At 42.6% G+C, this 71,584-nt stretch overlaps 1 protein-coding gene across 3 annotated transcripts; it reads left to right on the forward strand.

Annotated features, from left to right (window-relative positions):
- Positions 1–5,416: 5,416 nt before the first annotated feature.
- Positions 5,417–49,405, forward strand: SLC11A2 (solute carrier family 11 member 2). 3 transcript variants are annotated; one of them, XM_036759019.1, is made up of 17 exons: positions 5,417–5,543; positions 21,780–21,851; positions 23,466–23,614; positions 24,184–24,309; positions 25,032–25,151; positions 27,299–27,405; positions 27,798–27,868; positions 28,012–28,079; positions 29,067–29,222; positions 31,622–31,780; positions 33,343–33,429; positions 33,823–33,942; positions 34,099–34,248; positions 35,824–35,897; positions 40,364–40,517; positions 42,007–42,060; positions 47,359–49,405. In XM_036759019.1, exons 2-17 carry the CDS (start codon positions 21,818–21,820, stop codon positions 47,434–47,436), a joined length of 1,707 nt encoding a protein of 568 aa, XP_036614914.1. In that variant the 5' UTR covers positions 5,417–5,543; positions 21,780–21,817; the 3' UTR covers positions 47,437–49,405. The 3 variants fall into 3 exon arrangements, with proteins under 3 accessions (XP_036614914.1, XP_036614916.1, XP_036614915.1); XM_036759021.1 differs by having other exon boundaries at positions 5,468–5,543; positions 23,469–23,614; XM_036759020.1 differs by lacking the exon at positions 5,417–5,543 and adding an exon at positions 5,839–5,900.
- Positions 49,406–71,584: the final 22,179 nt, after the last annotated feature.

A 71,584-nucleotide genomic window follows, 5' to 3' on the forward strand; every position in this document is an offset into this window, starting at 1 on the left:
GTTTGTTGTATTGAGTGAATGAATGAGTAAGTGAATGAACTGCAACTCTTGTTTCAAACTAAAGGTGAGCACAATAGTAATTCATGAGAGGAACCCAGAGAGGATTCTAGTGGGCACTGAGTTAAAGCCGATGATTGGTGCTAGTAGGGAAGAAAATCTAGCCTTTCAGAACACTCTTTCAGGGACCTTTACTTTTCAAACCACTATCTCCAGATATCTCTACTATCCCTTGGGTGATACACTCATGGGGGAAACTGTATGCTAAGTCCCATAAGGCTTCCCATGATCTATGATTTTAGGGATCTCCAGATCAATAGGTGATGATCTTCCCCATCCTTAGATTCCGCTAAGAATTAATTGATTTAAATTTAATTAACTCATTAAACTGTTGGTATATAGAAGTTAGTTGAGTTTGATTTCCCCAGTGTGAAATTATTACTTGTGGGAAATCCAAATTTATGGAACCAAAACCCTTCCTTGTCACCACCCTCCACTCTCACCAGGAGTCCCTGACTTGATCAAAGGGCAGGTAAGCCCAAAGAGGACAAGAACAGCATCACCTTCCAGGTCCCTAGAGTCTCTACAGCTGTAGTCTATCAACCCTTATGTAAATACTACCCTGGCAACTTCCTTTACAGGTACAGCAGCCCCAGCTACTGAAGACCCAGAAAGAAAGTTCTCATGACCAAAACTCTCTGGCATGGTCAAATTTGTTTTAACATCAGGAAATATCAGAAAAAGTTTTATAAGAAGATTTGTGAGGCAGCTAGGTGGCACAGTGAGTAGAGCACCGGCCCTGGCTGGAGTCAGGAGGACCTGAGTTCAAATCCAGCCTCAGACACTTGACACACTACTAGCTGTGTGACCTTGGGCAAGTCACTTAAGCCCAATTGCCCTGCCTTCCCCAGTCCAAAAAAAAAAAAAGATTTGTTAGTTTCTGCTTTGCCTGTTCTTGACTTTTCCATGTGATTTGCAGCTGGGACTTCCTAAATGTGTCAGCTTTCCTATTAGAATGTAAGCTCCTTGAAAGCAAGGACCGTTTTGCTCTTCTTTTGTATCTTCAGTGCTTGGCACAGTCTTTTTCACTTAGTAAGCACTTCATAAATGCTTCTTCATTTGTTTATTCATGCACATTTTCTCTCACTCTTAGAATTAAGCTCTCTAAAAGCAAGTACCGTTTTGTTTTCATATTAGTATCTCCTGCGTGGTGCTTGGCACATAATAAATAATAACAACAAATTAATAATAAATGCTTTTTTCCTTTTGTCTGTTGGAACATAAACAACTCATTCACCCATGCTTATTAGAGGTTTTAATGAAAGCGTAAGGCAGAAATTAGTCAGTTGTCCAGAAAGCCCTAAACATGAGTCCCTAAGATGTGGATTTGAATCCTTAGTTATTTACTAGTTGTGTGACTGAGGCACATCACATAATCTCTCTGAGGCTTACTTACCTTATATGTTAATAGGTCCAATCATATTTGCACTAGCCCAAGCAGCACCAGCTTATTCTGAGGAAAACACCATAGAAAATTTTAAATCTCTAAATAAATGCTTTAGAAATCTTTTGCTGTCTTAGTCAAGTAGTGCTAAGAATAGTTGTTTCAGTTTTAAAATAATGAATTTGATAATTATTCTTCACTAGAATCCCAGACATAATCCTTGGCAGAAACATAGATGAAGAAAACACAGATCCAATTTACATGGAACACTTATGTCAGTACTAACATATTGGCTTATATTCAGAGAAAGGTAAGTGGCTGGCAGGTGGTGGTGGCAGTGGTGGTGGTGGTGGTGGTGGTGGTGGTGATGGTGGATTTCTTAACCAGAGAAGACTTTGTAGAAACAAACTTTGAGCCAGGTTTAAAAAAAAAAAGAGGTAACCAGAATAATGAAGGGAGTTGTTCTTGTAAGTTATGAAACAATGAGACTCGGGAGAGGAAAAAAGGATGGATGTAGGTGTCCCTTGCAAAGATAGTAAAGACACGTAAGAGAAGGGAGCAGTGGGTGTGACAACTACATTCCATTATTGCTAAACTCAGACAGGCCCTTTCCTTCTTGAGTCCTCATTTTACAAACGACACTGCACATATATCTATTTAAAGGAAACAACATTCCCTGTTTGGTATGGCAACTGTTCCACAAGGGTTCAGAGCAAGACCACCTGGGTGGTTGAAATGAGTAGGTTCCTCAGTTTAATGATTTATAGAGCGCTACTCAATCCAGGGGCCTTGGACGGCCCTTCTAATAATAATAGCTCTTCCTGATTAACATAACCTGTTGGATTACTAATTTATAATTTATTGCAACTTGGTTTTTGTTGCAATTGTTGGGTGCAGTACTTGAGGCAGCTAGATGGCATAATGGATGGAGTGCTGGTCCTGGAGTCAGGCAGACCTTAGCGTAAATGCTAACTAGGCAATTCACTTAACCTCTGTTTGCCTCAGTTTCTCTACTGTAAAATTCTTGAAGAGTTGTTGCAGGGATCAAAGGAGATATTTGTAAAGCGCTGATCTGTGGTGCCTTAGGCAAGTCGGCTGGGTATCAGTTCCCTAATCTGTAAAATGGGGAGTTTGAACAAATGACCTCCAAGGTCTCTTTTCCAACTCTGTATCTATGATCTTAGGATCTTTATCAGGTGTGGCTTTCCTACATTCTTATTTCCCAGAGGAACGCCTAGGGACGCTGGGTCTTCATTCTCCTTGCTTTGGATCTTCCTCCAGGGGCCAGGGCATGGCTTTAGAGCAGGGGAGTGGCCCTTTGATGGAATCCAAACTGTGAAGTTTCATTTGGACTCAAAGGGCCACACCTGAGGACCTAGAGGACCACATGTAGCCCTGAGGCCAAAAGGTTCCCCACCCCTGTTCTAGAAGTTTTCAATCAATATTGGCTGCCTAATTAAAAAGGGGCCAAGGCTTCATGCCTTTCTTTTGACCAGCTAATTCACTTTCCTTGGGCCCATTTGAAGCAAATTTTATCTTCTGACTTACAATGAAAGGTGTTGTCCATTTCCTGAGAAAGAACTGGTGGAGTCTGAACACAGACTGAAGCACACTTTTTCACTACTTTATTTTTCTTGGGAATTTGGTTGTTTGGTTTTTATTTTTTGGTTTGTGTTTTCTTTCACAGCATGACTTATATGGAAGTATGTTTTGCGTGACTATGCATGTGTAACCTGCGTCGCATTACTTGCCTTCTCAAAGAGGGGGGTGAGGGTAGGGGGGGAGTAGAAAATTGGGAACTCAAAATTCGAAAAAAAGAATGTTAAAATTGTTTTTACATGTAACCGGGGAAAAATAAAATATTAAATTAAATTTAAAAATTTATCTTTCACTCTTCTTGAAACAGGGAAAAAATAAAACTGGGTTGGCCAAGGGAATGGCAGCCTCCCATCCATGTCCTCTTTCGGCATTCTCCTTATTAGAAATCCAGGCTCTAGGTTTTATATGGCCAGAGAGAATGTTTACAGATGAACTAGACTGATTTCTGTGGGTCCTTCAGATCCAGAGGCATGTGTACGTCATAATTTTATCAGTGTTCCACGCATCTGATGGAAAATGCAAGTGGAGTACCCGAGGTTAATTGTCCCCAACCTAACCCTCTTGGGGAACAGAGGTCTAATAGAAACCCCTGACACGAATGACAGACCTGTCACTCTTTGGCGAACCTAATGGGAGGTTTTTTTTTTTTTTCCTAATCCACTGCCGTGATGATAGCGTTGCTTCAGAAGGAAAGCGACCCTTAGCTTCTGGCCCCCTCCCCATCACGCACTTCTGTACACGCCCCACTTCAACTCTGACCAAATGATGCAGATGACTTAAGAATAAAGATTTCTCTACCTAATTAATAGCCCATTAATATCTAGAGATGACAGGTATATGCTACCTACTTTTCTATAACAGGTCAAAGATGAAATTTGATGGTCCTTGGGAGCCAAGGAGGGTGGGGGTCAGCTTCTGAATGAATTCGCTTCTTACTCTTTTCTGCCCAGGGCTAGAATTGGAGGTGCCTTTATCTTATCAAAGGAGTCGGCTCAGGTCTTATATAGGGGCAGGAACACACTCAGGAGAGAGCAAACCAGTTCCGCACCATGGGGAAGAAGCAGGCTAAGAGTGAGGCTGCTCCCAGCTGCGAGCTAAGTAAGTAGCAATAAGACAGCCAAGCAGCCGGGATCTGACCAAAGATACCACCCTAAGCTGAGGAGGCAGGAGTGGAGGGGAGAAATACTCTGTCTTTTCTCTGTTATCTTCAGGTGGCTTTGGGTTCTCCTTTCTTCTTCAATTAGATGTATCTGAAGAAACGCCTCCTATCCTGAGGAAAATTGGGGCAAACTCTTCCTGAACCCCAGGTGGCTGCAAAAATTCCCCCAAGTTTCTTTTCTGATTTCCGTCTTTTTCCTCTTCTCTCCAGGAGAAAATTATTTTGGAGTCTAATTGCGGGGTGATTGGATTTTGCTTCTCTGTGTGTGTACGCTTCTGGTCTGTTCCTTTTTTTTTTTCCTGCCTTGCTGCTCCCAACCCCCCGCCCCCCATTTTTTGAGATTCGCGCCTAACTAATGATCTTTCTCCGAGCAATGAGCCAGCAAGGGGGCAGTTCGATTTTCCTGTAACGGGTATGCTTCTAAGTTTTATTTTTTCCTTAAGTGACCCCATCCCCAACAAATAATGCCTTAAAAAAAACAATTTTAAAAGAGATCATGTTGTAATTGTATTTTATTAGATTATTTATTTCCCTTTCCCAAAAGATGACCCAGAAACCAGCTGGTCCCTGCTCTTCCCCCAGTGCTTCTGGGTTCACTTCTCCGGCTTTTCGCTCTCAACTGAGGTCAGCTATCGATGCGGTGGAACTGAGTTTTGGAAACGAACAAGAAAAGGGGGAGTTATGTAGGAGCGAGGTGCAAAACAAGCGGAGGGAGCCGAAGTATAGGTGACAGGTACTAATCAATGACACGCATTCCTCTCTGGGGTGGAGGAGGATGACACTATGAAGTGGCAGCGCAGGGAACTAGGGTAGGCGGGGAGTTTTGTGTTTTTTTTCTCCCTTGGATGGAGCAGCAAGAAGTGGCATCTTGAAGACATCCTTGCCCTAATCGAAGGCCAGCAGATCCAGTAGAGGGAGGACTCGCCTTACTCCCAAGGAGAACTCCTGCAGAAGGCTGCATTGCTTCCTGTTTATCCTTCGTCCTCGATATCACCGGAGGGGATGCTAATCCAGAGACTGCCCGGACCTCCTGCGCTCCGAAACCCGCTTTTACAGCAGGACTGCATTTCACTTGTGCCTCCTTCCTCCGGACGCAGCGGGGCGCTGCTCCAGAGGAGGCGCCCGTTGTTTCTTTCGCTTCGCCACGCGGCACAGCTAGGAGATCCGGCCAATGAGAGTGCGCGGTCGGGGTATCGCCGACCAATCGCAATGAAGCTGGGCGGGACTGGCATGGCGGAGGGGGGGTGCGGAGGTGGGGGGGGGGGGTGCCCGGGCTTTGAGCGCGCCGGGTGTAATGGAGACACCCCGCCCGGGAAAACCTGTTTGGAAAGGACAACCCTGCAGGTGAGCTTCCGGGCCCCTAGGCCACCGCGAGGTCCAGGTTAGGTTAATTTGGGCCCACGTCCCTAGTTATCTGAAACCTTCGTGCGGCGCTTGCGGCTCGTGAGGGCAGGGGCGGAGGGGGGGGCGCGGTTTCTTGAGCTTTCTCTGAGCCTTACGGGGCGGGGGGGAGAGGGTGGGCGAAGGTAACGGAGAGGGTCATCGCCGCTCCCCTCCCCCACCCCACCGCCGACCGTGCCCCGTGACCCGTATCCTGGCGCCGCCGCAGTGGATCTCAGCGCCGGGCAAAGTCCGCCGGCCCCAGAAGCCCCTTGTCCAGGCGAGCTGCGCTGACGAGGGAACCCCGCGCGCCTTGAGGAGGTGCGCGGGGCCGGGGAGCGGGGGGTGTGCGCGGGGCGGGGGCAAAACCTACCCTTTCCCACTGAATAATGATAGTAATAATAGCAGCCGTCATTTATGTAACGCTTTGAGGTCTGCAAAACAGTCTGCAAAAAATGATCGTTTTATCCTCCTAAAGGAAGGCCGGGGAAGCAGGGGCTCATTTTACAGATGAGGAAACTGAGGCCGGCAGCGGGCCTGAGAGCGGATTTGAACTCAGGTGTTCCACGGCGCCACCTAGAGCCGGGAAGCACGCGGGGCACCAAATCGAGTGGATTGGGTTCATCGTCGCTGGCAACATCACAAACTGAGGCCCCGTGCCTCAGTTGCCCCTTCTGTAAAATGGGGTGTTCGAGGACAGGAAAGCCCCTTTGAAAGGTTTTTTTTTGTTTGTTTTAAGGAAAATTACAAAAGAAAAGTTACCGATTTGTAGCAAGGCTATTCGAGGGCTTGGTGGAAGAGTTTTCTTTGGCCCAAGAGGGCAGACAGAGCCTGGGGGATGGGTGGAAGTTTGAAGGAAGAACATTTACACCCAATGAAAGGAATAACTGATAGCCGTCCAAGAATGGCTTGGGTTGCCCCCAGGGATGGTTGTTTCCTCTTCTTTGAAAGTCTTCAAGTGGATGCTTGGGGGGGGAGGGGAGACGGGACGACTTCCTGGAGGAGAGGGTTCCTGCTAAAGGTGGGGGAGGGGTTGGAATAAAGACCCTCCAAGGTCTTAGTCCCTTTGCTGGGCCTAGGATAGACAGAAAATCCCAAATCCTTACTCTCACCCTAGGTTTCTGTGTTCTCCCTGGATCTGTTTTGGGTAACCGGCCTAAATAAAGCCTTTCTCAGGCTGTTGGTTTCTTTGTCCGATAACATCTCCATTTGGTTCTGTTCTACCCTGAGGTAATTTTGAATCTAGGAGGAAGAAGAAATGCCGGGATTGTAGATTGTCTCCTGTGTTCCAGGAACTACTGCAGGGAGTTGAGGAGGGGCTTTCCTGGAGCAGTCTGACAACATTTCTTAGGCTCTGTAGGGGGGAGGCCCAGGAGTACTTGCAGCTAGGCCCCAAGAGGATTGAAGGTCGTAGTAGGTCAGTGGATGGCATCCACACAGTGGAAATGTTATTACTTCACCCTTATGTCCTGCTTTCCAGATTAAAGAGTTCATTGACTCGTGTCATCTTTGGATTTTTCAAAAGATGTTCATGTTATCTGTTTGATTTTCACAGAAACCCTTGGAGCAGGTATTACCATTTCTGTCTGTAATAATCGTAGCCATTTATGTAGTGTGTTCAGGGTTGTAAATTGCTTTTTGTGTATTATCTCATTTGATCCCTACAAAAAATCCAATGAGATAGGTCTGGGCATTAATCATTATGCTCATTTTATAAATGAAGAAATAGGCTCAAAGTGTCAGGAGTAGGATTTGAACCCAGGTTTTTCTGTATTTCACGTCTACAGCTTCTACTACACCAAGTAAGGGAGCTCTGAAGCTGGGAGATGAGCCCAGGGGCACACAGCTGGTAGGCCATAGAAATGGGACTGAAGGGCTTGGGACTGGTGAACTAGTGCTGCCTGGCATGGGGAGTGAGGCTGTTGGTTTGAGGTTTAAAGTTAAGAGCCAAGGGGTAGGAGCTCTCTTCCCAAAGAGACCCTTATCATGCCTCCCTCCCGCCACCATGTAATCCTTTCTGGGATGTTGAAAAACCTCTCCTGACCCCGGAAACTATTTGAGAGGCCACAATGAAAGACTTCTGTTGCCTGATTTTTGCTTCTTCCCAGGAAGTTGCTATTTATAGAGTTAACTCTGACGGTAACTAATCCCTAAATGAGGAACTTAGAATGTGCAGACGAGGAAGCTTTGCTTAGTTCAGCACCGTGCTGCCCAGTTTCTGGTGAAATTCACATAACCATGTGGCATTTAGTTACTTAACTCTGGAATAATGCAGGCAAATTAAGTTCTTATGACTAAAAGTAGGCTGATGGTATGATGAGATTGCAGAGCAGTCTCTCCCTGAAATACATGGGTAAAGAAAAGGGTCAAGATCTTTAAAGTTGAGGTTTGGTGGAAATTATTTTAAGGCACTTTCTTTTTCCCCACCTCAGACCTTTGTGGTTTGATAAAGGCATTTGGAAAAGTGGTCAGTGGATAGGGATGGGCCAAAGCCAAGAAACAAGACGTCTCCCTCACAGTTTTAAGTCAGACCTCTAATAAGCTTCCATTTGTCCAACTGTAAATTGGGATATTGTAATATAAAAGTGCTCCATACCTAAGTAAACCTTTTAGTTTAATTAATTTGGAGTGGAAGTGGAAAATGTAGGAACTCACGTCAGAACATAGAAATGGTTTCTGGCCTTTTTTCTGGGAATGATAAAAATCTAGTTATAAAACCCTTATAACCAGCATGCATAGTCAAACAAAATAAATTCTGTGTTGACCATATCCAAAAATGTAACATATACATCCTACCCAGATGTTCCTGCCATCTGTAAAGAATTTTCTTTATAAATAAATGTGTGTATGTACACGCATGTGAAAAAAAGGGGACGTGAGAGGAGGAATAGGGAATAGAAGGGATAAAGTGGGTCAGAGAAAAAGACAGGAAGTATCTCAAGCAGGATTTGAACTTGGGCCTTCCTGATTCCAGGTCCATTATTTTATCTGCTGTGCAACTTAGCTGCCTGGGTACTGGGAGAGAAGGTAGCGTGTCTGATGAATTTTTTGCTGCAGATGAGAAGCTCAGCATCTAGAGAGGCAGAGAAACATGACCTAAGAGAAGCTCTCTCTGCCTGAAAAACATGTTATTTCCCCATTTATTCAAATGATAAAGAGAAAAATATGTAAGCAACATCGTTAAGGTCATTAACAATGACCAGGGGGAGAGGACATTGTTACTTACCATATTTGTTTGAAACAGCTAAATCTGACAGTCTCTTGGAACTCAATTTGGATGGTTCAGTGGACAGAGTGTAAGACCTGGAGTCAGGAAGACCTGAGTTCAAATTCAGTCTCAGAACACTTGCTAGCAGGGTGACCTTGAGCTTAAGCAGTGAACCTTTGCCTCAGTTTCCTCATCTGTAAAGTGGACATAGTAATAGCAGCGACGTTGCGGCGTTGTTGAGCTGAGTGAGATAAAGTATTGTAAAGAACTTAGAGCAGTGCCTGGCACATGGTGAGCGCTACACAATTTTAGCTATTTTTACTTAATCATATTTGATATTGACAAAATCGTTGTGGTGGGTGAGCTGATGATGAGACGGTCAACTTGTTTCTGAAGCCAAGGGTCTAAGGCAAGGGTTTTGGGGTTTTTTTAGCCTTTTTGGTATCCTGGATTCCTGAATTTTTTTATATGTATAAAATAAGATACATAGGAATGCAGAGGAAACCAATTATATTGTAATTTTCCCTCCATCCAAGTTCATGGGCCCACCTGAAATATATCCATTGACCCCCTTTTAGGTCTGTGGACTACAGGTCATGAACATCTGGTCTAGCATATACTGGTAATCTAAGGAACTTCTGGTTCCCTCGGGACACTTATTGAATCAATCAGCCTTAGGTGAAGATCTTGAAATTTGGATTTACTGCCTCTGTGCTACAATAGTTAAGCAAACCAGGCTATTATCAAGGAGGAAAATGGTTCTGGTTGACATGGAAATACAAGAGGAAATGCATGCTGTGAAAGCAGGATGATCTGGGCTTTAGCCAATAAGAACGTGCCTATTGCACTGGAAAAGGGAGGAATCAGGAAGGTTGGGATGTAGGGAAGGGCTGGAATGTCCTACAAAGAGCGGGTGTAGCATTTTTATGAGGTATGGGCCTCTTAATTTGAAGAGTCTAGTTGGCAAGTGGTCTCCACTCCCTTTCCCAGAATACTGCTAGAATCTTCGTTATCAGCTGTCCTCTCCAGACACATTGCTCTTGTCACCCACCCCTAAGTTCACTTTTTTTTATTCTTGGACTCTTCACTGAGTCAGTTTCCTTGTCGAAGTTCAAGAGGATAGACATCTGGCTCAGGTGAGAAACTGGCCCTACTGTTGAAAAGACGTTGTGCTTACCTGATAACAAAAGTGGTTATTGAATTCCGGTACAGCTCAAGTTAGCAAACCTAAAGAAACTGGCTGTACTGGTATCCTGATGACCAATCGTGGGAGAGAAGGGGGTGACCTTAGCTCCAGCTGCTGCGGGAGGCACTGGCATCCTTAAGGACGTTGTACAATAGCTGGATTGTACCTGATGAACAGGGTGTGTTTGTGGATCTGGGAAGTGCTCATCTTGCCCATTAATAAAGTCCTGCTCTGCTTCTGCTTTGGATCGTTTTCAGAATGTGATTCTTAGCTTGAATAAACGAGAGGGGTCCTATCTACCCTTGCTCCCCCAGTAAGATGAGACTATGGAACCTCTGATTTCATTTAGCTATTTTATAGCAAAGCTTCTTGAAGAGGAGGAAAGTAGAACACTTGCAGAATTTAACGGATTTTGTAACTGCACATTTCATGTGACTTTTTTTTTAGCAGTTTTTGCAAGTGGTCAACTGAGTTTTGGAAAATCTTAGTCTAATTACTTCCTCTGAGTATTTTATAGATCTATGACGGAATCAAAGGGAGTAATTAACTGTTCCTAGTAAAACAAAAATAGTTAAGTATGCCTAATTAACAATACAGGGCACAGAAAACCAGTAATTTCTACCATTGGACTACTGAAGTATCTCTGAAGCCTAGGCTAGGGGTGGGGAGCCTGTGGCCTCAAGGTCACATGTGGTCCTCTAGGGCCTCAAGTGTGGCTTCAAGTTTAGATTCAGTCAAAGGGCCTCCCTTGATAATTAGAGGGTCACATGTGACCTGGAGGTCATAGGTTCCCCACCCCTGTCCCAGAAACTCAGTCATTTATGAGAAATCCTTCAAAAGCTGCTAAAGGCTTACGAAGGAATAGCATCTAATTTTTCCTCAGAGAATAACATTTTAAAGGAGGAATGCAGAAAATACAATGTGTTCTTCAAGGTCAGATGAATTTCTGGCATGGATCCTTTTACAGGCAGTTCCTAGCATGGATCTGTGCCTTGCTTCTTAGAGCCTTCATGGACTCTTCAGATAAATTACACTGTGGTAACAAACATGTCAGCTAGGTGGCTCTTCTAAAAGGTCCCCAAGTTCCTATCCTAATAACCAGCTGATCTTTCTGTACGTTATCCCCAAGCTCCAAATGATCACCAAGGCTAAGGAGCCCTCCTTAAGGGGCTTTGGATTTTTTTTTTTTTAAGGTTTCAGGAAAGATAAATAAGCAAGGAAAGAACAACAAAAAAAAGATACACAGGAAGACCACAGCCAAGTGACTTTTATTCACATTGTCACAGCTGAATTCGTTAAATCTTAAAATTAGATGCCATAATCTCTAGATTTAAAAAGAGTTAAGCCTAATTTTGAACAGGACTTTGACAGCTGTGGGGATTTGGGATGATTTTGAATGCCTTTGCGTAAAACAGAAATTTATCATGAGAAAAGGAAAGGTACTGGTTTAGACTTGCAGGCAGCTTTTGAAATGGACATTAGCTATCCAAATTAGCCCCTCAAATCCTTTCTAAATTCTAAGAAAGCAAGTAGAAGTATGTCAGTTAATGTTCATGGTAACTAGAATATTAATTTTAGACCAGTCACATTTATGATACAGTGGAGTTCTCTTTTTTATGTGCTATAAAACATACTTTATAAAAACGAGGGTATCTTAGGAAATCAGTTTTGCCCATTTAAAAAGATTCAGAGCCTAAGTTTTTCCATTTACATCGTTGTCATTTTGTATATTTTCCTTCATTCTGCATCATTTCGTATAGATTTTCCTGTGGTTATTTGTAGTCTTCATAGTCATCGCTGCAGTTGGTTTTAGCTGTTCCCCAGTTGAGGGACATCTACTTTGTTTCTGGTTCTCTGCTAGTTAAAATATCTTGAGGTATGTGGAACTTAGTACTTTTTATTTTTTACCTCCATGAGATGTGGGATGTGAGTCAAAGGGTATGATTCAATTCCAATTTGCTTTCCAGGAAGTATGGACCAATTCAGAGCTCCACCAAGAGTACATTGGTGTGCCTTTGTACCACCTCTTCGTCATTGACCATTCCTGTCTTATATTGTCTTTGCTAATTTGCTGGGTATGAGAACAAACCCCACTGATTTTAATTTGTATTTCTCTTATTAGTGGTTTGAAGTAATTTTTACATGGTGGTTAATATTTTGCAGTTCTTTTGAGAACTGTTTGTTTATATCCATTGGCGGAGCACCAGCTTTTTATATATGTATCAGCAAAATTTCTTTCACTATTACGTTCCCCTCAGCTTCCCAGAGAGCCATCCCATATAATAAATATATTTTTTTTAAGGATAAAAGGTAAAAAGGAAGGAAAAAAGGTAAAACCAATCAAGGCATTGAAAAAGTATGAAAGTATACCAGTGTGCACTCCTGTGGGCTTCTCATGTCTGCAAAGGAGTGGGGGCAGGGAGGGTCTGCCTTTTCTATGTAGCCATGCCTGTTCCCTGTAGTTTGACTTTTTGGTTGTGGTTCTTTGCACTTTTGTTTCTGTAGCCTTTTACATCATTGTGTATCTTGTTTTCATGGCTCTGCCTACTTCAGTTTGCATTAGATCTCGAACGTCTTTTCATGCTTTTCTGTATTTATTATATTCGTTATTTCTTATCACATTCATGTACCATAATTTGTTTAGTTATTTCTCAGACTATGGACATCCACTTGCTTTCAGTTCTGTGCCCAGCTTTATTTTGAATGACAGATTTTTGGTTACATTTTAGACTTACTACAAAATCACCAATCGCAAAATTGCTTTTCTGGGAAATAGTAATAAATTACACATTTCTCTAGCGCTTTATGGTGGACAAAATACCATTGTTTGGATGGCAAGTTTTATTAAGAATGTCACAAAGCAGGGAAAGTGGAATTTTTCTTAATGCATTCTAAATTTTCCTCAGAATTTTCACAGACTGTATGAGTTAATAAATGACAGGAGCATTGATGTCCTGAGAGTCCTGGGTGTGCCTAAGTATGCATCCCTTCTGTGCTACAGATAAGAGAAGTGGGTTTCATTTACAGCCATAATCTTGTTGTGCAGTCAGATACATAAGCCAGTTTTTTGACCAGCAGATGAGTGGGGAGTCCATGAACAGTTCTTGAAATTCCTAACAGTTCAATTCGAGGAAAGTTTCTCTTCGTGTGTATCTCTGTCTCTGTCTCTGTTTCTCTTTCTTTGTCTCTCTTAATGATACCTTTTGTTTTTACATCATGCATTATATCATATTCCACCCTTAACCCCCCTCCCCTACCCAGGACCTTTCATTGTACTAATCATTTAAAAAGAGAGACAGTTTTGGGAGTGGGAGGCAGTGGTTCCATGATGTGGTGCACAGAGCTGACCTTGAAGTCCAAAAGCCAGGGCTCACATCCTGTCCAGCTATTTCAGGTATTGAAAAATACCTGTATGACCTTGGGCAAGTCACTTTACCTCCATCTGCCTCAATTTCCTCTGAAGTGAGAGCTTTGTGCCAGACAGCGTCAGAAAGCCCGGGCAGCTCCAAATTTATGTTAATTGCGGCTGGGTCTGATGGAGTAATACCATATTCCATACTAGGACTTAACCCCAGCAGTAAAGAAAGAGGTTCATTTTCTCAATTTTTCTTTGGGGGCAAGCTTAGTCATAATGATTACACATATATTACACATCGTTGTATTATTCTTTTCATTTATCTTCTGGCAGATTTGTGTAATTTTTTTCCTGCTTCTACTTAGTTTATCCTTAAGTTTAAAAAGCACTTATTAAGTACATACTGTGTTAAGTTCCATGGTCTGGACTAAGTGCTGGGGGTACAGAGAATGGCAAAAACAGCCCCTGCTATGGAGGAGTTCACAGTCTCATGGGAGAACACCACAGTATTCCCATGTTTCCCTTTATTCATATTCATTCACGTGAATATAAACTTTTGTTTAGCTATTGTCCTGTCCCTGCATACTTTATTTCCAATCTTTTGCAAACACTTAAAGTATTACTATGAATATTTTGGTGTATATGGTACCTTCCTGGGTTTTATCTCTTTGGGGTGGGGGAAGGTGGGGAGATAATTCTAGCTGTAGGCTCTCTGGGTCAAAACTTTTAGTTATTTTTAAAAAAAACTTCATTCCAAATTGTTTTTCAGAATGGTTGGACCAATTCATAGGATCACCAGCGCAGTATTAGTGTGCTGATCTTGCATTACCATCTTTTGTCATCTCTGTCTCTTTGCATGTGAAGTCACCACTCTAGAATTATTTTAATTTCAATTTCTCTTTATTAGTGATCTAAAGCAATCTTTCATGTGATCAGTTAGCTTTCTTCTTTTTTCCATTCTGCTTTTTTTTTTAATTAAGATTTTTTATTTTTAGTTTACAACAATTTTTTTTCAGTTAGCAGAAAACTCCCTTTACTCCCAAGAGAAACAAAGCTCCTGTTACAAATATGTGTAGTCAAACAAAATAAATGTCCACGTTGGTCATGTTAAGAATGTCTGTGTCTGTCTCTGTGTGTCTCATTTTGCTGAGTCACCTCTGTCAGTAAATGGGTAGCAGGTTCCATCATCAGCCCTCAGGAATCATGATTCATTTATGCTGGTTAGAATTCCTAAGTCTTTCACAGTCATTTGATTCTGTAATACTTTTATCTTGGTATAAATTGTTATCCTGGTTCTGGTCACTTTACATCAGTTTGTAGAGATTTTCTCAGTTTTCTCTGAAACCGTCATTTCTTGTAGCACATTAGTTTTCTATCACATTTACGTACCTTAACTTGTTCACCCATTTCTCAATTGACCAATTCTTTGACACTACAAAAAAGGGAATGGATATTTTTGTACATTTTTAGGGTCTGTTTTCCTTAAGATCAATCCCTCCCTTAATCTATTCCCTCTCATTCCCCCTTCTCCTTTTCTCTGCTGAAGAAAATGTGTTTCTATAGCTGTGTGCACACATATGTTCTTCCCTCTTTTGACTAGTTGAATCTGTGAAGTTCAAGGCAGCCTCTCCCCCTACCCCTTCCTCCTCATTTGTATAGATGTCTACTTGCTTACCTTGATTATATGAGATAATTTTCTCTAATTCTTCTTCTCCCTTTTCATTCTTTTGAGATCATTATGCTATAACAGAATCAGTCCCAGTACTTCTAATTGGACTTTTCTCTATGACCATTGATCATAATAGAATTCAGAGTAGACACATGTATTATTTCCCTATATTAGAATGTAAGGAGTTTATCCTTGTTCAGTTCCTTGTGATTGTTTATTCATCTTTACCTATATTTCTCTTGACTTATGTGTTTGTACTTCAGAGTTTATACATAAATTGGGTCTTTTCATTATGAATGCATATAGTTCATTAAAAATCAATACCTCCCCCACCCCATTAGATTCACTTTTGCTGGGTTAAGTTTTTCTTGTCTGTTAACTCATCTCCTTTGCCTACTGGAATATAGTATCGTATATCAAGCTCTCTACTTTAATAGTGGTGGCTGCTAAGTCATCTGGTCCTGACTGTGACTCCTTGCTACTTGAAATCTTTCTGGCTGCTTGCAGTATTTTTTCTTTGACCCAGAAGTTCTGCATTTTGGCTGTTCCAATCCAGTGGCTAGCGGATTCTTTCTCTACTGTGCCCTCTGCTGCTAAGAGATCTGGACAGTTTTCTTTTGTAATTTCTTTAAATATGATGTCTAGGCTCTTTTGGGGGCAGCTTTCAAGTGATACTTAAATTTTTCTCCTTGATCTTTTTTCAGACCATTTGTTTTTGCTGAGATACCTTAAATTTTATTTTGTTTTTCATTCTTTTTTTTTTTTATATTTCTAGTCTCATGGAGTTATTATCTTCTGTTTGGTTCATTCTGATTTTCAGAGTTTTGTACCTATTGTTCCAAGCTCTTAATTCTCTTTCCTCTTTCTTCCATAGGCCTCCTTTTCAGTTTTTTTCCTTAGTGCTCTCATTTTTCATTTATAAAAACATTTTGAGTCTTTAAAAAAGTTTTCAAAAATTCTTCCTTTGTCTCTTCCTGGAATTTTAGTCAAATTCTCACAGATGCATTTTTTTCTCTAAAGCTTTGCTTATAGAGTCTTCTCATACTTCTTTTTTTTTTTTGGAGGGGGGAAGGCAGGGTAATTGGGGTTAAGTGACTTGCCCAAGGTCACACAGCTAGTAAGTGCGACAAGTGTCTGAGGCTGGATTTGAACTCAGGTCCTCCTGACTCCAGGGCCTGTGCTCTACTCACTGTCCCACCTAGCTGCCCCTGCTTATAGATTCTTTATTCTCCTGGGTTTGTGTCCTGAGCATTCCTGCCACCATACGATGGGACTCTCTTTTTTTTGGTGGGGGGGAGAGAAGGCAATGGAAGAAGGATAAACATTTACTAAGCACCCACTGTGTGCCAGACAATGTGCTTTACAAATGTTATATCAGTTGAACCTCATAACTCTGAGGTCTAGGTGCTGTTATCATCCCCATTTTACAGTTGAAAAAACTGGGCCACAGAAAACTTTAAGTGGCTTGCCCAGGGGTCACAGAGCTAGTGTCTGAGAACCTATTTGGACTCAGGTCTTCCCGATTCCAGGCCCAGCAAACTGTCTCCTACACCACCTTTATCATGCCTTTATGATGAGATTCTTTTTTGGTCTTTTTTCTAACCTATTTGCTGACTCCAGATTTTGTTAGGCCAGGCTGTCCATACTTCTAGAGGGAATGGCTCTCTCTCCTGCTGTTGCTTTCTTGGGATTTTGAGAGTTGTGTTATTTCAGGACCTCAGGGATAGCTCAGGTTGGGGAATCTGTAAGCTTTCAGTGTCCCCAGAGGGGCCCGATACAGGGCAAGTCTGACGACGGCTGCCCAGCCTGGTCTGAGCTCTGCAAATTACTGACCTGGGTTTGGGTCTGGGCATAAGCCTGTGGGCTTTCCTTCTTTGGAGTTTCAGTAGATTGCTGTTGGACTCAGCTAGCTGTAAAGCTCTGTTGGTTCAGAATAACAGAATCGCAGGTTTCCCTTTGGTCTGAGATTCCTCTACAGGCTTCAGCCGGGACTAAAGTTGGAGCTTAGACCTTCCATTCCTCGGGTCAGCCACACAGCTGCTGTTTGCTTCTGAATTTGTATCCTTACTCTGTAGAAACCCTAGGGCCTGTGAACACTTCTTATTCCAGAATTCTACCTCAGTGCATGTCTCACCATCAGTGCACTGTCTAGATTGATTCTCTTTCAGTCCCAGGGCACTAGAATGCCCCATGTATTGGGCTTTCTGGCCCCAGTGTCCACAAGCCTGTCTCTCAGTGCTAACCCAGGACTTTTTTCTTGGATTTCTTCATCAGGTTGGTGTATTTTCTAGGTCTGGGATTTGGGGGGTGGGGGAGTGGGGGGAGGAACTCCATTTTTCTTTTTTTTGTTATGTGACCTTATATATTTTAGTTGAGTGCCATGATGTAAGATACTTATTTAAACATAATTTTTGCCAAATTCCAATATTCCTGGAGATTTATGTTAATTAGGACTCTTTTCCCAAGCAATTTATGTTCTTGGGTTTATTAAACACTGGGTTATTGACTTCATTTTCAAGGAACATTTATTAAGTATATGCAAAAAACACTGTAAAAATTAGAGGAAATGGAATTTCCATAATTATATATCTTCAGATTATGGCCCCTGGATTTATTGCCATCGAGTACACACAGACTAATCTTTTGACTGAAGCTTAACAAGACAAATGTCTTCCATTTAGACAGTTTAAGAGCTTCCATGATCATTTACATAGAGCTTTATTAGAAAGTTGACCTGACCTTTCCAGATCTTAGCCTACAAACTGTTAATGTGTTCTTTTTGTTTAAAAAAAAAAACAACCCACCAATAAAAACAAACCTTTTGCAATCCTGGGAATAAAGTTTAATGATCCCTTTTCCCCCACTTCCTTTTTATCTAGAGTGAACAAACCACCATTTAACTTTTGGACACAGATGGGGATAAAATAGTCACCTTAAACCTAACCTTAAATAGCTGAGTTAGAGCTACTGATTGCAGGGTAATATTTTCTTTTAGGGGTGAGGATTAAAAATGCGTAAGTGATGGCACCCAAAGAGAGAAGCTTTTTGGGGCAAGAACTCACTATTTGCCAAAAATTGATTGGAAAACTGGAAAGCAGTTTGGCAGAAACTAGGTATTGACCATCTCATACCATCTACCAAGATAAGGTAAAAATGGGTACATGATTTAAGCGTAAAGGATGATATTATTAAGCAGATTAAGGGAGTATGGAATATTTTACCTGTCAGATTTATGGATAAGGGGAAAAATTTATGACCAAACAAGATAGAGAAGATATTGGAAGGCAAAATGGATAATTTTAATTACATTAAATTTAAAAAGTTTTGCACAAACAAAACCAGTGCAGCCCATATTTTTGAAGGAAAGCAGGAAAGTGTGTGGGGGAGTTTTACAGCAAGTTTTTTTGATAAAGGCCTTACTACTTATACAGGAGGAGGTTGTTCAGTCATTTCAGATGTGTCTGACTCTTCATGAACCCCTTTGGAGTTTTCTTGGCAAAGATACTGGAGAGGTTTACCAGTTTCTTCACCAGTGTATTTTATAGATGAGGAAACTGAAACAAAAACAATCAAGGTTAAGTGACTTGCCCAGGGTCACACAGCTAATAAGTGTCTCAGGCCAGATTTGAACTCAGGAAGATGAGTCTTCCTGACTCCAGGCCTGGCACTCTATCCATTGCGCCACCTAAGTTGCTCCACATAGAGAGAACTGAGTCATTTATAAAGATAAGAGCCATTTCCCAATTGATAAATGGTCAAAACATATAAAGGGCAATTAGGTGGCACAGTGAATAAAGTGTCAGACATAGGGTCAGGAAGACTCCTCTTCCTGAGTTCAAATAGCTGTGTGACCCTGGGCAAGTCATTTAATCCTGTTTGCCTTAGTTTCTCATCTGTAAAATGAGCTGGAGAAGGAAATCGTGAATCACTCCAGTCCTTGCCAAGAAATCTAAACAGGCTTGTGAAGAGTTAGGCATGACTATCAAAGCTATCTATAGTCATTTAAAGAAATGTTCTAATTCACTATTAATTAGAGAAATGCAAATTAAAACAACTTCAAGGTACCACCTATCATTGACTAACATGATAGGAAAGGAAAGGGACAAATGCTGAAGGGCATGTGGAAAAATAGATACACTAATGAACTGTTGGTGGAGTTGTGAGCTGGTCCAACCATTTTGGAGAACAATTTTGAACTAACTATGCCCCAAGGGCTATAAAACTGGGCACACACCCAGCAATACCACTACTATATCTGTATCCCAAAGAGATCAAAGGAAAAGGAAAAGAAGCTATATGTATAAAAATATTTATAGCAGGTAATAATTGTAAATAATATAGCAGCAGATAATCGAAAACTGAGGCAATACCATCAGTTGGGGAATGGCCGAACAGGTTGTGGTATATGATTGTGATGGAATCCTATTGTGTTGTAAGAAATGACAAAGGGGGGTGGTTACAAAAAAACCTGGGACAACTTATATTAATTGATGCAAAAGGAAGACTAGGAGAACATTGTATATAGTGAGCAGCAATATTGTAATGATGATAAACTATAGAAAGTCTTTTCTCTCCTCTGCTCAATAGAACGATCTGATCCTAGACAGTTCCGAAGAAGTCATGATGAAAAATGCTATCCACTTTGAGAGAATGAACTAAAGAACTCTGAGTACAGATTGAGGCATACTTTTTTCACTTTCTTCATTTTTCTTTTCCCTTTTTTATTTTTGCAATGTGGCTAATATGGAAATATGTTTTGCATAATTTTACATTGCTTCCCGTCTCAGTGGATAGGGGAGGGAAGAGAAGAATTTGGAACTCAAATTTTTTTTAAGTGAATGTTACAAATAAATAATAAATTTTAAAAAAAAGAAAAATGCATTAACAGTTTTGCTGCAAATGCAGCTATGTGCCAATTTCTGTCTGTTTATATAAATCTTATGTGTATTCGCTAATACAAGGAAGTGAATCTTGAGTTGGTAGTTGGGACTGTCCCACTGAACAAAGCTATGCAGTATTGAATTACTATTTCCTTGTAACCCAAATTTGATGGAGACTTAGAGCCCAAAGGAAATGATGTCCAGTAAACAATCTGCAGAAGATGTAGTTGGGGGATTAATGACTCTAGTTGTATAGATCATAAATTATAGTCCACTTTATTGTCTCTTTCTTCCTTTCCCTTTGAATATAGGGAGGCAATAGCTATTCAGCCTTGAGGCTGAAGAGAGGAGGCCAGTCTCTTTGTACTCTGTCCTACCCTGGTCAGAGTTTTCTTTTTGCCATAGATTTTTAAAATTGCTACTTGCTAAACTAATGTGCTTTTCCCAGATGCTGTTTTTGTTTTCCAGATTATAGAAAAACAAGAACCTCTGCTATCCAGAAACTGGTATAATGAGTCCAGATACCATATTAAATTTTTTTTTGAAGACAGATCTTTTTAAAAAGGAAGTATTACATACTTCCTTTTAAAAGAACATATTCATATTGATGTATTCGCCCATCTTTTTTCTTCGTTCTTGCTTATGGCAACCACACTTTCTGCTGTTTCTCAACTGTGTTAAACTTGGAAACCAAATTAGGAAATTTATTAGAACTAGTTTTATAGTAAAAATAGCTAATTTGTGTCTGAGTGAGGACTCAAAGCACCTTCTGAATAAAGTGCATGAACTTTATGACCCATCTCTTCTGACTACTCAGAGCCTCTTTTCCTTTTTTTAAATTTATTTCCTGCTTCTGGACTCTATTTAAGATATGTCACATTGCCAGATAATTAAAGATAGGTGAGCTATTAATTTTAACAGACTTGACGTGGATTGGATCTTGTCATTCTCAACAGCTTTTCAGAGTTAAGGTCAGTTTGACTATTTTAGCAACCGGACACTAGAACCAGAGATGTTTTAAGAGATGACTGTTCGTATGATCATCACTATGTATCGATTACATTGATGATATTGGAATGATAGCTGAACTCTAGGTCACAGAAAATTTAAATAGCGCCAAAAGGCTTTTCTTGTGGCAAATTCAAGAACTTGCCTATCAGAAACTAGAAAACTGTCCCTAAAAGAGCTACAGAGTGTCAAGGTTGATAGGTTGACAGAAACTGTGAGAGGTCAAAATAATACATTCAGTCTGAAAAAGAAGGGGCTAAAATAGGTCGAGTAGTACTCAAAGCAGAAAACTTAGCAGTTCCCCATGGCCCCACAGCCCTAACAGAAGGCAGGGAACTTGAGTTGTAATGAGAACAGATGTAAAGGCCTTGACTGTTAAGAATGATTTACATTCTGGAGGAGGCAGCCAAAGTGGGGTGTGAATCTTTGTCCCTGGAGAACAGGCGAGGTAGCCATCTATATTTAGATGGTTTGGATTTAGGGAAAGATAGCAGCTGGACTAGTTAAACTCTAAGAATTTTTTTAGCTTTCTAATTCATACATGATGCATGTTTTCTTACACATGGAGTATTTAATAAGGTCTTTTCTGTAGCACTGCAGTTGTATGATTCTGTGACTAATATAAGATAAATTTGTCTCTTTGCAATTACTCTCTTCTCCAGGTTGTGAAATCTTGTCAGCAGAAATATTTCTTACACATCTGAAACTCATCTCATTTGATTAGATATTGATCAGACTCCAAAAAGAGTTTTTCAAACTTCTTCACATTTGTTTATGACACTGTTCATGAAGTGGGACATAGGGGTCACACTGACTTGTAACAGCTGTAATGTTGGCAAGTGCTGATCCTCTGCTGGTCTGATTATTCTTGTTAATTTTCTCTCCCCTTTCCAGAATCCTATTCTAAGTCCTCGGATGTCCCGGCTTCCACCATGACGTTAAGTTCTAACCAGAAGATGCCTGCTGGTAATTTGAAGCTTTGTGTTATTTATTGATGATGTTCTAGACAGCTTTGTCAATCATCCCCCTTATCCGCTTCCTGAATTGTTTCTTCTGGATATAACAAGTGACGTCCACAAGTTTGCTGTACTTTTAGGCAGTAAGTTAAATGGATTGTCATCATGCCAGGTATATTGTATTCCTGATCCGAAATGTCAGAGGAGGGAAAAATGAGGTTACAGGCTGACTCTGGAGCTGTAATGCCCTGGTTAGGCTAGTTAACAATTGCTGCTGTTTGTGATTGGTTATAGTTATCTTCGATTTTCTCTTCTAGACCTGGCACCCAAGTCACCAGAATGTAACTGAAAACCTTGTTTGCTCTCTCTGGCCAGAGCAGTTGCATTCCTTATTGTTGTGGACAGTGAGAGCCTTCGGAGGTTCTAAGAGAGTTTATGAATATGTAAGGAGAGTGTCTCTTGCTTTGTACCCTCCCCTCCTTTAGGTACTTTGGTTCAGCTGTCCTGAGCTGGAAAACTTTCAACTCGGAATTCTAGTAGAATAGAATTCTGCTCCCTTTCAGTGCTTCTTAAACTGTGGGTCGTGAGTGGAAAAAGTTTAAGAAGGCCAGAATTCTAGATCATCCTAGATCTACTGTTTGGAGGCCATTCTCTTAGCGTTTTAGTCACTCTAAGACGATGATACTAATAGCTAATGCTTATATAGCACTCTTGAGATTTGCAGAGTGCTTTTCATTATCTCACCTGTGTGGTGAGATTATCCCTGAGGAAACTGTGACTGAGAAGTCAAATAACTTGCCTGTAGCTAGTGAATAGCTAGTAAATTCCTGAGGAAGCGTTCAAACTGAGGTCTTCTTGACTCAGCCAGTGCATTCATTGCTTTGTCCATTCTGCCACTGAGGTCATCCTGTAAAATGAGAGCTTCTCCTCTACCACCTTTACCCAGCCCCCCATCAAAAAAAACCCTCAAGGTTATGGAGTCACAGACTTGATCGGTACACTCTGAGCAAACATGTGGGCATGGTGGTGGCTTTGGGAGCGTGGTCTTCATGAATGGAGGGAGCTGGTTTCCTCCTCCCCCACTCTTCTAGCCTTTGCCCCCTCTCTCTATGATAATTGACCAGCGGGGAAGGAGTATATAGATAAGTGGCCTGTTGGTGAGGCCTTGATCAACATGTGCCTGGCTAATGGTGACTGAGTCAGGAATAAGGAGGAGGCAGAGCACATGGAAAACTCTGTACTCATTGACTTTCTGCATTTTGCCTTGAGTGTCCGAGTTTCTGGCAAGCACCTGGGACCTGACACATAATGGTCAAGGGGTGTGATGGAGAGTGAGTTTGAGAGGAAAACTGCATTATAACAAATGTAATATATTTTTCACTTTGGGCTCTAGAGGAGGACTAGGGAAAGTTCTTACTGAGAAGTGCTATTTACTTACATTGGCCTGGATGAGTTCCAAGGCTCGTCTATTGCTTTCTCTTTGTGTCTTAGATTTCTTTCCATATAGAAATTTTGTGCTGATAACGACGAGATGATGGAATACTAAGGTTTTCTTGGTGGTGGAGGTGGGGCTTGTTGGGAATTTCTCCCCAAACTGATTCTTTCCATTTTTACATGTCTTTAGAAGATGGTTCTGGAGACCACGGGGACACTGCCAGCCTGGGCGCTGTTAACACCGTCTACAGTAGTCATTTCCCTTCACAGACCTCTGCATCTCAGGATGACCCCTTCACCACCTACTTTGATGAGAAGATCCCCATTCCCGAGGAGGAGGTTAGTAGAGAGGACACAGAGGGAAGATCCAAGAGCTTAGGTGTCCTTTGGAATCCCTTGGGAGTCAGTCAGCTCTCAGCACCTAGCCTTGGGTCCCCTGTAGGGTCAGCTCTTACCACTCCTGCCCAGTGAAATCCAAAGGTTCTGAACTTTGGCAAACAGTCTCTAAAGACTGGACTTTGGCTGTTAGGATTCTGCTGTGGGTGACCTGGCCGAGAGGGAGAGGGGAGCTAGGTTGCTCTCTTCTGTGGGCGTGTTTTTTTTTCTGTCTCAAAAACAAAAGCTGTTTTCTTTCTTGTGGTGGCTTCTTCAGGGCTGTTTGGATTTTACTTGGGTGTTGTTGGTCTAGTTACAGGTTAACGGTGATCAGAGTGATGAGGGTATTCTGGGCATGGGTGTGACCTACACATCCCAAAGGGAGGTGCTGCTGCAGTGGCCAGGGGAGGACCCACCCAAGACCCTTCACTTTTGTTACAGTTAACAGTCCTTAGGCCTCTTCTGGAATAATGATTTTGCAGTTTTCAATTTGGAGCAAAGCTCAATTTGTCCTCATCTTGTTTCTTGTGTAGTATTCTTGTTTTAGCTTCCGCAAACTCTGGGCGTTTACAGGGCCTGGCTTCCTCATGAGCATCGCTTATCTGGATCCAGGGAACATAGAATCCGACTTACAGTCTGGGGCTGTGGCCCAGTTTAAGGTGAGTCTCTAGCCTTTCCCCTTTCTCTCTATATACACTATATTCTCTATATATACACACATACTTTCTGCTCATGATGTTTCGGGGTTGAGGGCTATTGGCATTCTTTAACCAGATACTAGAGAAGCAGCGTGAGGTACAGATACTGGCAAACTGGCCTCCACCTCAGGAAGCCCTGGGTTTGGGTTCTGTCTCTGACACGTGCTGGCCGTGAACCTCTCAATGGTCATCTCTCTAAGATTAGAAGTTTCAGAGAAGGTGCTGCCTACATTGGTGGGGGTAATTTCCTCATTTAGGAGTTCTTTGTACCAGTGAAATCTCAGGTGCAGTCCCTAATCCTAACCCTAGCCTGATGCTTTAGTGTTTCAGAATCCAGAATTTTAGGGGAGCCTGAAAAAATCTGTTACTTTGAAATGCAAAACATTTTTCCTATCAGGTCTTTTATTTTACCTTTGTTCCTCTAAAAAAGGAAGGGGTTATGTTAGAGTTGGAAAAGCTGAAACACACAGAGTGACAGGGATTTGCTTAGCCTGTCCTGGCAGGTCAGGTGTAGACCAAGACTAGATAGAGCCTAGGTCTCCTGATTGTCTCCTCTGGGGTCCAAGTTTGAATGTATCGCTCCTACCCCAAGATTTCCAAGGAAGCTTTGTGCCTGAAAGGAAGGTCTTTTGCACTTGCCTAATGACTGTGTCCTCTATACTGGGGGAATTCATTTTTCCTAGTTGCTCTGGGTTCTCCTCCTGGCCACCATCGTGGGGCTCCTGTTGCAGCGCCTGGCAGCCAGACTGGGTGTGGTCACGGGCCTACATCTTGCTGAAGTGTGTAACCGGCAGTATCCTAAGGTCAGTGACTCCCTCTGGTGCCCCACGAGAACCAATGCCATGACTGACTGCCAAGCCACAGTTGTTCCTCCCCTCCTTTAGAATCTTGAGGCTCATTCCAGGAACATCCCCCATGCCGACTGTATTCTGGTCCATTCATTCCTGCCAAGGTCCTTTTCATCCCTGTTGTCTGTGGTTTGTTACATTTTCTCTTAAATGGACCTGTGATCTCATTGATTCAGGAGTTCTCTTTTTTAAATTTTATTTTTAATTTTTGGAATTAAAAAAAGCATCTCTGTAACACAGAACAATAAAAAAGATGATTGCATATGAAACTGCAGATCTATTAGGCACAACTTGCTATTCCTTTCAAATGGGCAACAAAATTACCATGTAAATTTCTTTTTTTCTTCCTTTCCTCCCCCCCCGCCCCCACCCTAGAGATGACTACCATTATACTCAAGTAGGTATATATATGTGTAAAATTATTTTATGCATACTTCTGTTTATCAGTTCTTTCTCTGGATGCAGATAACATCTTCAAATGTCCTTTTGTGGTTAATGTGGGTATTTATAATAGTCAAAATAACTTATTCACTCAAAGTCTAAGAAGATTTCTCTTAATGAATAATAATAGCTAACATTCATATAGTACTTCATAGTTTACAAAGGTGAACTCTTTGGATTGTCTTAATCGCTTCTATCCTTGTGATATAGAGGGTGCAAATACTGTTATCTTTACTTTACTGAAGAGGAAACATGAAGAAGTCATACCTCTGTTAAACCCCAAAGCTAGGACCTCAGACCCATGTCTTATCCCGGCCTGCCATGGCCTAACCACCCACCATCACACCGGGAGGCTTGCAGAGCAATAGCTGGGTGTGTTTTTTTCTCTTCTCCAAAGCCCCAGTACAGAGATGACCCTCAGTATTTGCTTCACCTTTGTAATGCTGAGTGGTGTGCTCACCTCTTCTCCACAGACTACCCCTGCACTTTCTGGGGCCCCACTTTCCTGGCCCCTCAACAGGGCCTCACACTTTCCTTCTTTCCTTCCTTCCTTTAAATACCTACTTTCTCCTTGTATTTCTGGGATGTGGAAGAAGAAACGTCTTTTTTTTTTTGGAATCTTTTTTTTGGGGGGGGGGGGGAAGGCAGGGCAATTGGGCTTAAGTGACTTGCCCAAGGTCACATAGCTGGTAAGTGTGTCAAGTGTCTTGAGGCCATATTTGAACTCAGGTCTTCCTGACTCCAGGGCTGGTGTTCTGTTCACTGTGCCAGCTGCACAGTAATGTCCATGAGCATAGAGATCTTGTTTTACCTCAGCATTGTGCTGGTAACTAGCACAGTGCTTTTGTGTATGGTAGGCACTTAAATATCTGTCGAATGACTAAAGCATTGGCATTTTCAAGCAGTAGATACAGTTGGAAGATGTCTTTCCTTTCTTCTGTCTTTGTTTTGTCCCCTGTGAGCTAGTCTGTCCTAACAGTCAGATCTTGGTTCTTGCCTTAGCCTGACTCACCTGACTGTTTCCTTAGTCTGAGGCTGCTCCTCTCGTGTGCCCATGGGCCTCTGTTACATTGACTGTCCTTCAGGTTTTTCCACATTTAGGTGTGTTCAGCTTCCAAATTAGACCTTTCCTTTACCGCCCTTCTACCCGTTTTGACTATTTGTGCACATAGTAGGTGCTTAATACATTTTCATTTTCATCAGTTAAATATTAATCCCTCAGACTTTCAGGATATTTTCAGTTGGGCAGGACAGACCCCTGCCTTTCCTAAAGGGTGCCATTGAATGGAATGAGAATGAGCAGCTTCCCCATTACACCCCCACCCCCATCTCCTTGTCCCCTGATACCACAAGGAAGGAAGCATGTTTGCTTCTCTGTAGCTGAGTCTGATTAAGAGAGGTCTGAGGGTGGGACAGTGGAGCAAGGATGTGGTACTTGGCTACATGTAGCTGAGTAATTTGTCTCTTTGCTTATGGGCCTGTGCTAAGATACAGGGTATACCAAAAGTCTTAGTGTAGCTTTTAAGCTTAATAGGTTCAAAGTGCACTGAGGTTTTGGGGATAAACTATGTATATTTGCAAAAATTCCAGCACCTCCAAGGAAGTGTTCTCTGAAATGTTAGCTTAATTTTGAACTTGGTTTCTCCACTGTTTGTGTTAAGGTCCCCCGAATTATTCTGTGGCTGATGGTGGAGCTGGCCATCATAGGCTCCGATATGCAAGAAGTCATAGGATCAGCTATTGCCATCAATCTCCTGTCTTCTGGGAAGTGAGTTTTTTTTTCCCTAGAAACTTCGCATCATCCCCAATATTCCCAGCCCTTCACTGAGCCTCCCTGGGTGAAGAAAGCATGTGATACAAATTGAGTCCCATGGGGAAGTGTGACTGAGAACCTCTTACCAGTGAAATAGTTGTGAGCAGGGCCAGGGTAGCCGTTGAGTGAGTGGAAGAGGGCTTTTGATCCTCTCCTTGTAGTGGCATCTCCTGTGAAGGGAGGCTGTTGGCTTCTTTTGTAAATAGGCACTGTGCTCTTCACACTGTCGGAAGCCTTGGCCACCTGCCACCTCCAGAATTTGGCCTACCTGGGATTTGGGGAGGTGAGCTTTTCCACCCTCCTGTTCTCTTCCCTCCCCTCATCTTCATTTCTGATCTCTGGCCTAGGGTTCCTCTGTGGGGTGGAGTTCTCATTACCATAGCAGATACCTTCGTATTTCTTTTTCTGGACAAATATGGTAAGGAGGAGTTACTGGTAGAGGTGGGGGAGGAGGGGGGAGGGATGGTGCTGGGAGGAAACAGTATTGGAGAAAAGGTCATTTTTGCCTTAGAAGCAGTATGTCTCATTAAGGAAACCGTCTTTCCTTGTTTCTTTTCTTAGGTTTACGGAAACTGGAAGCATTCTTTGGCTTGCTCATCACCATCATGGCCTTTACATTTGGATATGAAGTAAGTTTCACAGATTGCTTATTAGCTTTTAAAAGCCAGTTACTTTATAGAAACAGGAAGTAAGCCTTAGATAACTCAGTACCACACATGGATAACAAAAGCCATTTTGTACCTACGTAAGTCCTGAATAGACAAGGTCAGTCACAGAGATTTTCTGCACCCAAGCCACACCATCCCTGACGTGTGTGCCTTCCCACATCTGTCAGGAGCCTGGACTAGAGCACACTTCCTGCAGATGTTCCAGATCCCTTAGAACTAACCTGCTTTGGGTTTACCTTGCAAAACTAGGGCTGCTTTGGCACTGCACTGCTACTTGCAGAAGGGCAGCTGCCAGGGTCTGATAGCAGGCTAGCAGAATTCAGACCTTTAGCTTTCTGGGTGAAACTTGTCATTCACAGAATGGGCCCCAGATTTATATTGTAAGAGTAGGGAGGCTCCATCACTTTTGTGCCACACTTAAGACTCATGGAGCTTTAGAGGGCATTGTTGGAATGGGGTGGCCAGGGAAAGGACGGATATGTTGGGAAAAACAAAATGGCTCCTTCCTTCTGAATCCTTGTTACAAATTGATTTTGGTTGGTTGGCCTGGGTGAACTTGACTTTTTAGTTGTAGTTAGTTCTCAATTACATGTGGACACCTCAGATTTCCAACCCAGAGTAAATGTTGAAGGAATTGTTTGAGTCAGATTTAAATTATTTTTTTGGATTTTTCATTCTTTTTGCCTCCATTCATAATCCCTGTGAGGCTGACAAGATTAAGGTCCTGTCTCCCACCCCTGTGCTCCTTCAGGATGGTAGCCAGTGTCAGGGGCTGAAGGTCTGCTAGGCCTGCTGCCCTGAGGAGCAGAACATCATCACAGCGGGGTAGTCAGGAGTAGTGGGGACTGTAAGTTCCATTATAGCCCAGGACTGGGGTACCTGTTTCGTTATGGCGCCTGGTCCTGACCAAGGGGAGTAGACGCTAACCACTCTGATGTTGGTGTCCAGTATGTTACAGTGAAACCCAACCAGGCCCAGGTGCTGAGGGGCATGTTCGTGCCCTCTTGTTCAGACTGTCACACCGCACAGATTGAGCAGGGCGTGGGCATTGTGGGTGCTGTTATCATGCCGCACAACATGTATCTGCACTCTGCACTGGTCAAGGTAAGTGTATCCTGATCCTGAGTGTCCTGCGACTCATTTTGTGAGTCCTTTCCCTCTGGTAACAAGTGAAACAAATTTAAACCAAATTACCCATTTCCTCTTAAAGGATCAACCTTGGAAGTTTTGAAAGAGCAGGGTATCCTTTATGTACTGGAGGTTTGTTTTACACGATTAAACCTTGCTCCATTGCACCAATTAATAGGATTAGAGGTTTCCAGGCCCTCAAGGAAACTGAAATTCAAGGACTTTGCAAAAAGGCTGAGTGCACACTGAGCTGGTTTTCTCTTTATCTCCTGAGTCTGAGTGGCCCCAGGGGAAAAGATGATCATATGTCCCTCATATGTCTCTTCATGCCCAGCACCAGTCCAGAGTGCCTACCATCCTCCCAAGAACAAGGTCACTAACCTATTTCCTAGTCCTCTTTTGCCTCTGTACCCTCTAGCAAAATCAGGTGAAGGTTCTGGGTACCCTTGTTAACAGGCCAGGAAAATGTTTCCTCCTCTTGGAGGTGAGGACAGGTTTGGTGGAGCGGTAGGGAGGAGGGATATGGGAGATTTTAAGTGAGAAGCCAGGAGTCAGGTTCTAGTAGAAAAGAAAGTGAGCTGGGCTGCCTATTGGCTGTTCCAAAGAGTGGAACAGAGAAGGCTTCTTTTCTACAGCAACAACTACCTTTCTAGGTCCTCAAGGCCTTACGTTTCCGTAGCGGCTGGAAAGCAGAGAACTGTATCATTATAAAAATTAAAAATGAGACAGGAATGTCACCATAATAATTCTACTAAAGTTTTTTTTTTCCTCAGAATGGTATTTATTTCAATTCTTCACTGTTGAGGTACAGTAGATAGAGTGCTGGGCCTGAAGGTAGGATGACCTGAGTTCAGATCCAGCCTCTGACACTTGCTAATTGTATGACCCTGGGCAAGTCACTTAACTTCTGTCAGCCTCACTTTCCTTAACTGTAAAATGGGGATAGTTACAGCACCTGCCTCTCAGGGTTGTTGTGAGGATTAAATGAGCTCATATTGTAAAGTGCATAGCACCATGGCTGGCATGTAGCAGGAGCTGTAGGAATGCAGATATCTTCCTCCTCTTCTGTAGATTGAAGGGCAGGTCCTTTGAATTTACAGAGCAGTGGAGTGACTTGTCTGTCTTTCTCTCCTTACTTCCTTTTTCTTTCCTTCTCTCTTCCTTCTGTCAGAGGAGAGTCATTCTGACTTTATTGGTCGATTTAGCTCAGAAATGTCAAACTCAAATAGGAATGCTGAATATTAAACTAGAAAACTTCAAATTTAACACTGTGTTTATTATATTTTTATTTTGTTAGACATTTCCCAGTTACATTTTAATATGGTTTGTGGCTGCCTGGGTCTTTATAAGCCTGACAAGGGCATTTAAAACCCTTCACAGACTCGCTTCTTTCTGGGCTTGTTACACATTCTCATTTTCACACACCCATTGGAGTTTAGATATCTTGTTCATTTGTGCTATAGCACAGTGTCCTGTCTCTCATTTCTGGGCCTGGAATGCTCTCCCTCCTCCCTCCGCCCCGCCCCGGAGAATCCCCAGCTGCTTTCAGAGCTTAGCTCAGGTGCCCCTGTCTGCTGGAGGCCTCCCCTGATCTTCCACCTCCCCTAGTTTCTAGTACAGGCAGTTCTTAACCTTTTGTGTCACTGACTCCTTTGATGGTTTGGTGGAACCTATGGACCCCTTCTTGGAAGAATGATTTTAAATGCAGAAAGTAAAATATATAAGCTTACAAAGGAAACCAGTTACATAGACACTGATGTAGAGAGAGTTAGACCTGCTATCAGAAAGACCTGAGTTCATGTTTGGCCTCAGTTTGGCTATCATTGGCTGTGTGACTCTGGACAAGTTACTTGACCTCTCTGTTTCCTCATCTATAAAATGAGGGCTGATAATAGTACCTGCCTCACTCGGTTATTGAGGGGGTCAAAGGAGCACTCTGCCCTATAGAAATGATAGCTAGAAACATTACATTGAAATACAGTTATCAAAGTATTTTTTAAAGTTCATGGACCCCAGGTTAAGAAGCCGCCTTCTGGTGCCTTCTCCACTGATAATTACGTCTTATTTACTTGACATATTTAAAAATATATACATGTTTTATCTATACTTATTTGGATACGTGGTTTCTCTCGTGATAACACGGAACCAGGACAGGAACTATCTGTTCATTTTTGTCTCTGTATCCCTAGTGCCCAGCACATAGTAGGTGCTTAATAGCTGCTTGTTCGTTGTTGGATATGTTGCTATTCATCTGATAAATGAGAAACAGCCTCAGGTCATTCATCTGCTGTATCACCAGGCCCCTCTTTTAGCCTGCTGGTCACTGAAGGCTCTTCCACTGACCGAGCTCATGGCCACCTGTCTGTCCTCTCTAGTCCAGGCAGGTGAACAGGACCAGCAAGCGGGAGATTCGAGAAGCCAACAAGTACTTCTTCATCGAGTCCTGCATCGCTCTTTTCGTCTCCTTCGTCATCAACGTCTTTGTCGTCTCAGTCTTTGCCGAGGCCTTTTATAACCAAACCAACAAGGAAGTGGTGAGTGCCTGTGGGCCACAGGGGTAACTGGCCAAGTGCTGAGGGAGGCCTTGGACCAAGGGGAAAGGGCAAAGGTGCCTTGATCATGTGGAACAGAGGCCAGGCCCAGCCTCCAGAACTCAATTCTGAGGTTTTTAGAGACCAGTCCCTGGGCCCTGTTTCTGTTGATCATGCCCCCCTCTTCTCAAACTCAGAATTTCCGGGTCATCTTTGACTTTTCCCTCACCTCCCCTCTCCTCCAGGCAGTTGCCAAGGCCATTTGATCTCCAGTTTATGTCTGGCATCTGTCCCCTTATCTCCACTGTCCTAGCTTAGATCTTTTCCCTCTTACTTGGATTATTTTCCTTAACCTTCAGAGTCTCCTTTCTCATACCCATTCTTCACACAGATATCAAAATAATCTTCCAAATGCACAATTCTGAGCATGTTAACACCTCCTTTCTCCTAGCCCCACCTCCAACCTGTAGTGATTCCACTTTGGAAATCCTATAAAACAGGAGTCTCTAAGCCTGTCATTGAAAGCCCTCCATAGCTTGCTTTCCAGTCTTCTCACACCCTGTCCCTTGCCTGCAACATACTCCACATCTCTACCTTTTGAAATCCTTTTCCTCCTTAAAGGATCCACCCAGTTAAAAGTGAGCACTCTGTCTGACTCTCCTTTGCTCTTACAGCATTTTACCCTGTATCCATTGCATAGATGTTTTATTCCACCTGTAGAAGTGACCTTCTTAAATAAGACCATGTTGTTTCCATCAGTCTGTCCTCAGTTCTAGCACAGCTCATTTATCACATGTAGCCAGGCATTTATTGAAGTCTGTCCAAAGGGAATATATGGGCGGAAGATAGGCAAATACTAATGTTGAGAATAAAGTTGGTGGCAGCGTTGAAGGTGATGAGTGGCCACCCCTAGGGTCTCAATGTTTGACCCTTGGATTTCAAGTAGTAACCAAAGATTTTGGCTCAGGGCTATAGTTTTGGTTTAACTGGCATACTTGGGATTTGGTACTGTAATTATAGGACAAGACTTTTGGGCTAGAGGGTGTTCTGACCCACAGAGAAGTTGGGAGCTCAAAGCACATTTTTGAGACTCTGAATACAAAGCTGAAGGCTATTTTTTGATACCTGAAAGGTCTGCTGTCTTGCCAAGAAGAAAATTAAGGGAGACATTTATTTTAGTAGATAGGATCTGAAGTGCTGACGGACACAGAGGAGAAGGAGTGGTATGGGGATCCTTAACAAAAACAATTTTGGAGGCCTGGGACTTTTTTTTTTTTGTTGAAGATGGACCTGGGTCAGTTTATTGGACATTGACATTCAGTAAATATTTTTTGATGATGCTCCTCCCAACTTGGAGGAGCAAGGCCATCATTGGAAGGGACATACAGTGACCTGGCTGCTGATCCAGGCTTAGTTGCCAATCTTTGTCCAAGCAGATCCTTTTATTACCTGCATTATCTGTAATAACCTTGGTGCAGCCTACAGTAGGGGTCTTCCCTTTCAGCCCTGCTTCTCTCTTTTCACCTCTGAAAAGAAAATGTGCTCTCTTATCTTTTGGATTCCAGCGTGAAATCTGCGTCAATAATAGCAGCCCTCACAGTGACCTCTTCCCTCAGAACGACACCGTGTTGTCCGTGGACCTCTATAAGGGGGTGAGTATCTGCGTAAGGTCTTTCTGTATGGGCCTCTTTAGGAGCCTATGCCCTTGGCCAAAGTGCACTTCTGGAGTTCCAGAGTACAGGTGTCAGACAGGCTTCTGATTGTTTGGGGAGATTCAAGGAGCAGCTGATAAGTAAATGAAAAAAAGGGGCAGGTGGAAGGAACCATAAAATGAACTTTAGTTTTCAAATCAAAAGCTTGGGGAGAGGAAGGCTTCTTTGTTTAAATTTCTTTGAAAGTACCCAGCCTCAGACTTTGTGTGGGTGGGGTACATAGTGATGACCATACAGATAAGGGGAAACCAGGAAAAATGGTTCTTTTGTTGTTGTGGAAGTGGGCCATGGACTCAAGTACAACTGACTGTTTTGTGTTTTCCCTTTCTCCAGGGAGTGGTACTAGGATGTTACTTTGGGCCTGCAGCGCTCTACATCTGGGCAGTGGGCATCCTGGCTGCAGGACAGAGCTCTACCATGACAGGGACCTATTCTGGCCAGTTTGTCATGGAGGTATGTGCTATGCCTGCTGGATCAGGAGGGAGGGAGGTGAGGAAGGCAGAATAGACTCACAACTTTGACTTATTCTTCTCTCCTCCCCCAAATTCCCATCTGTTCCTGATGTAGCTATGAGGGGAGATCTTTAGCTTGGCCTGTTCTTCTCCCCAGGGATTCCTGAACCTAAGGTGGTCACGGTTTGCCCGGGTGATCTTGACACGTTCTATTGCTATCATTCCAACGCTGTTGGTCTCAGTCTTCCAGGATGTGGAGCATCTGACAGGGATGAATGACTTCCTGAATGTGCTGCAGAGCTTACAGGTGAGGAGGCAGCCGCAGGTGGCTTTGGCTTGTGCTTAGACTCCCCCAAGGCAGCACTATGGGCAAGGCACTTAGGGGAGAGCCACCCCTGGGTATAACTGGGACCCTGTCTGGGCTGTTGAGGGATGATTGAGGCAGAAGAGACCAGGTCCCTATATTGGCAGGCAGTTCTGCAACCGAAAAAGAATAAAGCCCCTCAGCTGGCTCTCTGCTTGTGTGTAGGCTTTCAGTCCTCTTGAGTGTCGCTCTCCTCTGGGCTTCAGTTTCTTCATCTCTTAAATGGACATGATGATACTTGTGTACGTGCTGCCGCATAGGGTTGTTTTAAAAATGTCTTGAGACCTTTTGTTTTTTACATCCTCTCCATCTCCTCCCCCAAAAGCCATTCCTTGTAACAGAGAAAAACAAAGATTAGCTTAGCAGATAATCAAAGCAGTCTGACTGTGTTCCACACTCCTACATCTCTGTGGGCTTGTTCAAGGAAAATAATCAAGTGTGACTATTAACATAGTCTGGAGGACAACCTGGCAGAAACATAGGAAAAAGCAATCGAACACGTAAAAAAATCAATGTGTAATTTTTTTTAGTAGAGATGACCTTACTAACCAATATTTATTGAGCATTTGCTGTGTGCTTAATGGGGACTGGCATAGTAAATATGAATAAGGACACTGGGGCTCAAAAGAGCTGCCGACCTTGCCTCATCTTTTGTGACAGATATGCTCTCCTAAGGGGAGGATGTTGCATACCTCCTGTCAGACACAATCTCTGTTTTGTTCATTATTTTTCTTTGTCTTCTTCTCCAGGGGCTCCTTCTTCCCTCTGGGATCAGTACAGTCTCTTGTTTGGCTTTTAGGGCCAGCCCCTCACACTCCCAACTCCCACCTGCTTCTCTAGGCTTGTTGCCCATCTCTGTCCCTTACTCCATGCTGGCTATTACTGGTCCCCAGCCTTCTCTTTGCTCCTGAGGGCTTGGATTTCTTCTCCCAACTCCCCTGAGTTTCCCAGCTTCCCATAAGTGCTGCTGCCTACAGGAGACTTAGCCTGCTCCTTCCAATTGCTCACATCCTTCTGGTAAAATTATTTTGTATGAAGTTTTCTTTGGACATGTTATAGCCCGCACCTATTTTCCTTGTGGGCAGACTGTTTTGTTTTCAGCTCTAACGCAATGTTTGGCACATAGTAGGCAATTAATAAATTTTCTTCTTGAATTAAAGGGAATGTTCATTCTGCAAAGGGGTGGTGTGGAGGTGGGGATGTAAAGACAGTGTAAAGACAAGGTGTGTGTTAGTAAAATCTATTTCTTTAGAAGATCAGTGTTAAGCTAATGGTGGTCATGCAGAGCTGTACACATACATACGTTCTGGCAGTGCTGGGGAGTGGAGCAAGGATGTATGTCAGAGCACTAGGAGTGATTAGTGTTAAGTGGTGGTAATTGGGCAAGACTTGGAGGAGTGGAAAGGGAGCCAGGGATGATTTGAGCGTGCTACCCATCTACCAGTGCCTGCTGCTTCAGTCTCTCTGGAGTGATTCAGACCTTGGAGGCCCCTCTCTCATGAGAGTTCTCTCTTACAGCTTCCCTTCGCCCTCATCCCGGTCCTCACATTTACCAGTTTGCGTCCAGTGATGAATGACTTTGCCAATGCACTGTGAGTATGCCATAGATATTTCCCTCTGGCTCCCTATCAGAAGTACCAGTATCCTTGGGGAGGAATCCTTCTGGGGACCGTTTTTTTGTGGGGGAGGGGAGACCCACCATTTAAAATGTAGAGAATATTTTTCTCCCTGGGCCCTGATTGTAGTGGCCCTGACTCAGTGATGATGTGGAGAAATTTAATTCAAAGACCACCTATGTGCAGAACAGAGCACTGTACTGGGTGCTGGGGGGAAAAGATAGAAATAACTCAGATCTTGTTCTCAAGGAGTTTACATGTATGCTGGGGTGTGGGTGGGGGTAAGAGATACCTCCACAGGTGATTAGGATACAAGGGAAAAAAGTTCTGTGTTCAAACAAGATGGCCAGGCATAGGACTATTTGAGGAAGTTTGAGAAGGAAAATTGCTTTCAGTTGGAAAGTTCAGGGGAAGCTTCATGCAGGAGGAGGGGACTTTATTTGCACTTTGAAGAAAAGGAGTGACTTCAACATGCAGTGTTGGGGCTGGGGTCATCCATTCCCAGCACAAAGAATGGCTTGGATCAAGGTGTAGAAGCTTGAGGAAATAGGACAAGATGGGGCTCCAGAGGGTAGAGTCTGGCCTGACTGGAATAGAAAATATGTGAAAGACTAGGAGTGGAGCCGGAGATGGGGAGCTAGGGCAGAACCACTTTTTTTACTTGCTTCAGTTGGTGGAAGGAGCCACAGAACTCTTTTTTATAGTAGAAGAATTACATGATTAGTGGTACATTGGGAACATCAGGGGGGAGCCACATCTGATGGATCTAGAGCAGAGCTCTCCAAAATGCAGTGTGACTTATGCAGCCTGCCTACAAGCATAGAAAGAAATTTACATAAATGCATTAGTAAACAAAGCTGAGCTACTGCAGAGCTCTCACTAAAATGGCAGAACAAAACATATTGTCTGTTGTTTGAATAAAAATCTAAGGTTGGACAGCCCTGATCTAGAGGGTGAATTAAAGGTAGGAGAGTCAGGAGGGCATCTGTTTAGACAATCTAGTTGAGAAGAGATGAGTGCTAGAACTGGAATGGCTGCAATGGGAGTGGAAAGGTAGAATGGAGGAAAAAAATCCAAAAGGTACTGTGAGGGTGGAATTGAGAGCTTGGTAATCGGTTGGATGATGGGGGTGTGAAGAGGCTATCACGCTGGGTGACTGGGAGGGGCAAGTTTGGGGGAGTAGGATAAGTTCATTTTTTGGATATGTTGAGTTTGAGGAGCTTGTCAGAATACCCAGGTGTAGTCAACAGTTGAAAACATGGGGCTGGAGCTCTGGTAATAGGGAACAGACATAAAATTGGAAGTCGCCTTCACAGCAGTGAAATTGAAGCTTTGAGGAGAAGATGAGATTTATTAAAGGAGACTGGAACAAAAAGAGGACACAACTGGGGAATACTACTCTTTCTTTAAGGAGGTTATGGAACCAACAAAAGAGTCAAAGCGGTCAGAAGGAAACCGTGAGAATTCTCTGCCATGGAAGCCAGGAGTTGGGAGGATCAGGAAGGTGGTGATGATCAAGAGTTCCCAACAAAGAAGATGGGGACAGGAAGAAGGTCATTTATTAGATTCAGTGATGAGGAAGTCATTAGCAATCATGGAAAAGAAAATTGACTTGGGAGGATGGGGTCCTGACAAAAGAGCCTTTGCAGTCTCTGCCCAGGAACCCTTAAACTCGCTCATTCTCTCTCTGCCTTTCCCCAACAGAAATCTGTCTTGGTCTAAAGGGCTTCTTGCTCACCTCAGTGCTAGGAGTCAAGAATCCTCCTGGCTCTGCATTCAGAGGCTGTAGCAATGGGAGGAAAGCTCCTTTTTGTTTTAGTCCTGTTGGCTTTGAAGCACTTAAGTCTCCATGGGAAGCCTGTGCCAGGGTATAATGAAGAGCTTTGCTACATTTTCAGAGTAAAATGACACAATCACAGAATTGGAGCTTGAGAAGGGGCCTTGGGCCAATCTAGTCTAATGCATTTGTAAAAGGACCTCCCTCTCCCTTTAGCCCCATAACAAGAGATTGTCTGGCTTCTTCGAGAAGACACTGTCCCCTCCCATTCCATTTTTGGACAGCTCCAGTTAGGAAGTTTTCCTTGACGTCAAGCCTACACTGGCCTCATTGCATCTTCCACACATTGTTCCTAGTTCTATTTCAGGTACTTGAAAAGAGTTCTCCTGCCCCTCCTCTTTTCTGCACACTATGCATGCCCATTTTCTTCAGTTATTGCTTCCATTAAACTCTGTGACTGCTTTGCAGGCATCAGGCTTTCTCATTTATGAGAGCAGACTCACAGAATGTTGGAGCTGGGAAGGTCCCTAGACAGCATCAGATTCAGTGGAGGAAACCAAGAGGGGAAGGGACCTGTCCAGTGAGTTAGTGGCAGAGAGAGCCAGGCTGGCAACTAGATTTCTGACTCCCAAGTCCAGTGCTTTTTCTGCCATAGCTGCCCATTGATTGAACCCCAGGATTTGGTTACCATGGCTTCTTTCTGGTTTTATTATCATTTCTTTCCCAACCCGAGGAGCCTCAGCACAGGCTTGGCCAGTGGGAAGGGTCCTTCTTTGCTCCCTGAAAAGAGCACACAGCCCATGTTTAGGTTTCTTAAGAATTCTGCTGCACTCCAGGGAAGTGTGCAAAAGTGTACAATGTCAAAGGAGGAAAGGACGAAATTGATGCAGTTTTTCAGGACTCCTAGTTCTCCATCTACGCCTTCCAGGAATTAGGCCATGCTCTTTCATCATTCTCTTTCATCAGCCTAGAGCTCCATCTGGCCTAAGATTGCAGATTTGTTCTTGAATTGTCTGCAATGGAATTAGTTTGGTGAAAGTTTGATGTCTTAGTCCTTCTAGAGGCTGGTCCCCGTTTCTGTGCCTTCATAGATAATCTCTTCCTTCCTGCCTCTAGTTTGACCCATGCTTGCCCGTTGGGTATAAAGGACCTCTCAGGCCAGTGGTGGAATGAGTACCCTGAGGTCACTTGGAGTAGGTATTGTCTGAGAGAGGCCTGGGGAAGAAGGGAGCCTGGGCTCTTGGGGGAAAGGCACTAGGTGAACACCTTCAGCTTGTTCTACAGAGTAGTGGTCAATTACTGGATGATTTGAAGGAACAGAGAGTGATGCCCCAAAAGGTGAGGTGACGAACCCAGACTAGGATGTGATCTCCAATAGCCAAAGGGCTATCAGGTGGAAGGGATGCGTTTCTCAGCTCAAGAGGTCTCTCAGTCTATCCATAGGAGAGTGGAGAATTGTACTGAGAGTCTCAGCACTCTTACTGTAGTTAGCTCTCTGTACTTGGTCATGGTGGAAGGTGATAGCATGAATTATTCAAACTTAGGCATCTGGACAAGCATCTGGTAAGTGTCTGCTGTGGGTCAGGCCCTGGCTCGGTGGGTGCCATGGGTGCAAAACAATTCCTGCCCTCAAGAAGCTTATATTTTACTGTACATATAGAGGTCTATAGAAAATGGATACAAGATAATGGGAAGGGAGTTGGGAAGACCAAAGCCTCATGGAGAATGTGGAGCGGAGCTGAGCTGAGTCTGGAGGGGGGACCAAAGGATTCTCAGAGGCAGAAGGAGGACGTGGAGTGTGCTGTTCTGGCTGGGCCCTAGCTTTGGTGGAGTAATATGTAGTAAAACTGGAAAGGTGAATTGGGACTGGGTCTTGAAGAGCTTTGTATTTGATCCCGGAGGTACTAGGGAACCACTGGAGTTTGCTAAGTGGGAGTGACAGGTCACACCTGAATTTAGGAAAATCACTTGGAGCTGTGTGGGGGATGGGCTGCAGTGTGAGACTTTGGGGCAGGGCGAGCAATTGGAATCCTGTTACAAGAGTCCAGAGCAAGGCCATTTTTATTTGGTTTTGTCATGTGAGGTCTTCATGCCAGAGGCACCTCTAATTCAGGCTTAGAACAGATTGAGTTAACGTTTCCTGACTGTGCCTTTGGATGGAGCGCTTGTATGGTGATTGGTTTGTTCAGGGTCATTCTGGGCAGTGAAAGGAAACTCATCCTAGACTAAATACCGAAAGTAATGTCCACCCAGATAATTTGGAGTTATAATTTAGACTTTTTTAGTTTAATCACATACTGCTGAGACTGGCACTTAGATATTGGAGAGTCTTTCCCCCACATACCACAATCTCTGGGTGATTTAGGACACATTAAGAATAATTACAACTTGTTTTGTAATTCCTGTCACCCTTTTATTCTCTACGATGAGCCCTCATCATCATCCACCACGCAGAGCAGCCAGTGGCCCTCCTCTCTCGCCATATCTAGTTTTGAATGTGAAAAATCTTTTCCCTGTCAAGCTTTCAGTGATTTTGTTGACCGTGAAATACTATGTAAATTTGATTTGTAATTAAAATGTTACCTCAGTTTTGGAAACTTGCAAATCATTGGCTAGGATGAGACAACCATTTCTTCAGTGATGTTTACCAACTCTTTTTTTGCAGGGGCTGGAGGATCGCAGGTGGGCTCCTCGTTCTTCTTATCTGTGGCATCAACATGTACTTTGTGGTTGTCTATGTTCAAGACCTGGCCAGCATGGCACTGTATGTGGTGGCTGCTATAATCTCTGTGGCCTATCTTTGTTTTGTGTTTTACCTGGTGAGTGATTTCTAAGGAGTGTTTGGGGAAGAGCCATAGATACCAGGGTCATGGAGGTTCTCATTGGGTGTTGGTGGATGTATCTGAAGTTTTATAACAGACAGAATGACACAGTGTTGCATATGTTGCTCAATCTCCCAATCCCTTAGCAAGATTTACAGGAAGCTGTTTGAAGATCAACCATCTGTAAAAAATATTTTTCTCTAAAATTTATCTTGGTTCCTAAGACCTGTCCCTTCCAGCCTCTCCCTTGTGGTTTTCTTTCTGGCTCCCATCAAAGACTAACAGCCCCGAAGGCACAAGAGCCCCAGAAAGTTTTATGGAAATCCATCCTATGGGTCACAAAGAAAAGCCACAGACAGGGTCTTCTGGACACTTTTCTTCAGGATTCAACCTTCTAGTCTATTATCTCCCCTGGTTTACCTGGAGTCTTGGCAGGAAGAGCACAGCCTCCCTGCCCATTCCCTTTGTCCCATAACGAATCCTCCAAGGCAAGGGTACTTTATCTGCGGCCATCCCTGGATAGAACTCAAGAGGCCCATGACCTTGGAATATCTTTATTTTCACTGACTTGTAATTGAAATTTAGCATTTTCTTCAATTATGAACATAAACAATATACATTATTCTAAGAAGGGTTCCATAGGCTTCGGCACTCCATGGCCCAGAGAGGGTTAGGACCCTGCCCAACATTCCATCCTGCTGTGCCCTCCAGGGCCCACCCCTTTCAAAGAGTTGCCCTAATGCTCTCACAACTGCTGCACTGCATAAAATGCTCCTCTGGACTCCTGGCTGGGCCTGACTTCTTATTACAGCCAGAAATAAGTTCAGTCCCTGGACTGATCCATTCACCAAGGCCATAGGCTTCAGACTAGGCCAGGAAAGCAGTTCAGTGTCATCTCTCCATCCCAAACTGGGTGGTTGCCTGTTGGAGGTGGCAGAAGAGCCCATGCTTGGGGTTAGAGCTTAGATCCAGAAGAGTGTCCAGGCTTTTGATGAAATTGCCCTTCCTGAACACTTCTCTTCTCTCCTGGCTCCACCCCACCCAAAGGAACCAGCAGTTCTAGGTAGGAACAATCCAGATCCCAAATAGCTTTCCCATAAAGCCTGGGCCATTATCTTTAACTGGCTAGTGGCCTGCTGTTCATCTTTATCTCTAGCTGGAAGCAGCTGCAGAAGTCAGCTTTTCAGCCCCCCTACACTCTCCCCTCAATCCTAGGCACCTCGGTATGTGAAGGCTCTAGTCTGATGGGGGAGACTAGACACACACTTTGTTAGTCACTGCCCCGAAAAGTAGAAGCTGTGCCTGGCAGACTTTGTAGGACTGGATGGCTGTTAAGGTGGGGGGGTGACTGTATTGGGAGGGAAGGAGAGAGAGGCTTGTGCTAGCAGGGGGTGGTATGCATAGGTTTGACTTGGAGCTAGAAACCAGTGGAAAACAACAATGTTGGCTGGGCAGGAGTGAGTGACAGTTGTGTCTTCTCTTTCAGAGTTGGCAGTGTTTGATTGCTTTGGGCCTGTCCTTCTTGGACTGTGGACAGACGGTAAGCATCAATAAAGCCCTGCTGACTGAAGATTCCGCTGGCGGCCACACCAGCTAAACACTGGGTTAGCCTATCTGTCCTTCGCAGGTAGCCATCAGAGCCAGTGCGTTTCTATGGTTTACTGTGTGAACTTAGCCACATGTATGTGCCATTGCACAAAGCTCCGGGGTCTCCTTTTTTTTTTTTCCTAAGGTCCACTGTGTATTTGGGGGGTGGTTGTCCTGCAGAAGTGTTAAAAGTACAGAATCTTCTGTTTACCTTGTGACCTTCACCTTTTGAATTATGGGTGTCATCTGGGTGGGAGTTTAGTCATGGGCTTTCAAATGCTGACTTTTGCTGCTATTATAGAAATACTCAACTACTATCCCAACATTAAGCTACAGAGTAGTCACTTTGAGTAGAGCCAGATCCCCTTGACTTCCCTCTCAGGGTCTATATTTAGGTGTCCCTTTACTGTGAAACCCTTTTGTTTTCTGATTTTTAATTAAAAAAAAAAATAGAAACCATGGGCAGAGCTGCTTAGAGCTACTCCATACTTACTGGATGTGAAGGTCAGAAAAATGTGCCTCACACTTGTACACATAGAGCAAGGCTAAGCAGGATTAGACTTCTCATTCTGTCATCACCTTAACTCTCTTAGTAGATGATAGGTAGGAATGAGGAAACATTTGCACATTTCTTTGTATTTATAAGCTTTAGATGGCTTTCCATTTTGGGAGAATTCTGATTTAATACCTTTCACATGAAACGAGGGTTGTTACAAGACAGTTCATTCATACTTTTTGGCAGGGGGTGGGGGTTGGAGCAGAGTCTGACTGACAGTATTCACAGCTGTTGATGGTGTGGTGATGATGGGTGTTAGCGATGGTCTCATCAACTTGGCAGATTGAGGAGGTTCTTTTAAAAATATATGTGAAGTTTTTCAGTGAATAAAAATCGACTTTTCCCTTACCTCCTCCCCAAAAATGTCTCCCCCCACAAAAAAAATCCTCGTAATGCATATACAGTCAAGATAAATTCCCACATTGGCTATTCCAAAGAATAAATATTTCCTTCTGCTCTCTGAGTTAGAAGGAGATTCTTGAAAAAGCACAAGTCCTGCCATCAGCCTTAGACCTTTGCAGTGGTTAGGACTGTGACTTTGAAAGACTGGCCTGACCATCTCCTCCCTTCACCAAATGTATTGCTGTAAGGCACAAAGAGGGAAGAAGGAGTACTAATGTCTCATATAGTTACATGCTCCCCAATCAGGCACTTTTGCTAATTTTCTTCCCTTGAGAGGTCTGTCTCTAGCATCATCCTCTCATGGGAGGTCTGTCTCTAGCATCCTTTTTAGTGATTAGAAAAGATCTGATCACAGGTTAGAGGCCAATGCTGTCTGATTGACAATTTGTGAGACTTGCATTCTTGGAGTTTTCTCTCGGAGCCTCACTTGGTTTATGATCTGCCATTGTTTGAGTCCAGACAGCGTCATTCTGATATTTTGCACACAGCACCAGGTACAGATTAGATGGGTTGTTGCTCATGTGATGCTCACACGGTTAGAACACTAAGGAGAGCCTAGTACGGGTCATTGATGCTGTGTACAAGCCTCTGAGCATAGTCCAGGCTTTCCAGTCATGTAGCATGTCACCCCCCATCCTCCCAAACTGGCTCTACTCTCTGCAGATCTGGGAGCACAGACTACAAGGCTGTGGTTGGTGCTTGTTGGGAAGGAGTTGTTTTCTTGGGATGGTAGTGAGCCATCACTCTCCTGCCTCAGCTCCTTGAATCTGCAGTTCTAGTCACAGACTTTCAGGAGCCCAAATCAAAGCTGCTGATAATGAAACAAAACAAACAAACTCTTTTATAAAAACTCACCCCCAACTTAATGAGAAAAACTCTCATTCCCAAACTATAAACCGTTAAGTCAAATCTTCCAAAATCACTATACAAATCACATTTGAATTAATGCATATTTAGGGGTGGAACAGTTGCAATGTATGTATTTGAACCATTGTATAAGCCTTTTGAAGACCAAGACTGTGTGATTTTTGTCTTTGTACCCCCAGCACCTTGTATGGTGCTTGGCCCATAGTAGATAATAAATGCTCTTGTATTCAATGATGATCCCCTCCAGTGTTTCTGAACATCCTTGTCCTGTGGTCCATGATGAGGGAGACTGTCCAAGAACAGTTCTGTGGGATTTCTTGTGGGTAGTTAGGAGGTCCCTGGTAGTTAGTTTTCTTTGTGAAACTTTCAGTAATTTTATTGACCATGAAAGACTATGTAAATTTGATTTGTAATTAAATTTTTTTTCCAATTTGGTTTCTTGGGTGTTTCTTTTTCCACCATGATAATTTATAGTTTATTAAGAAGCCTTAGTGACTCCACAGCAGTCGACATGCTCTAACTTCAACTATTTATTATCCAAAATAAAGCTATCATCTTTATTTAGAACTGGTAGAGAAACCTGGCCCATTGAATCCAGAGAATGAGCTGTTTGCAGTTAGCACCTGACCAGCCAGGTCGAACTATGCAGATCATTGGCTAGTTGTGTTAAAACACTCAGATGTGCGGTTCTGCATAAAGTGGAGATTTTCCCTGCCATACACTGTGTCCTCTTTTCCGCATCAACATGAAGAACTACATTAAGATTAGCAGGTGTTTTAATCCTTCAAAAGCTGTCAATGAAAATAGCAAAGAATTTTTACAAATGTATTTTAAGAGTCTGATTTCTTAAATGTGAGCTCTTAAAGAAATCTGACACAAATAGAATTCACTATTTCTACTTTGGAGTCAGTGTGAAGTGTTGGAGAAAACACTGATGGTGAAATTCAGACATGAGAGTTCAGATCCCAGCCCTAATTATTAACTAGCTGTGTGTGATCTGGTCATGGTTCCCTTCACCCGCACCTGGTGGGGGTCTCACTTCCTTTGCTGAAGGACTGGGATAATCCTTACCCAACACAAGGTGGTTGTGGGGAAAGTGCTTGATGAGTACAATGTTCTGGGAAAGAGCCCAGGATCTTAAGTCACAGGACCCAGTCCTTTGCCTCATGTGCCTTTAACCTATGTGACCTTGGACACTGTGGGCCTCACTCAATAAAGAGCATTGCCCTGCTCAAAGGTCCATTTCTGCTAATTCTAATTCTGTGATTACACTATCAGAAAGATACAAACATAGTTGCCCTAACAGGAAATTTAAAACTCCTTTAGGTCATCAGTGGAAGCTCCATTTTTTCCTTTGTATCTGTGGCCCACTGATATATCCTGCTTTTCTTATAAAAGCTGAGTGTTACAAATTACCCTATAGGAGAAACCCTCAGGAAAATGCATTCCCCTCTCTCCACCTGATTGACTTGTGGTTTGAGTAAGTCTCCTAAGCAAACATTCCATAAAAACTCAAATTAACAAGAATTTAAGGCTTAAAACATTTTCTGGGGTGGTTCCCAATAGAACGCCCTCTACCCCTTGTTCCTCAGCTGCTCAAAAGGGTTAGAGGACAAAGTTGGTGAGTGTTCAACCCCGTCTTCACCTGTGAATGCAGCAACATCAATGAAGTACAGGTGAATGCCTTAATTTCAGAACACTCAGCTGTTCAAAGGTATAAACCGATTTGGAGCAGGTCGAGCAATAACCCCAATTTTGAAAGTGCTTTACGAAGCATTTCCTTATACTTGGAGGTAGGCAGTGTGTATGATATTCCCATTTCATAGTTGAGACTCCAAAATAAAGTAATCTAGATCATGCAGTGGCATGGTTCGGCTGAACCGGGTGTTGATCCTGGCTCTCAATCCAAATCAGAACTTGTTCCATTACATCACCCTGTGGCCTCAGTTATCACATGCTGGACTAGCTGCTTTATGTTGTGGCTAATGGGAAGCACCTGGTGGTAGAGCCGGATGCGGTGTTAGAAAGACCTCAGTTCAAATGCTGCCTCCAACACAACAACGCCGAGCTCTTCTGAGCTCTGGATTCCTCACTAATAAAGTGGGGAAATGATACAGCTCCCTCCTAAGTGTGAAGAGGAATGGAGATGTGTGGAATGGCTTTGCAAATGTGAAAGCATTATAAAGAACGAGTCTCACCCATTCTCTCAGGCACTACCTGATATTAGGGTAGCTTGATGTCCAATAATGAAGGAGTCCATGGGCCAAATGTCCGCCTTGACGATATCAAGGATAGGGGATTGTGTCAGTGTAGTTAAATGAGCATGTTGGTGCCTGACAAAGTGTCCTACCCCTAACACTCACTGAGCCATCCTACCTACCGTATTTAGCAGCATATCCCTATGAAGACCACTCAGTTCCCATGAAAGTACTCTAGCATATTCCTGTGAAAGAGACCATTCACCATGAATTCTGCTAGCATATTCTTGTGAAATAGACTGTTCATTCCATATGCAACATTAATTCACATTGAACTTACAACGTGTTTCTACCATCTTACATTGACATGATCAGGCTGGTATATATATGAATATCCTAGTATAGACCACCAACTTTTCTATAGGCCTTTGCATCTCTGGCAATATCTCTGGTACCATCAACTGTCAACAAGGATGGGAAAAAGAAAAGTAAAGAGAAAGGGGGAGGTAGAAGAGGGAAGAATTTGGCAGAGGGTAAAAAGAACATACCCAAGCCAATGGTTACCTTTCTGTGTGACTGTGAGCTCTCTCATGCTTGGCCTCCCTGTGGGTTACCCAAAAGATCCATTGAGGCTCTGCCTTAAAAAGAAAGATGGGTGAGACCAGCAATAGCCAGGCTTCAAGATTTAGCCTTTGCAGGATCCTTTGAATACAATCTGCACAGTAACAGCACTAGAGCCACAGGGCATCATGAGAGCGCTTCAGACATTCATTCTGCCAATAGCATTTCTAACCCAGCTATCACTTTTGTGGGGCAGTGGGATGTTGCTCTCAGGAAAGGCTACGTTTAAAGTCAGAAAGACCCAAGTCTCCTTCGTCTTGCTTCCGACAGTAGCTGTATGACCCTAGGCAAGTCACCTTCCTGATCTGTAAAATGGGAAGGGTTGGACTTGACCTCTGAAATCTCTTTCACCTCTAAATAAATACGTTCTGTCACCTTTCATTCATTTCTGTTGTTACCTATATGTTCACACATCGGGAAACTTTCCTATCTCCAAAACGCATTTTTTTTCTCCCGAGATACTAGGGACAGACTGGGTGAGGCAGTCCTAGAAAAGGAAGGACTAGGCTAATTCACTGATTACAGTAATTTCAGTAAGTTTCACATTTGGGGTGACGTCTGGCACTGGAAAATGTCTCTGACCCATCTTTTGTCTCTTTGCTTTTAGTACCACCTGGGACTGACTTCTCATCCTGAACTCTTCCTTCTGAACAATGTTGACACGGATTCCATCCTCTCCAGATGATGGCCTCAAGAGACTGTTGAAATACTGTTTTCAAAAACCCTTATGCCAAGTGATGTAATAACTTTGTTAGTTCAGAGGTGAGTTTTGTTCAAAGAACTTGAACAAAAATCAGAGATTTCCTTATGGGAAGGCTATTAAAAGCTGACCGCTATAAGTGGAGGGCAGAGAACCACCCACCTTGTAAAGGTGTAAACAGTTTGGGGAGAGCCAGAGTCAAATGACTGGCTGATTTTGGCCCCACGCCCTATGGGCTTGTGTTGTAATTTCTGGAAATTTTTTTGAAGTTGTAATTTATATAATTATATATAAAGATAGAAATATTTGGGTAGGATTTTTCAAGTTTTATATAAATTGATGACTTTAGTTTTAAAAACCTTATTAGAGCTCAGAGAAGTCAGATTACGCTGAAATCTCTGGATTGAAGATGAGAAAGGAGGATTAATGGGGCTTTTTAAAGCTGAATTGGTCAAACCAAATCTCCTTTATGCTTCATGTAAGAAGTCAAAGTTATATTTAAATTGACTGGTTAAAGACCAGATAATATATTTGGTGTTTGAAAAAAAATGTTGCCTAATAGCCAGCATTTCTTTTTTCCAAAGAATGTCTGCTACTTCTTGCCCATGAAATTGAGGCTTTAAACTGGAAGATAGCATAATGTTTGCTGAGGTTTTGAATTCACTACTTCCAAACGTCACATCCATCAGCTCACCATCAGTCTTTTTTCAAGTTTCTGGTCAAAAGGCAAAAGCCTTAAACTTTTTAACTTGCAAAGGAAGTTTCTGCTGTTCTTTGGACCTGTCTACCATTTGAGATATTTTAACTTCTTCATGTAAACACTCCATACAGGCCCAAAGGTCTGCTTCCTGTGATAGGGTATTGTGGCATATTGGACGTGACTGGGACCTGGAAATCAGAACACTAGGTTTTAGCCACAACTCACTTATTTTTGTGACCTTTAGCCCTCTGACTCAGTTTCTTCATCTGTGAAATGAAAGACTTGAATGAGATAATCTTTAAGGCTCCTCCCAGCTCTCACATTCTCTGATTATCACTCCAGCCACTTGAAACTCCAGGTCAACCTGCTACCTCTTCACACTAGAGAAGACTTGATATCTTATCTGACCCAAGCCACATGCAAAAATTTACTACATTTCAAGTCATCAAGTTTTTAAAGCATTGTCTAAATTTATTCAAAGTTTACTTTGTTAACCTAACTAGGAGCCTGGGCTCTCCTTGTCCGGATTGTAGCTTGAGCCTTATTTTAACATTCCTTTACACATTAGGAATTCCAGAAATTCTTGAGTGTTGTTTTTCAACCTTAGAAGTGGGGTGGGGGTGGGGGAATGAGGTTGAAATTTATTAAGTGTTTGAACCACTTAAGTCCAGAAGTCTTCTTTCATTTTGTAAAATATGTTTTAAATGCCTGTTGTTTCCATTGCAAGCCATTAAGTCTGGGGGTGAGGCATAAGATGGGGTCTCTGCCCTCAAGGAGTTTCCAGTCATAATGTAAAATTGACTCTGAATTGGTCTGTTTGAACTCAGAGTTCCTTTATAACAATTTAAGTACTTCTGTTAACTTTCAACAAGCTTTGTTCCAGGTTGTTCATTTTTATAAATGCTCATGCTTCCTTCGTTAAGATGGTCTCTAGGTTATTCAGAAAGGAGTATGAGAAGGGGCATATCAAAACAACCAGGCTTCCTATTTGTGGCTCTTATAATTGGTTTTCCAAAATAAGGCTTAAGGAGTTCTGCCAGTTTCCTCTGCAGGAGAAGATAATTAAGAATAAGTATGTTTCAGTGGGATACCCCTCACTATATAATGACTGGATTCCTTGTTAGGGCATTTTTGTAAGCCAAATCATTTCACATGCTCTGGAGTTGGGAAATCAGAAGGGCCTTCCACCCCTTGCTGAATTTCTACAATGTCCGTGACTGGCATCCTGCAATAAATTTACTACTTCCAAAGGCATCTTGTTTCATTTTTGGACAGCCTTAATTGTGAAGGTCTCCTTTATTTTAAACTGAAAACTGCTTCCCTGCCCACTGGAGGTAAATCTTATTCTTCTTTTAAATACACCTGGGACCTCGAATCAAGTGTTTACCTTCGCATAGATACAATCTCATAGACAAAAGGGGAAGGGCCACAGCCCTCCAGGAGCTTAAGTTCTAATGGGTGATAAAACATGCACATATATTCTAACCCTAATTCCAATTCTAACCGTGACCCTAACAACAACCCTGATCCTATTCTGTACATGCAGAATATATGTAAAATGGACACAAGCTAATTTTGGGAGGGGGTTGTTATTGTATTTGTCCTTCATTCTTGAGGAGGACTGTGACATCAGAGAAATGATGACAACGTGACTTGTAAGTTGACTTTGATTTGAGTGAGGGAGGGCTGTGCAAGGTCACCAGCTTCACTTTCTCCTCCAGAGCCATCTGGGTCCAGTGTAAATACTAAATAGTAACTGTTTCTCTTTTGGTCAGGAACTCTGAGGGTCCCCTCGTTCCAGTTTTTTGGGTTTTTTTTTGAGTTTTGATTAAAGGGGCCATCCCTTGATTAACTTCTTAAAGAGTCCTGTTCACTGAATGGGCGTTAACCTCACTCACAGTGAGCACCTGGAAAGACCTTAGCCTGAAAGGGCCAGGGTCTCCCATTGCATCCTGGGCCACTGAACCCAGATGGCTCTGGAGGAGAAAGTGAGGCTGGTGACCTTGCGCAGCCCTTCCTCACTCAAATCAAAGTCAACTGAAGGTCAAGTCATCAGCTCCCTGATGGGAGGGGGTACTGTAATGGCTGATAGGACCAGGAAAGGCTTCGTGAAGAAGGTTCCTCTTGAACTGAATCACCTGGGATTCCAAGAGCTAGAGATGAGGGAATGCATTTTACTTGCGGTAGAAAGCCAGTGCAGAAGTATGGCTATGGAAAATGGAGTATATCGTGTGTTTGTCAGTCAACAAGTAATTTCTCAAATCGCTACTACGCGCCAGGTACCATGCTATGCACCGAGGATACCAAAAACAGGGAAAAGACAATCGCTGCCCTCAAGGAGGTCACAACAGGCAAGCAACAAACAAGATATTTATAGGATAAAACAACAGAGAGGCAGTACTAGAATTAAAGTGGGATTAAAAAGCTTCTTTGCAGATGGTGAGATTTTAGCAGCCTGGGAAGCCAGGAGGCAAAGATGCAGAGGGAGAGAGTTCCAGGCATGGGGGATAGCCAGTGAAAACGCCCAGAGTTGGGTGATGGGGGGTCTAGTGCAGGCAACAGCAACATTCATTGAGTGCAGAATGTTGGTAGGCCACTGTGGCCAGGGTGCAAGTGTGAGAAAAGTGGAAGAAGACCGGAAGGCAAAGAAGGACCTTGAAATATCAGAGGAGTTCATGTGGGCTCCTCAAGGCCAAAGGGAGTCGCTGGAATTTGTTGAGGATGGCCGGGATCAGACCAGGGATTTAATAACACCCATTCCCCAATTTACGATTCATGTCAATATGACTATGCCAGCTTTTCTTAAAGCAGGGTACAGACTGCATCCGATGTTCACACTGGGTCAGTAGCCAGGACATGCTCACAGTGCATTATGGGGCAGTGGGCATCATTCGAATCCTTTCTCAGGACTTGTCCGGATCAATGGAGAGCACAGTAGAATGTGATTAAACAATCAATGGTGCTGAGTGAGTTGTGCCTGTGTGTTAAAGTCTCTCCAGTAACTCATAGCCAAAGTCTAATTCACACGCAGGAAATAATTTAATAAAGAAAAAAGGCAATACTGGGGTACTTTACCAAGTGTAAAAGGGTTTTTCAGATATTTTTGGCTCTCAAAAACTATGCAGAAAGAAAAAGTCAGCCAAGCAACGAAACTGGGATCAGGAAGTATTTTTCAGTTTCGGAAGTATTGCCAGTTCTCCAGGTTCCTTTGCACTGACCCTTCCCCTTGAACCGGTGGAGGAATTGACCTTGAAGAAGAAGTGTCCTGCCAACTGCCTGACTTTTTCCAAGTATGATTTTACAGCTGACGTTTAACACAGTTTGCTAATTCTCCCATACATCCAATATCTGTTGAAACAATGTGCTGCTGCTCTTCGGTCGTGTCTAACTCTTCATGACCCCATTTGGGGTTTTCTTGGCAAAGATGCGGCAGTGGTTTGTCATTTCCTTTTCCAGCTCATTTTACAGATAAGGAAACTGAGGAAAACAGGGCTAAGTGACTTGCCGTGGGTCATACAGCTTGTAGGTGTCTGAGGTGAGATTTGAACTCAGCAAGATGAGTCTTCCTGATTCCAAGCCCAGTACTCTATCCACCGCATCACCTAGCAGCATACTGAAACAACTTACTCTGCTTTAAATTACCAAAAAAAAAAATCCAGAAAGAAATTATGGTTGCTCCTCATAAAACATGGGGTTTTTCCTGGGGTCCATAGACTTTATTGTTATTATTTTTTTGTTTTTTGGCAAGGTAATTGGGGTTAAGTGACTTGCCCAGGGTCACACAGCTAGTAAGTGTGTCAAGTGTCTGAGGCCGGATTTGAACTCAGGTCCTCCTGACTCCAGGGCTGGTACTCTACTCACTGCACCACCTGGCTGCCCTGCATAGACTTATTTTTAAAATATATTTTTAAAAATATTTTGATTGCCTTTCAATATAATTGGTTTCCTTTGTAATCCAATATATTTTATTTTAGACTTAGAAAAATTCTGGTATCTTATTGAACTTACTGTGCCAAAAACATTTACAAAATCTTAGCAATCCAGCCATCCACCCATCTATCTATCTATCTATCTATCTAGCTATCTATCTATCTATCTATCTATCTATAGCTATCTTATCTTTAAGACATTGAGCTCCTAATGAGAGAGAGTTGCTTGTGATTCCTCATCTTTTATTAATTGTACCTTGTTTTTTCTCGGGTGTTCTCAAAGGAACAATTTATTTCTGAATGCCCCTTAGGCTCACACACTTCTCTTGCAAACATGAGCTGGGGCTTAGTCTGTTTACTCTTAGGGAAATCAAGTGGCTTGTTATATCCCTAGCTGTTAGAGATGGGTGTAGGTGTGTTTACTCTTAGGGACTTGAAGGGATTGGTTACATTCCACAATTGCTGCCCAGAGTGTTCTCTGGTGATGTCATAGCTGTGTTAGTGCAGTTAACTCTTAATTACCTGGAATAATGGGGGAAAGGAACATTACAATATGGACCAAAACAATAGATGTGACTTTGGAATGCAGAACACCAGATATTATATTAACCCTCATTTAGCCTTTCCTTCCTTCCTTCCTTCCTTCCTTCCTTCCCCAGGCCTTATATGTAGCATTTATAAAGCCCTTTAAGGTTTGCAGAGTTAACTCATTTGATCCTCATAACAACTCTGTGACGTAGGTGCTTTCCATTTCATAGATGTGAAAACTGAGACACAGAGGGGTGATCCTTTTTTGTCCCTTTCAGACTAGATTCTATCTATCATCTGATTCCCTTTCCTTCCCTCCCCTGGTACTTATCCTTCTTGTTTCTTCTAATCAATGCTGCCATCTGAAAGAAGAATGATGAATTGGTGGAAAAAAACATTTATTAAGCAATTCCTGTGTGCAGAGCACTCCACTGGGTACTGGGATACCAAAAAAAGAAAGAAAGGAAAGAAAGAAAGAACCAGTCCGTGCTGCTAAGGAACTCACATTCTAGGAGGGGGACCACACAGGTTCCAGCTTCCAGTCAGATGGAAAGGTCTTGTGATCCTTGGAGTCGGGGAGTGTAGGGACAAGAGAGATGCTGGTGCTACTAGTTAATATTCTCTAAGTGTTTATTCTAAAAGAAAACTCTGCTTTAGTTGCAAAGCTGGGTCCCGAGTGAAGCTTTATCAATGTAAGTTCTATCAATGGAAGCTATGACAGGCTGGCCATTTTCAGTGATTAATTTGGAAGCTAATTGCTCAACTTCGATTCTATAATAGCTCATCCCTATGGGTTTTCAGAATATGTGCATCATCCCGTTTCATCTTCCCAGTAACTGAGGTCGGGATTATTATCCCCATTTTGCTGGGGGAAGACAGGGAAGTTACTGGCTCAGTGTTTCACAACACACAAATGTCTGAAGTGGGATTTGAACTCACATCTTCCTGATTTAAGTCTAATATTCTACCTACTACAACATAGGGCCTTACTATGCCAAAACAAAGTGAAGCCTAATTAAATGTTTTACTCCCATACAAAATCAATTAATTAATAAACACTCATTGAATACCTGTTTTGTGGCTAGGACTGTGCTAAATGCTGAGGATACCCGAAGAGGCAAAAGACAGCCCCTGCCCTCAAGGAGCTTACAATCTAAAGGGGAAATAACATGCAGACAAGTATATACAAAGTAAGCTATGTACAGGATAAATAAGAAATAATTAACAACAGAAAGGCACTGGACTTAAGGGGGGTTGAAGAAGGCGTCCTGTAGAAAAACCAGGGAGGTCAGTAGTCAGAACAGAGGAGGGAGAGTGTTCCAGGAACAGGGAACAGCCAGAGAAAATGCCTGGAGCAGAGAGATTGGGAGTGTCTTGTTCATGGAGTAGCCAGAAGGCCGAGTCACTGAATCAAAGAGTATGTATTGAGGAATACAATGTGGAAAGACTGGAAAGGTAGCAGAGGGCTAGGCTAAGAAGGGCTTTGAGTGCCAAACAGAGCATAGGAAGCCGCTGGAAGAGCAGATTGAGTAAAGGGTGACTTGATTTGGGAAAACCACTTTAGTGGCTGAATGGAGAAGGTTATGGTGGGGAGAGATTTGCGGCAGGCAGACCTACCAGCAGGTTATTACAGAGTGGTCGGCCATAGCTTTTTCAGCTCTTCGTCAAATGATGGGGCACCCTGTTTGTTTCCAGTTATCTGCTACCACAGACAGTGCTGCTGTGGATATTTTAATCTATTTGTTTCTGCCTGACTTCATCAGGGTCCATGCACAATAATGGGATTGCTGGGTCAAAGGCATATGGACTGTTGAATCACTTTTCTTGTATAATTCGAACTTGAAATTCAGACCACTTCACAGCTCTGCTAACAGTACATGCTCAATTCTGGTTGGAGGAAGTAGAGATTTAGTTGTGTTAAGAGATGTTAGAGGAAATACTATAAAAGGCTGCAGACAAACTATGCTACCTTAACTTAATACCAAATGGCAGAAGGTGGTTACAGTAGGCTCAGACAAATGGAAGGAAAATACCTTGTCTGTATACATTAAGACATTAATAGATATGATATAATATATTAATACATTATTGTATATTATAATGTAGATAATAGATTAATATGGATAATATATAACCTTGTTTAGTATTCTAATGAGTATAAACAATATAACACAACTTTGTATTTTTATGTTTATTCACAGATTTATAGGTTGACTACAAAGGACCACTATGGTTTTATTGTTATTTAGAACTTTTGTTATATTATTACTTATTGAAGAGGTTAAAAAATGATAGTAGGGAATCACAGGTTTCTAGGGGTGCTCGAGACCCCAAAATACCTACATGCTGGGTCCTGCCCAAAGAATTCGACTCAAGCCTTCTCAGCCAAGGGAAAAGACAAAGTTTATTAAGGATTCACCATAATGGGTTGTCTTAAGAAATCCCACCCTTTGTGACTCCTGTTTTCACAAGCGGGCCAGATTCAATCTAAGCTGAGCTAGATTGAATCTGAGCACCTTCATGGAGGCAAGATGGAGATTATATACAGAAAGACTGTGGGAGGGATTGAGGGGTGGTCTGGGGTGACTAGAGGAGGGCTTTAGGGAGGGTCTTGAGGAGGAGTCTAAGGGGACCCCAGGGACTAGGATGAGGTCAGACTCCAGGGACCAAGAGAATGGGATTAAGGGTGGGAAGTAGCTGAAGGCATGGATATTGATAGTATCAAGGGTGGGGAAGTAGCTGGGCAATAAAGGGCGAAGCTAGGTAGAGATTTGGGCCTAATGATAATGTGAGGCTTGTGGCCTGAGGGGAAGGCCAGATCCAGTTGGAAGATTCAAGGACAGTTCAAGGGGGCTCCCAGAGCTGGGCCCTCATCGCTTGTCACTGTTGTTTTATCAAGTTCTAGTTTCTGCTCTAATTTGTATAGTATCAGTAAATTTCCTCTTTGTTCACAGGGCATGGGGGGAGGGGGGAGAAGTCTACCAGTGGAAAGAGCAGGTTGTTGGTTAGTCTCCCTGGGAAGGAATGAGTATGTGGGGTGGGATGAGGAAGTGGTCAGAGGCAACTAGCAAAGATAGCATTCTTTTGGTTGATTTCTTACCATCCTGTTGACAATGTCTGTCTAATAGTATTTGTAGCTATAATACTTCTCTTTAGAGATTTCTCTCTTATCTCATGTCCTACTGAGACTGCAGATATGATATGTGTGGGCTCCTCCTGTCACCTCCCTAAGACTTTCCTTTATGGGAATTAACATCAGTACATGTTTGATATTCATTCTTCGTAGTAAAAATTTTCTAAAAGTCTTTCTTACTCCAACGTGTGTCCTTTTTTGGTCACACTGAAGAAATGAGTTTTAACAACTCTTAGACATTGAGTAGAGAACACCTAGAAGAAACAAACAGGTATACAGGGGGAAAGGGCAACTTTGAATTCACTGAATTCCCAGGTGTTGCTTTTTCATTAAGTTAAATCAGATTGTAATCTTATTTTTGCAGTCTCTGTTTACTTGCCTGCTCTATAGGCAACAAACTTACCTTTTCTCTGTTCCTCTCCTACTTCTTCCATCTGCTAACTCTCACTGAAACCTGGTCTCCCCCGGATGACACAGCCTCCCTGACCACTCTTTCCAGTACCGGCTGCAACCTCCATTTATTCTCCTCACCTTACTGGTTGGAGTGGGGGAACTGGAATACTCCTTACTCCCCATTGCCACTTCCAGGTTCTCCCCTTTCCTCCCTATTACCAACCGACCAACCAAAGTCCTGGTAGTGGTTGTCTACAGACCCCCGGATCATTCCCATCTTTCCTCAATGAGTTTGTTAGCTGACTGACAACTTCACTCTCCTCCCCAGCTCTTCCCCTCCTACTAGAAGACTTCAACATACACATTGATTCTCCCTCAAATACCCTAAGCACTCAGTTTCTCAACCTACTTACCTTTTATGGTCACACCTTTGGTCTTGCTGTCACTCACAAATACACCACCCGCCATGTTCACGAATTCTGAAATCCCTTTATCCGACCATAATCTACTGGCTCTACCTCTTCCTCTGCCTTCTCTTACATGCGTAAGGACTCTTTATTGACACCATGACCTCCAATCCCTTTGTTATACCAGAAGCGAGTGAGACACACGACAAGAGTTTAAGTTTTAAATGGAGAAGTTTATTAGCCGGCGACCGTTCGGGGAAATAGAGTCTCCCAAATCAAACGGCCACGATGCCAGTGAAGAAGCAGTATTTATACAAAAATCTAAGTACAGATGTTAGTTATCTCTTGAAACTCACATGTTATTTTTAGCAGGCTCAATAAGCCTTTGTTAACTTTACAGAAAGAAAGGAACCCCCTAAATAGATTGTAAATACAATATATCAGATAGCTGACTTAAGCGTTGACTGAATTACAACCCAGTATCTCTTCGTCCAATCTGCCATACATCCCACGGGAGCATGAGATAAGAGCTAGGAGCAATCACATAAGAAAAGGAATATCCGGGGCTGAGGCTTTCATCCTTCAAGGCCATAGGCAGACCGGGACAAATAGTCCAGCTGGGTTTTGTTGAGACAAGAGATAAAGTTGTAATTCAGTCAACTTAGTTAGGTAAAGGAAGATCGTTAGGCTTTCCTGGTAACTAGCTTACATTCCATGGGAATATCTCAGGGGCCGTGGGAACTCGCCAAAGGCAGGAACTCAGCCTGTTCTTTTATAGCACTCTGGAGTTTGCGATTAGGGGCTGGGGGCAGGGTTTTTAGCAATAGCTGGCTACTCAGGTATCACACCTTGAGCCTCTCAATTCTCTTCCAGGCCATCTTCCCTGTACTATCCGCTGCCATCCCTACCCTTTTCACTTGTTTTCAATCTCTCTCTCTTTCTTTCTCTCCCCTTACTCATTTCCTACTACCTAGAAATATGCCCATGTCTTCCCCATCCTGAAAAAACCTTCACTTGACCCTTCCATCCCCACTATCATCCTGTATCTTTTCTGCCCTTTGTAGTGAAACTCCTCAAAAAGGCCATTTATAATAGGTGCCTCTGCTCTTTCTCTTCTCAGTCTCTTCTTGACCCCTTACAATCTGGCTTCCGACCTTATCATTTTACCAAAATTGCTCTCTCCAAAATCACTAATGATGTCTTAGTTGCCCAAACAGAGGCCTTTTCTAAGTCCTCAATCTCCTTGACCTGTCTTCAGCCCTTGACACTGTTGATCACTCTATCCTAATTGATACTCTCTTCTCTCTAGGTTTTTGGGATACTACTCTTTCCTGGTTCTCCTCCTACCAATCTGACCCACTCCTTCTCCATCTCCCTTGCTGTATCTTCCAGATAGACAGGCAGAAGTCTGTCCTGGGCTCTCATCTTCCTCTATGCTACTTGGTAATCTCATCAGCTAACATTTTCGTTTCTCTGCTGACAATTCTCAAATCTACCTTTCCTGCTCTAGCCTCTCTGTGGATCTCTAACTGACCTGGGTCTCCAGTAGACATTTTTTTTTTTGGGAGGCAATTGGGGTTAAGTGACTTGCCCACGGTCACACAGCTAGTAAGTGGCTGAGGCCGGATTTGAACTCAGATTCTCCGTATCCCAGGGTCAGTGCCCTATCCACTGTACCACCCAGCTGCAGCAGACAGTTTAAACTCAGTTATGTCCAAAACATATTTCCCTCTAAACCTTCCCTACCTTCTATCCTTCCTATTACTGTAGAGGGCAACACCATCCTATCTTTCAGGTTCGCAATGTAGGAATCATACTAGGTTCCTCACTATCTCTCATGAGTCATTTCCAAGCTGTTGCCAAAGACTGCTGATTTTACCTTTACATCTCTCAAATACTTGTCCTTCCCTCCTCTGACACTGCCACCACTCTAGTGTGCAGGCCCTCATCTCCCCAGGTTAAGCTCATCATGACTAATATCACCATGCTGCTAACTCAAACCTTGACTGACACCACCTCCCTCAGCTTCTTTTCCCCTCTGATTGAATTCCTGCCTCTTCTTGTGAGTTGTCTTCCGCACCGCCCCCCCCCCCCCCCCCCCCCCCCGCTTCCCCACCCCCCCACCTCATATTGTAAGCTTCTTGAGGACAGGAATTGTCTTTTTTATTAATCAACTGATTAATTAATTAATTAATTAGTTTATTTATTAATTGCATACCCAGCTGTGTTTAGCACAGTGCTTAGCACATAGTAGGTACTTAGTAAATATTTATTGGATTGAATTAAATTGTCCAGCCTGATAGGTTGTTTGTTCTTTTTGATTTATTTAAACTAGCTTTACAAGGGCAGCTGGGTAGAGCATTGGCCTTAGAGTCAGAAAGACCTGAGTTCAAGTCCAGCCTCAGACACTTACTAGCAGTGTGACCCTGGCCAAGTCACTTAACTCTGTTTACCTTGGTTTTCTCATCTGTAAAATGAGCTGAAGAAGGAAATGGCAAACTACCCTAGTATCTCTTACAAGAAAACCCCACAACTGAAAAACAACTCAAACAGTTTTACTAAGAAGATAAACCCCTGTATCTATCTCCAATAGCAAATGATACACATTTTCTTTTAACAAGTAGTCTGTTTTTCTGTGTATGGCCACCTGTATTTGAATGAACAGCCATCTTTCTTTTTCTCTCTTTCATATAACATATAAATACAGCTTGCTGAAAGGTGAATGGTGCAATGTCAGTGCCTTTCATAAGACCCGACACCCTGCAGCGAATATAACATCCCTTGTGTGGCCATGTTGCTTTCCTTAAGTAAAGCAGATCAAAAGGACCTGTGTTGGCAGTGTTCTGGGTGCTGGTTGTTGGTGGATCATACACCCCTACAGAAGTTGCTAGCTGGATTGTTGATGGGGGGCGGGGAGGGCCATCACAATGCTCTCCTGGGAGCCTGAAGAGTCCAACAAGCTTTTTTTTTTCCAGTGAGGGGCGGGGAGTTGCAAGGTGGACAAATAGTTTATTACAGGCTATCTCTAAATTTCTGCCCTATATCTGATGTACATTTGTACATTGAATACCTTTCTACTCACCCTTCCTTTCTGTAGGAAGACCTTAGACATATCAGACAAATCTAAAAATTCTCTTAAGCCTGGGTAAACAGCTAGAGAGTCTGAGCAAAAAGGCTCTGTAAAGACCAAGCTCCTCCAGGATTGAAACTAGTGCATGTACAGGAGTCCAGAGTTAGGTGGGGCACCCAGGGTTCAGCAACCACTCTTTGCCTGGTAGCATATCAAAGGTCTGGGAAGAAAACAACTGGGGAGCTTAAATTTGGCTTGACAAACTGAAGGCTGGTGAGGAGGCCATGAATTAAATGAAATTCAGTATTTTTAAGTGTCTCTTATGCGCTGTGCTTGGCCCTGGGAACACAAAGACAAAAAGTAAACAGTCTGGTCCCAGGAAGCTTACATTTTGGATGTTGGGAGTGAGGGAAGGAGTTGGGGACTAGAGATAACGCAAGATAGCAGCTGGAAGGGACACAAGTAAGCAAATTTAAAGTATATACAAAATAATTTTAAGGAAAGTGGTACTTAGAACTGAGTGGGTGTGGAGGGGATCAGGTAAGGTCATGTGGAGGAAGGGGCACCTGAGCTGTGCCTTGACAGAAGCTAGGGGTTTTCTGAGGGGAAGATCAGGAAGGAGTGTGTTTCAAACAGGGAGGACCATTTGTGCCAAGGTATGGAGATAGAGATAAGAGGTGGAATGTCACATGGAAGAAATGGCAGGCCACTTTGACTGGATCAGAGGGAGCAGGAAGGGGAATATGAAATAAGAGTGGAAAAAGTGGGTGGGAGCTAGATTGTGAAGGACATCATATGCCAGGCTGAGTGGTTGGTATGTGTTGCTGTTAACACGAGGAGGAAGTTGGGCAGGGAATGATGGAATGTGGGAAAGTTAGATGGAATGCATTTGCCAAGATGTTGACAAGAACACAGAGAAAAGAAAATACACAGGACTGTTCAGTCTGGAGGTGGCTAGTTCCTTTTCCTGCAGTTATTGTGAAAAGACCTTGGGGCAGAAGTAGGCCTAGAGATGAGTTGTGTTTGAGGACTAGAGTAAAGTAATCAGTGGCTTATTTGTATCATCAATGGGATATTTACAATTTCTATTTTAATTTTTTATTCTTAAATACCTCCAAAAGGTGCATTTCCATACAAAGAGCACAAAAAGATTGTATTTTGAAACCATGAAATCTACATTTTATACCTCTTGCTTTAAAAAAAAGTTAAGTTCCACACATTATATTCAAAACTGTCTCAATTATCTGTGCTTTCTTTTGAATATCTTTTACTTTTGTGCTTTTTTTTTCTGAGGCAATTGGGGTTAAATGACTTACCCAGGGTCACACAGTTAGTAAATGTGTGAGGCCAGATTTGAACTCAGGTCCTCCCAACTCTAGGGCTAGTGTGCTATCCACTGTTCCACCTACCTGCCCCTTGTGTATTTTAAAAGAATGCTTTGAGGATCCTTTTTTATTTAAGCATCACTTGTTGCCAACCTCTCTTCTCCCTTCATTAAAGCTCTCCTTCTACAATTAAAAATCTGAAACAAAAAAAAAAAAAACCAAAACTTTGGTAACAAATTTACATAGTCAAACAAAACTAATTCACATACTGGCTATGTCCAAAAATTTTAAATGTGTGTCTCTGTGTCTGTGACTCTCTGTCAGGAGGTATGTTATGGATTTCATCATTAGTCTGCTGGAGACGTGAAGGAAAGGAAACAAGCATGTATTAAGCCCCAGCTATGTGGCAGGCTACTGTGCTAAGCGCTTTACAAATATGGATCCTCACAACAACCCTGGGAGGGAGGTACTATTGATATCCCCACTCTACAGTTGAATGAATTGAGGCAATCAGGTTAAGTGACTTTCCCAGGGTCACACAGCTGGTAAGTATATGAGGCCCAATTTAAACTCAGCTTTTCCTGAACCAAGGCCCAGCAGAACCAAGGCACCATGTCCATCGGTCCACCTAGCTGCCTTTGATCAAAGTTCTTAGGTTTTTCTTTACCATACTGTTGTTATTATAGAAATTGTTTTCCTGGTTCTTGTCATTCATTACTTCCTTCTGCATCAGTCACATAATACTGTTTGTTCAACCATTCCCCATCGATGGGCGCTCCCTTAGATCCAGTGTCTTTGTTTTTCTCTTTTTCCTTTTAATCCCCCTCTTTAGGATCAGGAAGTTTATTTGGCTTCCTTCCCTCTTAACTCACTCCTCCCTGTCTCCTCTTATTACCCTACTGAGTTTGATGTTATTTCTACATCAAACTGTGTGTGTGCGTGTGTGTGTGCGCGCGCGTGTGTGTGTGTGCACGCGCGCGTGTGTGAATGAATGAATGCTTTTTTTCCTTTTAGGAAGACCTTTTATGTACTTGGAAAGTACTAAGGATAATTATTTTTATTAATTATGGTTTACTTTAACTGAATGTTACAACAACAAAAGAAAAAATTGTAGCCTGCCCTAAGCTGTGGTTATGAAATTTGCTGTGTGAGCTGGAATTTCTTGGAACTGTAATTTAATTTACTCTGAGGTTTGAATTCAGATATAGCTGTTTGAATTACTGTTAAGTCAGTAATCCATCATTCAAGGGAGATACTATGAGCTGCTCAAAGGGAAAATGATCAGAAAAATGATGCAGGTAGACGTAAGTACCTGGGATGGTAATAGCTGGAGGCTTTTGACTCAGTTTCCCCTTTGTGCTATTTCCTTTCTGAACAGGAAAGGTTCCCATTTGGTTAATCCTGAGCCTGGGGATGATAATTTGGAATGTTGCTATGTGATTGGTTGTTCCAAAAAGTTAACTTTGACCCTTACCTGGAATCAAACAGAGCCAAGGAAGCTTTAGTCTGTTATACCTGTGTTAGGTCAGTCTATGCCTTTAATCTTGGTCCTGAAGTAATAGCCTCGGTATTGGTACAATCATGTCCCTCAATCTTCCTCTCATAACAGGTGAATTGTAAAGGTTTTTTGGTTTTGTTTTTTATTTTGGTGAATCTTGTTGCTACAGTACTCAAACATCTCTAAGCTACTATCATTGGACACAAGCATAAAGGACCCTATTACTTTTATTTTCACTCTTCTGAAGTTGTGGCCACTACTTGTTTTGATTTCCTAACTTAAGCAACTAGGACAAATTGCTTCTTAGACCTGACATCTCCTTGCTCATTGATTTAACAGTTATATATTCGTGTATAAAATCATGCCCTTAAAGCGTCTCATTCTTTCTGAATGATATGAGAATATCCTGTATCTCTAAAGGGGGAATGATGTGGGATGTGACACATGTGCTGAAGATGGAAAAGGTTTAATTTTCAGTGAAGTAGTAATCGTTATTTGAGAAAAGCAACCAGATTAGGTTATTTCTACTTGAGAACTAGAATATATGTAATTGGCTTCCAAATATTTTCTAATAAGATAGGAAAGATCAAGTAAACATGATGGTCCTGGACGATATCTTAAAAATTTTATCATAGAGATAATAAAGAACAAGACTAAAAAAGATGTAGGGCGAAGTATTGAGTTTCTTTCAGGTCCATTTGAATATACACGGATGGATTTTAATTTGTTTTCAATTGCCTAAAATATACACGCTTCGATTATGTTTTAGTAGCTGTCTATGAATTCCCAAATTGGATTAAGTATTTTATATATGGGGGCGCCCAGGCGGCACATGGATAGAGTGGTGGGTCTGAAGTCAGGAAGACTCATCCTCCTGAGTTCAAATCCAGTCTCAGAAACTTACTAGCTTTGTGACCCAGGTCAAGTCACTTCACCCTGTTTGCCTCAGTTTCCTCATCTGTAAAATGAGCTGGAGAAGGAAATGGCAAACCACTCCAGTATCTTTGCCAAGAAAACCCCAAATGGAGCCACGAAGAGTCAGATACAACTGAAACAACTGAACAATAATCAAAGTTTACATATAAAATTGCTTTAATACTTGAAACTTTTAAATCATGGTTTTTTTTTTCTGTTTGAAGTCTCTCTCCTATAACATTAAGAAGTATCTTCTTACAAGTCAGAACCTCAAGGAACCTTTTCAAAAAATTTCTTATAGCGTATAAATCACATTATCCACACCACATACAGGGTTCAGGCAAGGTAGAAAGAACAAATAGTATGTGCATATTAAAAGCTCTCTAAACTTTAAGATGAGTTACAGGTGACCTAGTCTGATGTTTTCCTATAGCCCTGATATAACCTGATAAGGTTAACTCCATAAGACTTGTACTGCTCTTATCAGATGAACTATTGAAGGCCACAAATGTAAAAGATGGTTCATCAGGCATTAGTAAATGATATTGAGTCTTATAACTAGCAGTCTAGGCGTTGCAGTTTCATGATGTGTTGTGGTGGAACTGTCTCCAAGAATTCAGAGTCAGACCACCTCTAATCCAAGTATAGGCGTTTATTGAGATTGACGCCTCTCCTGAAGTAGGCTAAGTTCCAAGAGGAACCAGCAACTTCGGAGAAAGCAAGATGGATTTTTATAGGGTAAAGATGCAATTGCCTAACAGAAATTACGAATATTAAAAAAGGCAAGAGGGGTTTGTTAAGGGATTAGGTAATGGGGGAGGAGTCCCAGCCACAATGGAACTGAGCGTGCAATTACCCACAATGCACACAGAAAAATGCATGCGGGGGCGGTGTCAGCGAGGCAATAAAAGCAATGTAGATGATAATTGTCAAAATGCCTGTGTAGTTCTGCATCGCAAAGTATACGAGACTCTCCACATAGAAGGTAGAAGAGGTAAACTATTTATTCAGACACCAGAGAGCCATATCCATCACAGCAGCGAGGCATTTAATACATAATATCACAACATGGAGCCTTGGCATCCCAAAACCTCTCCGACCCCTGGTGCTCGGGTCTTCCCCAAAAACAAACTCGGTACAGCTAAGTCAGCCTGTTCAGTTCTAACTATCAATATGGCGGCCATTAGCAGCCATAACTGCACTCACTCTCTCTCTCTCTCTCTCTCTCTCTCTCTCTCTCTCTCTCTGCATTTCCTGTGACATAACTTCCTCTTCCTGCAGGAAGCTCCCCCCACCACATGTAACTTAGGCTTCCTGTGACGTAAGCATATTAATGGGTGGGAAAGATCTTCAAATCTAAATTGCTGTTACAGGGGATAATGATATTATAATAAGCCTCTCTACATCACGAGTTCACCTAAAGGACTGCTTTTGCTATTACTACGCAAGTGCCTACTTAGGGAAAGTTCCCTCTATTGTTCTGGGGTTTGTATCCTGGTGGTGCTGCTTTCTCAATGGCTGACCATTGTGGTCCTGTCTAACGCTAGATGGATGTGCTTATGGTTGAGTGCATGGACACACCTGCTGTTTCTGTGGGAAATATGAGGAATGGGTGTGGGGGCAGTGGCTGAGATCCCATCACATGGACACGCCTGCTGTTCTGTGAGAAATAGGAGTTCATGGACACACCTGTTGTTCTAGGGAGCAGTGAGGGATGTATGAGGAAGTTAGGATATTGAGTGTGTGTGTGTGTGTGTGAGTGTGAGTGTGTGTGAGGGGGGAGTGGGTAGGCAGGGGCAGTGGGGCCTATAAGGAAGTTAGAATATTGGGGCTGGAGGCAGCTTTATTAGGATTCCATCATAGGGAATCTCCACAAGCTATTTGGAACCTGTTAAGTGGTCAAAGAAATCTCTCGTCAAACCTGCCGTGGAAACCATTCCGGGTACTATTAACACCTAATAGCACAGTTAGAGACACCAAGATGCCAATTCAGAGTGGATGTCTCTGCATTTAAGCAAATCAAACTGGACAATTTTTCCTGTGGTTTTGGGTGGAGTTCGTTACCACTGGGTCACAGGTATGATTGTGATTTGTGATCCTTATTACTAAACAGAAGTAGGAAACTGAGCAACAGTTCCCACTAGTAGAGGTGGTTGAAATAGGTGAAGATCAAAGCTTTTTGAGGAAGGTGACAGTTAGAATGATGTTTTAGGAATATGAATTTGGTGGCTGTGTGGCAGAGGAAAAGGAAGAGATTAGAGAAGGAAAACCAATTAGGAGCCTATTAGGCTATTGAACTAGTGCAGGTAAGGGGTGATGAGGGCCTGGACTAAGATAGAGTCTGTACAAGTGGGGAGGAGCATACAATGTAAGAGATATTGTGGAGGTAAGATTAATAATCTTGGCAACAGATTGGACCCAGAGGTTAACTGAAAGAAAAAAGTAAAGAATGACCCCAAGATTTAGAAAATGGTGGTTCCATTTGGAGAAGGAATGGGAAATAGAATGCATTGTATTTTGGACACACTAAGTTGGGAGATGCCCACAGGATACTCAAGCACAACTATCTAGCTGAAGGTTGAAGATGTGAGCCTATGTAACAATAATGTTCCTAGCAGCTCCTGTGGAGGTGTAAGACCAATAACACCAGCATACAGGAGGGCTGCTAGCATAAGTTCTTTGATCTGCTTTTCTAAGGAAAGCAACTTTAAGGGGTTAACAATCTCACTTTAATTAAACATATATATATCATTCACTTAGTTCAGGGGAAAAAGTCAGCACCCTAAACTTCAGAGCATATACAAACAGAAATTACAAGCAGAAATTATATAAGCAGAGCAAATAAACACCAATTGACAGATAGGCGCTTCTCTGTCTGACCATAGCAATATACACATCGTTACCACAGAGAGAAGCACCAATATCTGGGTTTTCAAAGCGGGGGAGCAGCTCCTTGATGGCTACCCAGAGTCTCCACACCAACACTCTTCTAGTGAGTGTGCCCCCAAAGCAAAATGCCAGCCTCAGAGCATGTATACCCTGTTTAGGGCTCTGTGGCTTAGCACCTACTTAGCTAAAAGGTGTAGGCCTAAGGCTTATTAGCATCTACTTAGCAAGAGGGTGTGAGAAAGATCTTTAATCTCTAGCACCACATCATATATGTTGTTTCCAATCAATGACTCTTAATTCAGACAGGGGAAAGACTCATCAAAGGCACTTAATTGCCTTAGTGCTGAGAAGCACTCCAAAACAAAAGACAACAAAAAGTCCCACTTTACTTGCTTGATTCAAACAAAGGCAAGACTCAAAGGCACTTGATTACCAGTAGTGCTGAGAAGCACTCCAAAACAGAAGACAACAAAAAGTCCCACCCTGCTTGTCATTACAGCTTGGTATTTAGGAAAGAAATTCAGGATGTATATGCAGATGCAGGAGTTATTTGCATCAAAGTGATTCTTGAACCAGAGAAAGAGGACCAAGAATGGAGAGGAGGTACCACACTTAGTGGGGGAAGGAAGGATTGTTGGATTAATTACCTTGTAAGGTGCAGCTAATTCTACTTTTTTAAAAAAGTTAATTATTTACTCTTTGTTTTCAACATTCATTTCCACAAAATTTTGAGTTCCAAATTTTCTCCCCATCTCTCCCCTACCTCCTACCCTAAGATGGCATGCATTCTGATTACCCCTTCCCCAGTCTGCCCTCCCTTCTATCACCCACCCCATCCTTTTCCCCACTACTTTCTTGTGGGGCAAGATAGATTTCTATACCCCATTGCCTGTATATATTATTTCCCGGTTGTATGTAAAAACAATTTTTAACATTTGTTTTTAAAACTTTGAGTTCCAAATTGTGTCCCTTCTTCCCTCCCCATCCACCCTCATTGAGAAAGCAGGCAATTCAATATAGATTACACATGTATCATCGTGCAAAACACTTCCATAATAGTCATGTTGTGAAAGACTAACTATATTTCCCGCCATCCTATCCCATCCCCTATTTATTCCATTCTCTCCTTTGACCCTGTCCCTTTTCAAAAGTATTTGCTTTTGACTACCTCCTCCCCCAATCTGCCCTCCCTTCTGTTGTCCTCCCTTCTTGTCCCCTTCCCCCCTACTTTCCTGTAGGGTAAGATGCCCAATTGGCTAACTCCACTTTTTGAAACATTTTGTGTACAAGCAACATTTAAAAAAAAATTTAGGTCACTCATTCAACTTGCTTCAATCTTTTCAGCTTATTTTGGTTTTGTGAGTGATTATGGGCCAGGCCTGATTCGGGCTGGGATCTAATGATTCAGGATTGGGATTGGAATAAAACAAGACACTTAGAAACCATCCAACATTTAATAAAAATAAGTTTACTTAACAATCATACGAAAAGGATGCTCAGAAAGTAGGTAGCATGACCCACTGCTGTGGAAGTCAGCACATTCTTCTGACCCAACACAGCGGTCTAAGTAGATGCAGTGACTCCTGGCCTCCAGATGCCTCTCTAAATGTAAAGGATATGCAAAGTCAGACTAGTAGTGAGCTCACTTGCACAGTGCTGGAATGTTCATCAAGTTTGAGTTTTCCCTTGTAGCAATCAAGTCTTGGGGACAACTTGCTTTTTATTTTTAATTTAATTTTAAACATTTTTGTTAAAAAAGATCTCGACAAAAATCCACCATTTCTCCCTTCCACTCCCCCTCCCCCATTGAAAAACCAATTAAAAAAAAAGCTTCCCTATTTTTTGAAGGAAATCCTAGCACAACCTATGAGGCATCAACTCTACTAGGTAATGATCCTACCAAACCCTGCCCCTAGCTAGCAAGGTGGTAAAAGTCTTCCAGAGGATCTTTTACCGTGTAAATGTCCTTAGGGCCATAATTAGACAGCAGTAACTTCAGGGATGCAAGAGGCCTGGCAGAGGATGGGAATGGAGAAAGATCTCAGTGCAAATAAGAAAAAGGATTCAATATTATGGTTCCCTGAAGAATTGTAGAACCATGGCATAAATATGGAGGAGAATGAAGACCGGAAATCCCAGGCTTAGCCTCCCCACCTTTGTAAGAACTGAATCTCCAGTCTTCCATTTGGTGAGTGATGTTGGTAATGTTTCACTTGTAACTATCTTAAAACTTGTTTCTCAAGTTAATGTGAATACCAGCAAGTTCACAGTTATGGCACAGTACATGGATCACTGAAATCACTGAATCATTGAAACTGAATCATTGAAAACATCCATTTTTTTGGACCCATTAAGTTCAAACAAGATGTCCAAAGTCCAACTTGTTTTTTCTTTCCTACTTTAATGCAGTCTGATGCAAACATCAATCATTACAAATTAATACAATGTTTACATTCTGGAACCTAACGTAGAATTCAAATGCCTGGTAGTTTACTCAAAACCAGAAAAGCACTGATTATAGTCAGTCTAGATGGCTTATGCTATCAAACCCCAGGATAGTCAATCAGTCAGCAAGCGTTTCATCAAGCTCTTATGTGCTGCTAGGCGCTGGGGATACAATGAGAGGTCAGAATAGAAGCTCATGTTCTAATGGAGGAGCCAACAGGCAAACAACTAATGACATCATTATGGATGAAGAGAACAGTGTACATAGGAAGTGCTCTCCAAGGGAAAGCCCTGTTTGGGGGAGACCTGGAAAGCTCTCCTGCAGAAGGTGAGATTTCAGTTGAGTCTGGAAGGAAACCAAGAAGGGGAGGTTAGGAGGGAGAGCATTGTAGGCATGGGGGATAGCCAGTCACAGGGCAAAGAGTCAGTAGGTGGGGGATCATGTGTGAGACGCAGCAAGAGGGATGGTGGTGCTGGATAAGCCTGTGGAGGATCATGGCTTCTTCTCTCCCACAGGTTCAGCTGAGGTGGGGATAAGGAGGAAAAGGAAAGGGATGGTAGAAAGGAGAGAGAGGGCTGAGGCAGCTTATAGCCCTCAGGAGGCAAGGTAGAATTCTAGAGCAATTAATTCTAGGAAACACCAAAATAAGCCATCACCTGAGGGGACTAATTAGTCAACTAATTAACAATGCAGATGACTCTCCCAGATTGTTGGGGTTTTTTTTTCTGGTTGGGGACAAGGAGATTGATCAATGGTCTCTCAGTGCCAAAGGTCTTTTGTGGTTCAGAGGCAGCATGATCAGAGTTTGGCATAGTTATAGTTTGGATTCTGAAGCTTTATATCCCAAACAGGCAAGAAAATAACGTACAGAAACAAAGACCCTAGGACAATCTTTGACACACATTAGCTATGAGGACATCACCTACATGCTACAAAATGACAGACTTCTCTAGATTAATAAAAAAAAAAAAGTTTTTTATATCCTGATGCAAAAACCCTTGTCTGTGCTGTGTTGATTAACTTTGACAGACTTGGCTCTTCTCAGCAATACAAGGTTCAAAGACAACTCCAGAAGTCTCAGGATGGAAAAAGCTTTCCACATCCAGAGAAAGAATTATGGAGTCTGAATGCAGATTGAGGCAAACAATTTGCTCTCTCTCTTTTTTTTCTTTTTTGGTTTTGTTTCTTCTTTCTCATGGTTCATTCCATTGGTTATAATTCTTCTTTATAACTTGACTATTGTGTAAATAAATTTTATGTGAAGTTATGTGTAGATCCTATATCGGATTATGTGCTATCTTGGGGGGGAGGAGGGGGAGGAGAGGGAGGGGAAGAAAATATGGAACTCAAAAACTTGTGGAACTGAGTGTTGTAAACTAAAAATAAAAAATAAAAAAAAAGCCTCGTCTGAGTAAAGATGACTTTGGAAGTCTGGCCCAGTTCAGGTCATTAATAAGCATTTACTAAGCACCTACTACGTTCAGGTACCATGCTAAACATGGGGGTACAATGAAAGGTAGAAACAGACCCTTCAGTCCCTCAAGAGAAGAGGCAGCTGATGGCACAGGAGACAGAGTGCTGGGCCTGGAATCAGGAAGACCTGAGTTCAAACCTGGCCTCAGACACTTACTTATTAGCTGTATGACCTTGGGCAAGTCAATTAAACCTCTGTTTTCTCATCTATAAAATAAAGATAATAACAGCACTTTCCTAGAAGGGTTGTTGCGAAGATCAAATGAGGTCATTGTAAAGGACTTAGGGCAGTGTCTGTCTCATAGCAGGAACTACATTAATGGTTATTTCTCGAGGAACTCATAATCTAATGGAGGAGACAATATGCAAACAACTATGTACAAAAAAGATACAGGCAGAACAAATTAGAGATAATCACAGAGAGAAGGCTGTAGCAATGTTGACTCTCCGTGACCCCATTTGGGGTTTTCTTGGCAAAGATTCTGGAGTGGTTTGCCATTGCCTTCTCCAGCTCACTTTACAGATGAGGAAACTGAGGCAAATAGGATGAAGTGACTTGCCCAGGGTCATGCAGCTAGTATATGCAGCTAGTATTGGAAGCCAGATTTGAACTCGGGGAGGTGGGTCTTCCTGATTCCAAGCCCAATGTTCTATCTGCTGCACCACCGAGGTACATTAAGAGAGACTGTTAAAAGCTTTTTTCAGAAGGTGGAATTTTAGGCAAGACTTCAGAGATAAGGAGGACATCAGACTGGAAAGCAAATAGAAATGGGTGGGCTGAACAGGGATGGGGTGTGGGGTGGAAGGCATTGGTGAGATCCAGATAAACAAGATATTTCAGAGCTGAAGGAATGAATATTAGAACGAATAGAGGTCAGATCAGGCACAGCAGGATGACCACAAACAAACAAACCAGCTCCCCCAAACACAGTTACTGAAGTGCACAAATTCAGGACATCAGTCACTTGCTTTCTCCAGTTTTACTACTAGCAAATTGGAGTGTTACATAGAGATTTAGTTGGTGTGAGGAGGCTTTGAGCTCTAACATCATTAGTAACTGGTTTGATGCTTCCCACTACTTGTTATGAGAGAGGGAGCTGGGCAACAACACGTGGTGTTGCGTTTAGCCAAGTTTTTACCCTGAAAGACACAAGAGTTTGCCATTTTTTTCCTCTGAAGGGCATGAATCTGCAGGTCCTTTTGACCAAGAAAAACTTCAGGGCCTGACTCAGCTGTTCTGGTTACAAGAAGAACATTAGGAATTCAGTAGCCTCCCCACCCTACTGAAAGGAGTCCTCCCATCCTGTTAAAGCAAGGCCAGCATTAATTCATGGCAGCTAGTGTGACCCTGGGCAAATCGCTTAATTCTGTTTGCCTTAGCTCCTCATCTATAAAATGAGCTGGAGAAGGAAATGGTAAATCACTCC

This window comes from Trichosurus vulpecula, chromosome 5 (assembly GCF_011100635.1).
Source record: "Trichosurus vulpecula isolate mTriVul1 chromosome 5, mTriVul1.pri, whole genome shotgun sequence".
NCBI lineage: Eukaryota > Metazoa > Chordata > Mammalia > Diprotodontia > Phalangeridae > Trichosurus > Trichosurus vulpecula.

What these genes read in the sequence shown, in the direction of transcription:
- SLC11A2 (XM_036759019.1), top strand. Translation starts at nt 21,818, where the DNA reads ATGACGTTAAGTTCTAACCAGAAGATGCCTGCTG. An exon ending in TAACCAGAAGATGCCTGCTG is followed by an intron (nt 21,852 to 23,465) that starts GTAATTTGAAGC and finishes ACATGTCTTTAG; the next exon opens with AAGATGGTTCTGGAGACCAC. An exon ending in CCTTTACATTTGGATATGAA is followed by an intron (nt 28,080 to 29,066) that starts GTAAGTTTCACA and finishes GTTGGTGTCCAG; the next exon opens with TATGTTACAGTGAAACCCAA.